The sequence below is a fragment of the Apodemus sylvaticus genome, chromosome 6 (assembly GCF_947179515.1).
Source record: "Apodemus sylvaticus chromosome 6, mApoSyl1.1, whole genome shotgun sequence".
NCBI lineage: Eukaryota > Metazoa > Chordata > Mammalia > Rodentia > Muridae > Apodemus > Apodemus sylvaticus.
In genome coordinates this window covers 75,694,169-75,766,257 of record NC_067477.1, presented here as the reverse complement: position 1 = coordinate 75,766,257, position 72,089 = coordinate 75,694,169, and positions in this window count along the sequence as shown.

Genomic DNA, 72,089 nt, shown 5'->3' with positions numbered 1-72,089 from the left:
AACAAAGAATATAGAAAATAAAAATATTAAAAAATAACTATGCTTCTGTATCTTTTATCAGAGGATTCAAAGGAAGCTGAGAGGGGGCTAGGAGGGGGCTTGTACTGTTGTCACCTCCTGGAGCTAAGAGTGAGTAGAACAGAAAACTACTCACAACAGAGGAGGGTTCACAATTTGCTGCTGTCTAGCTGTGGTGCTGCTTCTGTCATTCTGAAGTCAGGAGACAGATGCAGAAGGATGCAGTTCGAATCCAGAATGGAAGATTGGCATATAAAACAAACAAATAACTAAATTTAGTTTGAGGATTTATTCTAAAATATGTACAATTTTTAAAATATTTATTGATAAAGTAGTTTTTCATAACTAATTGGTTGATTAATGTTTGTGTTGTTAATCAAAATCAAGGATTCATGTATTTGCTCTACTTCTGAGTTGTATTCCTGGACAATAATTTAGTTCTTAGATGCATTTTAAGAAATTTTCATTTTGAAGTGAATGAGGTGAGTCTTAGAAAATATTTATGCTATTATTTTATTTTTATTCACACAAATTCTGAGACTACCAAGAGCCACCACTGAAATTTGTATCTGATTTATCTCCATGAAGATCAGTTTAGTGTGCTGTGAGCAGTCACTGGTACAGGTAGTGTCTATACTTTCAGTAACATTTCATATCCTTCTACAAACCTGGGAAGGTTAATGGTAGTCTAGAGTATCTAACAAATAGCCAAATCAATTGGTGAGAGACTTAGGTGCTGACAGATTCAGCTTCAATATGTAAAATAGTGTAGGAACACTTTCTTCCAAGGGCTCCTTCCAAGTACTCTTCCAAGGAGGACTTCTAGAAGCAAATGGACAATTGTGCTTGCAGTGATTCTACTATATGTATTAATACAAATGAAGATAATTTTTTCCAAATGACTTAATAAAAAAGAAAATAAAAATACTAAAGATCCACCAAGATCCCACTAGAATGCCCCAAATTTGAAAATACAAAATAACCATATCAATGTACATAGTCTCATTTATATATTTTCCAATAATTTGAAACTAAACAAAAAACCTTCTGGCTTTGCATGTCTGTGGGGAGTTTGGGACATTAGGTACACATAGTTGAGGATATTTTGCATAAATCTGCATATGTTTACATGCAATGACAGACATACTGCAGCTTCCCAAATGTGTCTAGGGTAATTTAATCTTCTGCAACATTTTGCATAGCATATGTAGGTGTAATATGCTCAGAAACATTACCTGAATGTATGCAAAGTACTCTTAGCTCATACTTACATAGTTCTCATATCAAAAGATGTAGTTAGATCTAGGGTAGCATTTTACAGCTTTATTCCTGTAAGCTTAAAGATCTCAAATTAAACCAAATTATCCATTACAAGAAATGAGTCTTTTAAAAATTTAAACTAAAAGTACTTTTAGGTTGCCTATTGTACAGTCTTGTAGTCATTTTAAATCTCTTTTGCTATCTTCTTTGGATTTACTTGATGTTATTACACTTGTTTTTCTACATTATTTGAATGTGAGTTAGAGATCTTTCAAACCTGTTATAACAGCAATTACTGTATAATAGCATTTACTCTCAAATTGCAAAATATTAAGCAGAAAAAATGTTAAAATTCACTGACTTAAGCACAAAGACTTTGTAAACATAAGGATTTCATATATTTTTAATGAAGGGATATTTAAAAGATTTCTTGCTTTATACTAAATATTGTCTTTATTCCATGTTCCTCAATACACAACTTTTGGTTTTATAAATTTTTAATTCTGTACACTAACACTTTGCTGCAAAATATTTAATTTCAGAAAAGACTATGCACAGAATATATCTGCAATTTCATTGATTTCTATATTGTCCCCTGAAACACTAATATTCTAAAATCTATAGATTATTAGGTTCCTAAATAGATAACATATGTTGGTGTAACAGATGATAGAACACTATACACCTTAAATCATACACACACATATACATATACACATACACATACACATACACATACACATGCACATGCACATGCACATGTACATGCACATGCACATGCATATACACATAATATATATATATATATATATATATATATATATATATATATATATATATATATATATAATTTTTCAAGACAGGGTTTCTGTGTATAGACCTGGCTGTCCTGGAACTCACTTTGTAGACTGGGCAGGCTTCCAATTCAGAATTCCACCTGTCTTTGCCCCCCAAGTTCTGGGATTAAAGGTGTACACCACCACTGCTTGGGTATCTTTAGATATTTTTATACTGAATACCAGAGAAATATTACACAAATATTAATTATTTAGTCAATATTTTCTACTTTCCATAAAAAAGTGGTTTTTAGGGTCAAGAGAATCAATTCAAAATGCAACTTTTGCCTGAATATTCTGAATCCTGGGTTGGATCTATGTTAATATAACCACAGTTCTGAAAGGCCTAGAATGAGGTGAAGAACATGGGCCTATGAGCTGGAAAATGCTCATGTTGATAGATTATTTTTCTAGTATTAATAGTATTGTTTATCATCCATAGTATGTACAAAATTTATCATAATAACTTGTTTTCACCAAAATTATACCAAGGACTTCTTCTGAATTGTTTTATAATTATATCCTCACTAGATCCCTAGATCTAGTCTGGGAAACTTCTAGTCTCCATCCAATCTAATCTTCCATTACTTTCTGCCATCCATCTTCTTCTGCAAGACTATATTACCTTAATGCCTCTAATTTATCCTTACCCTTACAATAACTATTTTGGACAACATCTACATGTAAATGTCAATGTTTCTTTTATTTCCTCAAAGGAAAAGAGATGAAAGCCATACCCAATATTTACAAATATGAGGTTTGAGCTGAGCCCAAAGAATTTCTATATAACTATCACTAGATCTAGTCTGGGAAACTTCTCGTCTCCATCCAATCTAATCTTCCATAATCCTGGACCTTGAAGGCCTCTTCTTATAGCCTCTACCTCTAAACTTAGTCCTAGAATCTCTCAGACCAAGACTTACAGCTGGATAAACTTACCCTTTATACCTTTTTCTGAACTCTGGCTGGCTGGTTCAGCTCTTCTGGTTCAAAGTCCTCTCCAAACTGACTGATTCAAGTTGGCTTCTTTTTGGCTTCTGACTAAAGTGTTCTGCATGGAAAGACTCCCTCTGAACTCCAAGAACTGAGTTACTCTGAACTGATCTGACCACAACTGAACTCTACTGAACTGTAATAAACTGAACTGCTCTGAACTGAACTGAATTGAACTGAATTCCATTGAACTCTCTTTCTCTTACTGCTCTTCAAGTAGCCTGTTTTCTGTCTGTTCTTGTGAGATTTGGACATATCTTATCTCTGAGTCATTCTGTCATTTCTTTCTCTAATGTGTTATTTTGTCTGCCCTTTGATTAGAAATCATTTTTGAGATTAACGATGTGTGCTAAAGGCTTATCCATTCCAGCCAGAGAGATTAAAACTGTATATGTACAGCCAGAGGGCAAAGGTGTGATGTACATGTGCAGTCCAGCTGGATATGTGATCCCTTGCCAGAGTAGACATGTTGCTGGATTCAAATTTCTCTACACCTACAGAGAGAATAAAGTAACCAGAACTAGAAACATTTTTTATATTTGTAAAGTTGTGTTTTATGATTATCCTATAAAATCTAGGAGTTAATTTGTTTTTTGATTATAATAAAATGTTTAAATATTTAGAATTTTGTTTTAAATATTATGTCTTTAATTTTCCAATAGTTCCAAAGATGTTTAATATTCTAGAAAACCCTGATTGGTTTACTTAAAATGCCAAGGCCCTAATTATCTCCTTACATTGCTCATGTCTCCGCATTCTATCCTTCCTTCACAACATTCTATTGCTCGTTCAAAACTCAAAAAGAATCAGCTTAGGTGAAAAGATTGTTCTTTTTGCTTGGAATGCCTCTCATGATTCCAGTTGGGTACGTTCTTTCTTTCCATAAAGATATCATTAAGGTTTATTGTCCCAAACAATCTACTCTCGTGTTGTGTAGTAGTTTCCCCTTCAATTATAACATGCCATTATAATAATTCTGAAGCACAGGAATGGCTATTCTTGGCTGTCAGATTCACTACATCTGGAATTAACTAAAATCCAAAAATGGAAGTATAATCCCGTGACAGATTTTTTTTTTTGCTAATTTTAAGTGGGAATAGCTATTAAAATTCAGATTTTGAAGTAGAAAGATACACCTTTAATCCAGATCTTTGCTGGTTGGGAAGCCCACCTCTAATTTCCCTTGTTCAGGAATCCTAAGGCCCTGCCTCTGTCTCCCTACCCAGCCATTGGCCACTAGCAACTTATTTACCAACTAAAACTAACTGGGGCAAGGTTACTCAGATCTTACATGTGGATGCTGGTCAATTTGGGGGAACAAATCAACATAATACATGCAGCATTAGATCAAATACACAACAAAGAAGGCTTTGGTGATGGAGCTATCTTTGAGTCATTTGTGCTTCTGTAAGTAATCCCTTCCCTAATTCCTATAAGTGAACTTAATAAAGCTCATTGGTTTATTAAATTATTTTTGGCTGGAATTGGCATTAGTCTGTCACAGTTTCCCTAGTTAGCATGAGTAGATGTGCATATAGTATGAACCCCGGAAAAATCTGTCACACATCTTGATCTCCCTGTTTCAGCTGTCTGTTTTCTGCTCATGAAGAATCATCATTTAAGTCTCTATATATTAGTTTCTTAAACATGTGAGTTTAATGTTTGCTTTTTAAAATAATCTTCAGCTGGAGTTAGGTAGATATGCAGATGATTCTTAAGATGTTATTGCAGAATAAATTGTGCACATGAAAAGCTGTTCTCTGCACTCTGAAGGGTATATGAGGTCACAGTCATAAAGTCTTGTTTTTGTTGGCTACAATCTAGCCTGGAGAGTATGTATGTTCTGCAGATAAGAAGCAGCCATATTTTTGTTCTTTATGGCTGGAAGAATTTGTGTGTGCTGTTCTTCAGTGATTCTCATTTACATGAGTGATTCCCACCTAAGCCAAACTTAACTCTAAGTGCCAGAGACAGAAAGATGCAGACAGATTTTCAGTGCTTATGAAGACTTGACAATTTACAGAATTTCTATACTTTGTTTCTATTTCTAGAGAATGCTTCATAGATGACACAGGTAGTTGTTGTTATCTTCTCATTAGTGATCTTCAGTTCAAGTCTTCATTTAAAATATTTTGCCATTTCAAATTCATTTTGTAAGATTAGATGATTGTAAGAGAGAATAAAAAAAATTTTAATCAAACCCAAGCATGCTAAGATTTGCGACTGAGTGCACTCTCAACTGATAAACTGGATTCTTTTGCTCTCAGTTGGCATTTTCTTGGTGTATCCCGTGTGAATTAGATTTATGAGAGCAGACACTGAGATGGGAGCTGACTTAGAGTTTCACCTGTTGAAATAGGTTTTTAATGTTTTCTGTGGTTTCCCCCTTTTTGATGGCTTTCAGTTTGTGTCCTTGCAGAAGTATGTTTTATAACCACATTCCATATGTATCTTATTGGTCTTCCTAGGTTTTAGCCAGCTGTCTGAAGCCTCCATTATTTAACTCACAAGAGTTTTAGAACATTATGGTTGATCCATATATGATCCTGGCATAAATACACTACAGTTCTTTATTTCCTTCCTAATTCTCACACTTAACATAATACTGCTGACAATGGAGTAATGGACATGGCCAATAAGCCATGGCCAATATCTATAATGGGCATGGGGTGTGTATATAATTTATGCTTTGGACTGAAACATAAAGAAAGTGTGATATTTTTCTAAGTCTGATTCCTTTTTGGTTTTAATATCAAACTCCTCAGTTTCTCTCTTCTACTGAAAACTACCTCCTGCTTGGGTTATTTATCGTGGCAGTCAGCTGTACAGATACACTTCTTTTGCTGTTATTCCTGGTGATGGAGATTTTCCTGTTTCTTACGTTTCATCACATTTTTAGTAGCTCAAATCTGGTTTGCAATAACTTTCTTGTTTTGTAGTATGTGAAGGCCTCCAAGTCAGGCTTTCTGTGTTGCTGTCCATGGTTCTGAGATTCTGATTCTGATTCTGATTCTGAGATTCGCTACCACAATTCTGAACTAGGCCTGCAAGTGGCAGCTGAGTAAGTTTGGTTCCCGATGGGTTTCCTGATCTTGACTGTGTGACTGCAACTTGACCAGTAGTAACAGTTACACTGTTCAGAGTCGTTTGGGATCCATTCTCTATATTATTGGAACTCCCCATGTGTTGTTTTAGTGACACAGGATCCACATGTTATATGTATGATCTAGAATAAAAAATTCATACATGCATGGTTGGCCATATCCCTCTACTGGTGGTCATGCCTATCTACTGGAGGTGGTCTCTACAGGTTGTATATCTCCTTTATTGGGTATTTTGACTAACATCATGGCCTTTGGCTACAGGGAGCCTCTTCCCTGGAGTCTGAGACTTTCTAGTGGCTATCCCCAGTTCCCCATGGCACTCTGCAACATGTTTTTATTCAATTACCTGATCCACTGTACTTTCCCCCTGTCCCTTCCAATGCCTGTTTCTGCCCCCTTTTTCCCTCCCACCTCTCTCTGTCCCAGGTCCCTTACCCCCTCTTGCTACTATGATTATTTTGTTCCCCATTCTATGTAGGATTGAATCATCTATATTTTAGACTTCCTTCTTCTTAAGCTGCATTCAGTTTGTGGGTTGTATCATGGGTATTTTGAAAGACAGGGATAAAAAATGGAACAGAGACAGAAGAAAAAGCCACCCAGAGACAGCCCCACTGTGGGATCCATCTCACCTGCTACACCAAACCCTTGTATGGTTGCTGATGCCAAAAAGCATTTACTGACCGGAGCCTGATGTGGCTGTTCCCTGGAAGGTTCTATGAGTACCTGACCAATACAGATGCAGATGCTTAAAGCCAACCATCGGATTGAGGCAGGGGAGTCCAATGGAAGAGCTAGGGGAAGGACTGAAGGAGATGAAGGTGATTGCATTTCCATAAGAAGAACAAGATCAAATAACTGAACCACCCAGAGCTCCCAGGGACAAAACCATCAACCAAAGAATATACATGGAGGGAGCCAGGACTCCAGACATATATGTAGCAGAGGATGGCCTTGTCTGACATCAGTGGGAGGGGAGGGGACTTGATTTCCAAAAGTAGGTGGATACTAGAGTGGTGAGGCAGGATTTAGTGAAAGTGTTGCGGAGCATGCTCATAGAGGCAAAGGGGACAGATGGAGAGGGGAGAACGGATGGGGAGCTGGTGGCAGGGGGTAAATGGGAAGGGGGATATCACTTAAAATGTAAATGAGTAACATGATTAATAAAAAGAAAAAAGTTCATACAGTCAGCAGGTGATTTTATTTTAGATAGGCAATTTATTATGCAAATTGCCTGTAAAATGACATTTTCTTCAGATGCAACACACTGGGTCCCTAAAATATTGTTAGAGGCAGCTACTGTGTTATTACATTAGTACAGTATGTATTACTATTATTTTCACAAAATTATAATTTCATACTTCAAATTTTATGATTTCTTGCTTTTCTTTCCACTGCTAATGGCACAAAGGGTATCTGTATTTGTATATATAAGTATTGACAAATATTAATTTCCACAGTAGATTTGTGTATATTTTATTGCCACAGGGAGCATTGTATTAAATATATTATAAATGTTTTGTGCCTATATGACAAAACTTTTTATATTATTTTTGCTTTGTAGACTGAGTTCATGTGTAATTTCATTAAAAATGATAAAAATCTGAAAATATTTTGCAAATATGTAGGTTGGTGTATGTCAAATCAATATTGATCAAGATCCAACTCGGTATTCAATTGGTCTTATTCTTTACTCTATTTAATAGAAAACAAGGATATCAATTTTTATTCTTTTCTGAACACTCTGTTAGCATAGGAAGAACTCAAGGGACATCAAAAAACATGTAGTGCAGGTTGTTTGGGAATGAGAAAAGCTCTTTTAAAATGAAGTACATGGATAGAGTACTCCTATTGGAAATGACGGTGTCTTTTTGCTAATACAGCACATTCATCCTTGCTTCAAATCTATTTTTGAAGGGTCAGCTGCATCTATTTCTATAGGTTTCTTTAAACACTAAATGTCCTTTGGTATAAACACAATATTTCTAGAGTTTTCTACAATTCCAAGACAACACACATCTATACAAAGCAAAGGAAGTCTATTTTGAAGTTGTTGGTTAGGTTGACATAAACCAAAAAAAGAAAAAAAATTTACAGTAATGTGATATATATTCTTTAAAACTCATATACACCCTTTTATTCTCTTTAAAATTCAGTGCCTCTTCTATTAATTTTTGTTCACACAAATATACATATGTATATGCACCACACATATATAAACATGTGCATGTATTCATAAAGAATACATATACGTGTTTAGTTTTATGGGTATTTTCAGAGCTAACTATTTGGTGTTGTATAAACAATTGGTGTGAAAACCTTAGATTTCTGTAGTTCTTTGTATTTGCTTGAGGCTCCCTAGGCTTTCTTATGTCTACTTTGACATATCTGTTATTGTTCTTGTATAGAAAATGTTTAGGTGGTCATGTTGATAAGAGTTTATGTGTGTAGTTTCTGAGATTCCAAACATAACTTAAAAAACATTCTTATAGCAGTAGTTTGTTTTTGGAAGGAACTACATCAGAGTTTCACATATAATTTTTGGAGGTGAGATTGACATGGACTTTGAAATAAACTGTGTGAATGGTGCCAGGAGTGTGGTATGAGAGGAAATTTGGACATGATTCAATATTCCAACCATGCTAACTTCAAAATACACAATATTCTCTATATGAAGCAGGATTTTCTTCATTGTTATTTTGTCCATGGTGAATTTTTTTTTATTTTCATGCTCATTAAGTGATCATTGAACTTTTCAGAAAATGTTTTACATAGCCCAGTTTAGGACAGGGGAAAAGGACAGAACTTTGCATCTTGGCTGTAACAGATGTATATATCCAACATGGTATACTGAGTTACTAATACCATGAGACCTCTAATTTTTCACTTGCAACCTAGAATAATTGTTAAGATCAACAACCATAAGTCATATCAAAAGAAAGGAATAAAGAAAGAAGGAAATAAAGAAAAAAGAAGAAAGAAACAAATAAAGAAGAAAGAAAGAAGAAAGAAAATATTTACATGTCAAAAGATTTTGTAAAGTCAAAACATTTTCATGTTTTTATTCTTTTGGATCACCCTATTCAAAATACATATTATTATGTATACTTCCCTTGAGATGGGAGTTAAAATTGATATGCTATGTAAACTGTTATATTAATATGAAGTAGACTATTGATATTCACAGAGTCAATGAGTATAGCATAAGGTAATGTGACCTTATAATGTACATAGAGGTGATACTACACATAGGGGTAGAAAAGATTTTTAATTTTATTATGAGCAACAGCTGTTGCACCAAAATAGCTATTAGTGTTCCCTGACTATTAACTTGGTGTGAAACATATCACATGTAGAATTGTTTATTGTTCATACAAAGCCTTTCAAATTAGAGACCCCATCCCCATGTTAGACTTGAGAGTATAGAATTGGGATGAGACAGGAATCCTTTGGATGCTAAATTGGAACTGGTTAACAATGTGCCACTTAATGCAAAGGCAAGATTTTTGGTTGCTTCACTAGAGACAAGGTTGCTTTGTCTGAATTGTCTACAGAGATAGACAGGATGTATTTCCCAGTATTTACTACAAGGATAATCATACATAATCTCTTCAGTGAATAATATCTTTTTTCATAGAAAGTTATAAAAATGTGTCTATATATATATATATATATATATATATATATATATATATATCTGCAGTGCTTTTACACTCTGTAGCATCAGGTCTCTTTTGGAAGATGATGTGAAAAGCAAGAGGCATTTTAACTATATTAATCCTGCTAATCCATGAGCATGGGAGATTTTTCCATTTTCTGAGGTCTTCTTCCATTTCCTTCTTCAGAGACTTGAAGTTCTTGTCATATAGAGCTTTCACTTGTTTGGTAAGAGTCACCCCAAGATACTTTATACTGTTTGTGGCTATTGTGAAGGGGGTCATTTCCCTAATTTCTTTCTCAGCCTGCTTATCCTTTGAGTATAGGAAGGCTACTGATATCCTTGAGTTGATTTTATAAACTGTCACTTTGCTGAAGTTGTTTATCAGCTGTAAGAGTTCTCTGGTGAAGTTTTTGGGTCATGTAGGTAGACTATAATATCATCTGCAAATAATGATAGTTTGACTTCTTCCTTTCCAATTTGTATCCCTTTGACCTTCATATGTTCTCCAATTGTCCTAGCTAGTACCTTGAGTACAATATTGAAAAGATAAGGAGAGAGGGGGCAGCCTTGTCTAGTCCCTGATTTTAGTGGGATTGCTTCAAGTTTCTCTCCATTTAGTTTGATGATGGCTACTGGTTTGCTGTATACTGCTTTTACTATGTTTAGGTATGGGCCTTGAATTACTGTTCTTTCCAAGACTTTAAGCATGAAAGAATGCTGAATTTTGTCAAATGATTTTTCAGCATCCAAAGAAATGACCATGGGGTTTTTTTTTCTTTGAGTTTGTTTATGTAGTGGATTGCATTGATGGATTTTCAAATACTGAACCATCCCTGCATCCCTGGGATAAAGCCTACTTAATCATGGTGGATGATCGTTTTGATGTGTTCTTAAATTCGGTTGACAAGAATTTTATTGAGTATTTTTGCATCGATGTTCATAAGGGAAATTGGTCTGAAGTTCTCTTTCTTTGTTGGATCTTTGTGTGGTTTTGGTATCAGCATAATTGTGGCTTAGTAAAAGGAGTTGGTTAGTGTTCCTTCTGTTTCTATTTAGTGGAATAGTTTGAAGAGTGTTGGTGTTAGGTATTCTTTGAAGGTTTGATAGAATTCTGCACTGAAAGCTATCTGGTCCTGTGCTTTCTTTTCTTTTGGTTGGAAGACTTTCTATGACTCCTTCTATTTCTTTAGGGATATGGGGCTGTTTAGATGATCTATTTAATCCTGGTTTAATTTTGGTATTTGGTATCTGTATAGGAAATTGTCAATTTCCTCCAGATTCTCCAGTTGTGTTGAGTATAGGCGTTTGTAGTAGGATCTGATGATTTTTTGAATTTTCCTAGTTTCTGTTGTTATATCCCCCTTTCCATTATAATTTTGTTAATTTGTATACTGTCTCTGTGCCCTTTGGTCAGTCTGGCTAGGCATTTATCTATCTTTTTGATTTTTTTAAAGAGCCAGCTCCTGGATTTGTTGATTCTTTGTATGGTACTCTTTGTTTCTACTTGATAGATTTCATCCCTGAGTTTGATGATTTCCTGACTTCTGCTCCTCCTGGGTGAATTTGCTTCTTTTTTGTTCCAGAGTTTCATGTGTAACATTATGCTGGTAGTGTATGCTCTCTCCCATTTCTTTTTGGAGGCACTGAGGGCTATGAGTTTTCTTTCCTCTTAGCACTGCTTTCATTGTGAAGAAGGAAATGAAAGAAGACCTCAGAAAATGGAAAACATCTTCCATGCTCATGGATTGGCAGGATTAATATAGTTAAAATGGCCATTTTGCCAAAAGCAATATACAGATTCAATGCAATACTCATCAAAATCCCTACTCAGTTCTTCATAGAGTTAGAAAGTGCAATTCTCAAATTCATCTGGAATAACAAAAGACCCAGGATAGCAAAAACTATTCTCAACAACAAAAGAAATTTTGGGAGAATCAATATCCCTGACCTCACGTAATACTACAGAGAAATAGTGTTAAAAACTTCATGGTATTGGTACAGTGACATGCAGGCAGATCAATGGAATAGGATTGAAGATCCAGAAATAAACCCACACACCTCTGGCCACTTGATCCTCGACATAGGGGCTGAAAACATCGAGTGGAAAAAAGATAGCCTTTTCAAGAAATGGTGCTGGTTCAACTGGAGGTCAGCATGCAGAAGAATGTGAATTAATCCATCCTTATATCCTTGTACTAAGCTCAACTCCAAATGAATAAAAGATATTCACATAAAGTCTGACACTCTGAAGCTAATAGAAAAGAAACTGGTGAAGACCCTTGAGGATATCAGAACAAGGGGAAAGTTCCTGAACATAACACCAATAGCTTATGCTCTAAGATCCAGAATTGACAAATGGGACCTCATAAAATCACAAAGTTTCTGTAAGGCAAAGGACACCATCAAAAAGAAAAATCTGCAACCAACAACTTGGGAAAAGATCTTCACCAACCCTACATCTGACAGAGGGCTATTATCCAATATATAAATAAAAAACTCAAGAAGTTAGACCTCAGAAAACCAAATAACCCTATTAAAATGGGGTACAGATATAAACAAAGAATTTTCACCCAAAAAACTTCAGATGGCTGAGAAGCATCTTAAAAAATGCTCAACATCATTAATCATTAGGGAAATACAAATCAAAACAACCCTGAGATTTCACCTTACACCACTCAGAATGGCTAAGATTAAAAACTCAGGAGACAGCAGGTGTTGGCGAGGATATGGAAAAAGAGGAACACTCCTCCACTACTGGTGTGGTTGCAAATTGGTGCAACGACTCTGGAAATCAGTCTGGGGGTTCCTCAGAAACCTGGGCAAGTCACTTCTGGAAGATACTGCTATACCACTCCTGGGCATATACCCAGAGGATTCCCCAGCATGTAATAAGGATACATGCTCTACTATGTTCATAGCAGCTCCATTTTTAATAGACAGAAGCTGCAAAGTAGCCAGGTATCCCTCAACGGAGGAATGGATACAAAAAATGTGGTATATATACACAATACAGTACTATTCATCCATTAGAAACAATGAATTCATGAAATTGTTAGACAAATGCATGGAGCTGGAGAACATCATACTAAGTGAAGTAACTCAGTCTCAAAAGATCAATCATGGTATGTACTCACTAATAAGTGGAGATTAGCCTAGAAAATTTGGAATACCCAAAACATAATCCACACATCAAATGATGTCCAAAAAGAACAGAGGAGTGGCCCCTGGTTATGGAAAGACTCAGTGTAGCAGTATAGGGCAATACCGGAACAGGGAATTTTGAAAGGGTAGATGGCAGAACAGGAGGAGGGAAGAGAGTTTATGGGACTTTCAGAGAGTGGGAGGCCAGAAAAGGGGAAATCATTTGAAATGTAAATAAAAATATATCAAATAAAAAAAGAAAAGCAAGAGCCAAATGAATGTGATTTCTTTGCTAAAATAGAGATGTGTATATGAATAAACTGAGTAAACTTTGTACTGAAACAATCCTTAGACATTAAAATTCAGCTCTGCAGCAAAGTCTTCAAATATATACTTATGAAGTCCCTTGGTGTGGTTCTGAATATCAGTCAACTTCTTAAACACTTAAGCCAAATGTTTTACAACATTGTTCTCTCCCTTCTGCTATATAAATTAGTAGTTTCAGAAGTCCTTTAAATAGAGCCATGTTGTAATATTACATAATAAAATGAAGTCTTCTTCAGAAACATATATCTTTAGAATCACTGTAAGTAATTTCAGTGTTTGTAAGCCTCTAAGCAAAGTGCATAAATGAAGTATATGAATAGCAAATGAAATCCATAGGTGAGGTACACTATAAAATAGTAATTCTACCTGAGATCCAAGATTTAGGTATAAGATGAAGTGCTTGAAGAATGTAGGAAGGAGAGAGTAAACTGAAATTTTAGTAAGGAAATCAGGGAACTATTTCACAGAAGAAGTATGTGACACATGACTTAAAAGGTAAATACTGTAACAAATTAGCCACTGTGATATGTAGAAGGTCATTCAAATAGCAAAGAAAGCAGGAGGACCTGTGAGGAGTATTTAATTTTGGACAAAAATTTTAATAGAATCAATAAACCTTAGCTTTCTCTAGATAGGTGTGTTCCTCTCTGTCTCCCTGTGTCTCTCTGTCTCTCTGTGTACATCTGTCTCTCTGTTAGTCTGTCTCTCTCCTTCTCTATAAATGACACATATAACAATGTCAATAAGTAAGTAATTTTGACATTATTAATTAATTATCTGGTACTTAGTATTAAAGGATCTAGAAAGCAAGAATAAAGTAATGGAAACTAAAATAGATATATGTTACAAAACTAAGCAAGATTAACATCTAGTAATAAATCATAGTGCCCTCACAATGATTTAAAAGGCTTTGCCTTGCTTTTAAAATTTGTGCAGATAGCATAATTACCAAATTTTATTTTGAATGTTGCAGTTCAGATTACCCTAAAATTCTTAATCATTCACACATTGTCCTTGATAATTGAAGGTAATTTTATTTCTTATAAAATGGATAAGCGTTGTATAAAAATGTATGTACGTTGAGATACACAGCTATTCATAACACAGCTAAATAGAAGGATATATTAATTTTGGTTAATAGGATATTATGTCTCATAATGGTGTATGCCTCAGGTTAAGGGATTCTAGAAATGGGCACTAATAATGACTATTTATGAAAACATAAATAGAACATTTCAAAGTTTAGTGAACAAAGAAATGAGACTGATTTACAAAAATCCAAGATTTATTTAACCTTTCATACCAAATTTTATTGAAGGAAGAGAAATGTGGGTATTATGCCAAGTGGAGTTGCACAGTGTAGTTTTGGAATTTCAACCCATAAAGGCTAACTCTCTGTCTTTCTATTGTTTATTTCAAATAATCTTCTCTCAATCATTTCTGTTAGAAAGTTACCAAATTGTGTTTAGTAAATTGTTATCTTCTCGTCCCTCAATCTTTCTCCCTACTCTTCCATAAGACTCCTTGAGCTATGTTTAATGTTTGGGTGTGAGTCTCTGCTCATCTTTCCATTGGATGGTGGGTGGGAGCCTCTTGGAGGTCAGTTATGCTAGGTTCCTGTCTACAAGTATAACAGAATATGATTAACAGGGTCAGGGATTGTTTTTGCCTGCGGACAGGGTCTCAATTTGGAACAGTTAGTTGGCCATTCCCGCAGTCTCTGCTTTATCTTTGCCCCTGGACATCGTAGGGCCTGGCTATAGGGAGTAGCCTCTTCAGAATCTATATCCTCCACTACTAAGATTCTCAGCTAGAGTTGTCACCTTAGTCACTCTGGGACCTCTCCCCATCCCAGATTTCTGGCACCTCCTAGATATTGCTCCCCAAGCCAGTCTCCCTACTCTCCCCACTGCTTTCCCTACATATGCTGTTCCCTGCTCTGCTCCCCTCTCCATCCCCTCTTAAGAGCATCAAGAGCTTACTGCTGTAACGTACTCTGAGTTAAACTTCTGTAGGTGTTTGGGATCAGGCTACTTCATACCTGATTTTCATTTCTCTAGAATAATTTAAAAGAATCCAACAACTGGAATATTTGATAGTTGTGTGTTTGAAATTATAGGAAATAGCTTGCTTATTGAATTAGTTTGTATTATTTTCTGCCTTCATATGTAATATAAATTTCTAAATCCTTAGCAATTTTTAAAAGATTTATTTATTTATTTATTTATTTATTTATTTATTTATTTATTCAATTTATGAGTACACTGAAGGTGTCTTCAGTCACTTCAGAAGAGGGCATCAAGGCACAGGTACAGATGGTTGTAAGCCTCCATGTGATTGCTGGGAATTGAACCCAGGACCTCAGAAAGAGCAGTCAGTAAGCTTATCCACTGAGACTATTCTCCAGCCCAATCCTTAGCAATTTTTTATAGTTTTTTTTTTAGCATATTGTTACTCCAGCTATGTGATAAATATGTAGTGATATTTTACTTTGATATAATTTACATTTATCTTCTGAACTACTTGCTCTTCATGAGGCATCATAAATTTAAATGTCTTTATATTTTAAAATATAACTTTGCCTTGATTATTAATTTTATGTATGTGTATGGTCATGAGTGTGCACAGGTATATGGGCATATTTGTGCAGGTACAGGTGGAAGCTAGTGTATGACCTCAAGTGTTATCTCCAGAAACATTGTCTATGTCCTTTGAGAAAGGGTCTTTCATTTGTAGTTCATCAACTAACTAGACTAGAGGCCAGAAAGACCTAGGGATAAAATGGAGCCCAAATTTCCTGTCCTTTTTATTTGTGATGTAGGGGTCAAATTTAGACCCTTGCACTCAAGAGGCCAACACTTTAGAGCTGCTCCTCTAGCCCTACAGCTTACTCATTTTAATAAATTTTTTGATGTTCAATTAAAAAATCAAACAAATAAACAAAAGCATGAAAATCATGTTCTTCTTTGGTACTGGACAACTCCTGAGCAAGGGACTTGCCCTGAAGTATAGGTGACATACTAAATGTCACATCATTAAAAAGAAAATGCTGTACCACTCCAAGAAGGAATCAGTTACAATTGGCTTATTGGATAAGAGGGAAACATTATGCCCACATTCCCTTTTCTGTGTTAGAAGTTTATTTTTGCTTGAACTTGTGTAGGTATTATGCACACACTGTCTTGGTCATTAGTTCACATGTTTATTTCCATGAATTCATCTAAAACCTCTGGCTCTTACCATCTTTGCATCTTCTCTCTTCCATAGTTTGCTATGCCATGAGGATAGAGGTTTGACTAAAGATATTCCATCTAGGACTAAGTGTTCCAAAGTCTCTCACTTTCTATACAGTAGCTACAGTGATAGGATTATGTTATTATAACTAATTTTTTGCTATGTTTGTCTAGCAGAATAATAATACTAGGTATTTACCTGGGGACTCTTACTTATTTAGTCTCAAGTTCTTGACCTCATGGACAGTGTCATGCATGTGGTTTTTGATTGTTGGTTTGTTTTGGTTTTGGTTTTGAAACAAAATCTTACTATAAATTATAAAATGGCCTCTAACTTATGTTCCTCTTGCTTGTTAGAATATTAGACTTATGCTAGTATATCTACCAGGGCCCTTTCTTTTCATTTATCATTTATTATCATCTTTAGTAATTATTAAAAACATAAAGGACCAAAATATTATACTAACTTTGTCACTAGATGTGGTGAGATGATAGTGACTAGTAACTTATCTATTCAAAAGGTTTTGATGATCCTCTATTTAGCAGGCTCTGCTGTATATAGAATTATGCATCACCTAGAAGACTATTAAGAAAGATATGTGGTAGTAAAGACTTTGATAGCAGTATTCACATGGCAGATCTCCATGTGTTCAAAGATAGCCTATTCTACATTTTATTTACTAGATCAACCAAGGCAACAAGGTGAGATACTGTCCCAAACAATATCCCCACATCCCAAGCACAAAAAAGACAGGTTAAAATTTCTAGCTACAAAGAGCATGTATTTTCCAATGGGGATGGGTGGGGCAAGGTTGATTTGTTATGAATAATCCTCATCTCAGTGTACCATAGATTTGAGAGATGCCCAAGTGGAAATGCTTGTTAAATTATTTGCTCTAAGAGCCCAGAGCTAAAAGGGAATAGCTAGGCCAAATATTTAAATTTGTGCAATGTCTCTTAATATATAGCAATGTCACAGAAGAATACAACCATAAAATGTTAACTAGGTTAGCAAGAGATTGTATTGTCCAGCATTTAATGTTAAGGTAAATGTGCATATGTCTGTTGTGATAATGAAGATGCAGTTAATCCAATCTGAGGATATCAAGGACTGAGGATGATATGATAAAATGATTGTATAATCCGTATTTCAAAGCCAGGTGGCCATACCTCAGAGTTCACTTTTCCTCACTTAGGAAGCTTGTAGTCATCTATGTCAAATGTCTGTGTTTTCTCTTTGGAAAGGTAATCAGGATGGACCCTGACATAGTTTAATTAATGTTGCTAAGAAAATCATTTACATTAAACTCTCAAACATTCTCCATTGGTTTCTTTCTCATAGAGTGGTTGCGAAGGCATTCATGGTGCTTCCTGACAGAACTGAAACTTCTGTTTCAGCAGTTATGTGCAATATAAATCTTCTGATATAGGGCATCCTAGCCTTTGAGTCCTCTTTAATTGACTTCCACAGTTTGAAATATTAGCTGTTGTTCATGTTGTAGTTGTTGTGCTATCTCATTCCATTTTCTTCGAGACACCTTCACTACTACTACTACACTCATTCAGACTGAATGTGGGCATTATTATTCTAGAAAGTCATTCGTATGTACTTGGGGATCTAAAAACCATTTTATCTATACCTTGATACAATCAGTGATATATGCTATTTAATATATATATATGCTTCCCCCAAACCCTGACTTATTTAATTATATCTATGAATCTATGTATTTATGTATCTATGTATCTATCTATGTATCTATCTATATATCTATGTATCTATGTATCTATGTATCTATCTATCTATCTATCTATCTATCTATCTATCTATCTATCTATCTATATATTTGCTTCCCCCAAACCCTGAAATATGATTCTCTTTGTTCAGCAGTATTAAATATATTTTAAATAATCTACTTTGAACAATGCTATGCAGAAAATATAGTACATAGTTATAATTTCAGTAACTACAGTTGCTACTCTTATAAGTGGCAGACTGAAAATATTTTATGGAGACTGAAGTTCATATATTCAACTTGAAATACAATGATAAACATGGTACCCAAGATATTGCTTCCTCTCATGCTTGCTGTTTCTTAGATAGTTCAGGTAAATTTCAACAGTATTACTGTTTTAAAGAAAAGAACAGCGATTCCTTTCCTTTCAAAATGAAGAAAGCTTTATATTTAAAAACTTCTCTGTACAAGCTGTTGATACAAAATACTACAACATCATTCCTGATAGTTCAATTTAAATATTAATGAAAAATCTTCAGCACTATCTGGAACAGTTAATTCAGAATATCAATTCATATTAACATTCTCCTACAAAGGGTAGAAAGAGAAAGGGAAAGCTGTGGGTTTTAAAGGATTTCTGAATTGAAATTCTAACAGACACAATGTTTGCTGAAAAACAGTACAGATGCTATTTGTCTTGTCTGTAATATGGAAAGCAGGTCTATAATGAGACTCACTTGAAGTGTGTCTGCATGTGCATGAATCAATGTGCATACAATGAAACGAATACTGCAAAAACAAATAGAAAATGCTGCTAAACCTGTGTGTGCACACCTTGTTCTGCAGAAGACAATGAAGAAAGTGGATGAGAAAATGATGCTTATATCTTGTTCTACAAGCACAATTTCAAGCATGGCGAAATAACCAGTGAAATGGCTCAATGTATAAAGGCAATCACCACCAAGCCTGACAGCCCAAACTCCCCCAGGATTAACATGGTAAAAGAAAAGAAGTATCTCCTTCAAGTTGTCCTCTGACTTCCACAGACTCACTGTAGCATGTGTATCCCAGTGCAAAATAAATAAACACATGTAGTTGAAAAAAAAGAGACAAGATATGTATGGGTTAAAAATTATCTGGAAATTCTTCATTTACTTCTTTTTTACTGAGAAATAGTATGAAAATTATAATATAAAATAGTAAGCATTGCCAACATTTACTTAGAGAACTTTGGAGAATGAATTGATGAATATTTGGGCCTCTGTAGATGCAAACATAGCAATGCCTTCTGATTGTCAATCTTTTAGAAATGCCCTCAAGAAAACATTCTTGAATTTGGCTCATTGTGTTGTATGAAGGGTGATTGATCATGTCAGAGAAAGTCTACTACACTTAGACCCTTGCAAAGCAAATATCTTAGTCAAGCTCTCTTTGCTGCTGCTTCAGCTGTCAAAGTCACTGGTGCAATGCAGCATTCATGGTAATTTCCATTTAGTGGTGAAAGTGGTTTTTCTTCAATTTCTTGGCTTCTTGGTCTTTTCCCTTGCCCCCTATCCATCTAAGACCACTCCAGTCTCACTAGTACTTTGACATTTACCTTACACTGCTGATTCTTCCCTTACCTGCTTGACAAGCCTAAAGCCACAGTGTTGAGATGCATTATCCAGTCAGCGCTTTGTTGTATGGTGACATTCCAGAGCACAGCTAAGCCCACAGGCATCTGCCAATGTGCAGGAACTCTCCTCTCCAGCAATTATTCAGTTTGATTACACACAATGATAAGCTATTAAGAGGCACTCATGCAAAGCCATTTATTTACCAACAATGAAATCTCTGGTTTGCTTCCTCTCTGTAAGAAACTACTTGTGGTGAAGTAAACAAAAGGAACAGGCAGTCACCTGTAGTGGGATCAGTGGGAGAGGCTACTAAGTGTAAGATTCCTGAATTAAGATAGTGTTGAGTGATCTCTCAAACCTGTTTACCAAGGAACATGAAGCCCAAACAGCTTGAATCAAACGTGTGTGTGTGTGTGTGTGTGTGTGTGTGTGTGCGCGTGCGTGTGTTGTGTATCTCCATAATTTAGTTTTAAGAAATTCTTATTCTTGTTTCTAATCCTTTAGGACAATATCCCCTGAAGACAGAAGGGGAAATTTTTATGTGTATATTATTCACACCCGGTGAACAGAGTATTGACTAGGAGTTTAATAAATGCTAGCCTACATAAAAATATCTCTTTGCAGCAAATATTTAATGACTATCCAACGTTTTACATCTCCATCAATATTTTGTATACTGTTGTTATTAATTTGATCAGAAGTAATTTTTTAAATAAGACAAATAGGATTTAGCAGGAGGCTCTTTCTTTCCTCCTTTCTTTTTCTTACTTTCTTTTCTTTCTTTCTTTCTTTCTTTCTTTCTTTCTTTCTTTCTTTCTTTCTTTCTTTCTTTCTTTCTTTCTTTCTTTTTTTCTTTCTTTCTTTCTCTTTCTTTCTTAATACCTCCTAACTCCCACGAATTGCCAATGCAGATTTATCCATTGAATGCAGATAAGTATCAGCTGATTGTGAGGCTCTTTGCAGTCTTAAATTTAAGCTTGCAGTTTTAAAACCAAGTACACCTTTAATTCCCAAACAGAAAGATATTTGTAGCAAGACACTGCCAGTTCTCTCAGTGTATATTATCTCAGTGCACTCATCTTAAAATTTTCCAACACCCTTTAATAGAATGCCTTCTCATTCTTCATAGAATTCACCTCTCTTCAAGGTGCCTGCACCTGGAACTCCTCACGGGCATTTAGTAAACTGGATAGAAAATGATCAGGGAGATCCTTTTCTTGTTTCTTCTTTTCTTTAAAGTAAATATTCTTTCCCTAAGGATAGTTACAGGGGTGCTTTCTGTGTTCCTTATCATTCAGCCCACCTTTTCCCTCTGTATTTCCTCACTTGTAATGCATGTCCTCTTGCCAGGAATGTAACAGTAAAGAAAGCTGCATATTATACTTTGTGTTTGTTCACTATCAGCCAGAACTGGTAATATTCTTTGTAGAGGCAACTTTGATATCTTTCTAGCGCAGAGAGTAGAGAAGAAGAAAATTATAATGTCTGTGGCTTCCCTCTAGCAAGAAAGGACTGGACTCCAATAATTATGGACTACTTCTGTGTATGTTCCTATAGACTGTATGTCCTTATAGGAAGCTGGTTTAATAAAAAGCAGAACTCATGCACTGAAGGGCTAAATGTAGGCGATAATACCAACACAATTTTGTTCACACTCACAGGGGCACTTAAGTACCTGACTAACGTGTGGCTTCTTTTTGTATATTTCCAACGAATCATCTCATTGAGTCAGTATGTGGATAAATGTTTTAATTATAAATGTAACTAAACTCAAGAATCTCTGTTGATTCCTAGGGAAACACTCAAAAAATATTGAGTATCTCTATAGGTCAACAATAATTACAGAGATGCAGAAAATGTAAAGAATCTTCTTGGCCTGAAAGTAACTGAGTTGCCTTTGAAAAGGTTTTTTATGAACTGTCCAACTTCACAAGAATAACATAGAGAATAGAGAAACATTTCTCAGAGAGCCAACATTAAATAGATATTATTTTGGAAATGCAAACATGAACCTACTGAATCATTTCTGTAAACACATAAAATATTAAAGCAGTACTACAAAATTTAAAACTTGGAAATTTTCCTGAAAACTTGAGAAGAATCCCAATTACTCTTATGTTTTCAAAGACAGATTTTGGCTTCTTTTTAAGTCACTTCAAACTAAGATAAAATTGTATAGTATATGTATTGTTTAAAATTTCTACTTCCTCATCATATTGCATTGCAGGCTGATAAATATTCAGTCTAGAACTTAGAACTTCAATAATCTTCACTAAAACTAACGCTTATCCATTTTAAAATACCTTTGAATAATTAAATATCCAGAATAAAAAATTAAATAGAAAATATTAGTTTATTACAGTTTCATAAGAAAAATATTATTTCATTTATCCTATTGTAAAATTTACAAAATTACCTCAAATCTACAATGTTCCAGATCTTTAAAGATGATTCCACTAGCTGCATACAAATGTACAAACATAAGAAGACCTTTTATTTGGGTGTCGTGCAAGATCTAACTACTTCATTTTGTGACCACAAAAAATATAATTTCAGTACAAATTTTCTCAAAGGTAATAATAATAATACCTGTCACTGTCCCTAAGAGAACAGTGTTTCCATACTCCAAAATGTTCTGTTATAATGCAAATTTTAGTCATTTCACTCTTAAGCCATGACATTGTTTTGGAAAACCATAATTGGAGGAATTTTCTCTCATAGTTTTATGCATATAATTCTAGCAATGTAGCTGCATAGCCACCAGAGCCAAGGTGAAACTTTCATTTCCATAACAGAGAAAAGTTGGTTTCTCTATTAGAAGAAAACAAAGGCAGTACTCAACATGAATATAGAAAAAGGAAAAGAGTTCCTGTAAAGGACTTCATTTGCCCTAGAACTTAGGCCAATACTAGATATGTGGGACTAAAAATCTCCCACACTGCAATAGAAAGCAATCAACAGGACAAAAAGAAAGACCACAGAATGATGGAGAATACTTCCAAACTCTATATCTGACAGGTATTTAATACCCAAAATAATGAAAGTCTCAGAAAATGAATGACTCTTACAAAACTATGTGTTTGGGACTTAAATAAGGAGTTAAAAATAGAATAGATAAGCAAAGAAAAAATGTTCACCATCCCTAACGATTATGGAAATACAAATCAAACAACTTTGAGATTTCATCTCACCCCAGTTAGAATGTCAATGAACAATGTAACAACCTAAGCACCAGTATGGGACAAGGGGAAGGGAAAGGGGGCTCTCTCATTGTCTCTCATTATTGGTGTGACTGACTTCAAACTGTTAGAGCCACTATGCAAATCTGATGTGGAGAAATTTCCAAAAATCTAAAAATGAACCTACCTCATGACCACTCCTTGGCATATGTAGAAAGAGCCCAACAACCAACTCTACAAATACTTGTTCAGCTTTGTTCATTGCTCATCTATTCACAAGCAGTAAAACATAAAAATGACCCAAATATTTTTATATAATGGGGAACAAAAACGTGGTAACTATATACTATGGAATACTATTCAGATTATTCAGCAATAAAGAAAAAGATCATGAACTTTGCAGGTAAATGGACAGGACCAATAACCAAAAACCAAAAATCAAAAATAACATACAGAACAGAAAAAAAAAAGAAAGAAATGAATGAAGGAAGGAAGGAAGGAAGAAAGAAACAAAGAAAGAAAGAAAGATGAGAGAAAGAAATAAAAGAATATATTGAGTGAGGTAATCCAAACCTAGAAAGACAAACATAACACGTTCTCTATTATTGGAGAAGTCACATTCCAAATCATTAGATGTGACTACATAACCTGTGGTAGTTATTGAAACCAGAAAAGTAAAATGGGGCCATTGCCAGGATGGGGGTTCGGGAAACAATAGAGAGTGGAATAAAACAGAAATGGGAAAATGCAGGGACTCCTTGGGGGGTAAGTGCAGATAAAAGGGGGAAGGAGGTAAGAATGTCTAAAAAATCCAGACAGAATACGATTAGCTACTTATCTTTGAAAACCACATGTAATATACATAAATCAGTGAATAAATCTATATATGTATCCATTTATGTGAATTGATCCATCCTTGTCTCCTTGTACTAAGCTCAACTCCAAATGGATCAAGGACCTACACATAAAGCCAGACACTCTGAAGCTAATAGAAAAGAAACTGGGGAAGACCCTTAAGGACATCAGTACAGGGGGAAAGTTTCTGAACAGATCACCAATAGCATATGCTCTAAGATCAAGAATTGACAAATGAGACCTAATAAAATTACAAAGGGCACCTTTGTTTCTGTAAGGCAAAGGACACCATCAAAAGGACAAATCAGCAACCAACAAATTGGGAAAAGATCTTCACCAACCCTACATCAGATAGAGGGCTAATATCCAATATATACAAAGAACTCAAGAAGTTAGACCCCAGAAAACCAATTAACCCATTAAAAATGGGGTACAGAGTTAAACAAAGAATTTTCACCTGAAGAACTTCGAATGGCAGAGAAGCATCTTAAAAAATGCTCAATATTCCACAAATTAAATGATGTCCAAAAAGAATGGAGGAGTGACCCCTGGTTCTGGAAAGACTCAGTGCAAGAGTATAGGGAAATTCCAGAACAGAGAAATGGGAAGGGGCGGATGGAAGAACAGGGGGACGGAAGAGGGCTTATGGGACTTACGGGGAGTGGGGACCCAGAAAAGGGGAAATCATTTGAAATGTATACAAAAATATATCAATAAAAAAAATTTTAAAAATGCTCAACTTCATTAGTCATTAGGGAAATGCAAATCAAAACAACCCTGAGATTTCACCTTTCACCAGTCAGAATGGCTAAGATTAAAAATGCAGGCAACAGTGGGTGTTGGCAAGGATGTGGAGAAAGAGGAACACTCCTCTACTGCTGGTGGGGTTGCAAATTGCTACAACCAGTCTGGAAATCAGTCTGGCGGTTCCTCAGAAAACTGGGCACCTCACTTCCAGAAGATCCTGCTATACCACTCCTGGGCATATACCCAGAGGATTCCCCAGCATGTAATAAGGATACATGCTCTACTATGTTCATAGCAGCTCTATTTATAATAGCCAGAAGCTGGAAAGAACCCAGGTATCCCTCAACAGAAGCATGGATGAAAAAAATGTGGTATATATACACAATGGAGTACTATTCAGCCATTAGAAACAATGAATTCATGAAATTCTTAGGAAAATGGATGGAGCTGGATAACATTATACTAAGTGAGGTAACCCAGTCTCAAAAGATCAATCATGGTATGCACTCACTAATAAGTGGATATTAACCTAGAAAACTGGAATACCCAAAACATAATCCATACATCAAATGAGGTACAAGAAGAATGGAGGAGTGGCTCCTTGTTCTGGAAAGTCTCAGTGTAGCAGTATAGGGCAAAACCAGAACAGAGAAGTGGGAAGGGGTGGGTGGGAGAACAGAGGAAGGGAAGGGGGCTTATGGAACTTTCTGGGAGTGGGGGTCCAGAAAAGGGGATATCATTTGAAATGTAAATAAAAATATATTGAATAATAAAAAAGGGGGGAAGGAGGTAAGAATGTCTAAAAAATCCAGACAGAATACTATTAGCTCGTTATCTTTGAAAACCACCTGTAATGTACATAAATCAGTGTATAAATCTATATATGTATCATTATATATTTGTTTTTACATCCTGATCAGTTTCCCCTCCCTACTCTTCTCCCAACCCCTCCCTCATCTTTGCTCTGCAACCTCCACTCCCCCACCCCATCTATTCCATCTCTGTTTCTCTTCAGAAAAGGGCAGGCTTTCTATGAATTTCCACCAAACATGGCATATCAACTTGCAGTAAGTCTAAGGACTTTTCCTCATATTAAAACTAGATGAGGCAACTGAGTATGAGGAAAGGGATCCCAAAATCTGACAAAAGAGAGACAGCTTTTGTTCCCATTGTTGGGAGTTCCAAAAGGAGACCAAGCTGTACAACTGTACATATATTCCGAGGAGAACCTAGATCAATCTCATGCAGGCTCCCTGGTTGTCAGTTCAGTCTCTCTGAATCCCTATGAGGCCAGGTTAGCTGACTGTTTTCTTGTGGTGTCCTTGACCCTCGTGGCTACTATAATTCTTCCTATCTGTCTTCTGGATTCCCTGAACTTCACCTAATACTTGACTATGTACCTCTACATTTGTTTCTATCGGTTGCTGGATGAGCCTGTGGTGGTTTGAATAGGAATGACCCCCATAGGCTCATGTGTTTAAATGCTTGGCCCATGAGAGTAGCACTATTAGGAGGTGTGGCCTTCTTTGAGGAACTATGTCACTGTAGAGGCAGGGTTTGCCATCTCACATATGCTCAAGCTATGAGCAATGAGTGAGACAGTCTTCTTTTGTTGGCTTCAGATCAAACTGTAGAACTCTCAATGAAGACAATAATGGACAAAACCCTCTGAAACTGTAATTGCGCTTCAATTAAACATTTTCCATTGTACTAGTTGCTTTGGACATGGTGTCCCTTGACTGCAATAAGACCTAAACTAAGACAACGCACTACCTCCAGAGCCAGCTATACCATGTCTGGCATATACGCAAAGGATGCTCTATCATACCAGAAGGACACTTGTTCAAGTATGTTGATAAGAGTTTTATTTGTAATAGCCAGAAACTGGAAACAAGCTATAGTACTAGGGGAATCCTCATTATTAGCGGAGATTCTACCACCCTTACTTTACTCAACCAGCATAATCTTCAACAACAATAAACATCTGTCCTTACACCAACAGAAAAGTTCAGTCTTCACTTCTCAATATGAAAGTTTTTCATTGCAACAGATGGACACCATTACAAAAACCACAAAGTAGTTCCAGCAGTTGCTTGCATCTACAAAGTACTCCCACACTTAAGGCTCAAGAAAAGTTCCTGAAGAAGGGTTGCAAGATTATAATAGCCAGAGAATCAAGGATTTTACTGTGTGATTGTGTATCCTAATAACACCAGAAGCTATGCCCATAAAGTTTCCTCAACATGATCACCCAAACATGAACTTAACAAGGACACCAACAAGCATGCCAACTTGGATGGGGAAAAGGCTTCGAGGTTACAACACTACACAAAGAAGTACAGGCAGCTGAGTGATGCTTGGAGCAGGAGAGTTGACTGTCTCCAAGGAGGACAGCACCAATTGGTTATCAATCTGCCTTAAACAAGTACACTCAAATAGCATTATATAGACTCAACATCTTCTATATAATAATGTATATAGAAATGCATATATGCATATGATAATTTATGATAAAAGAAACAAGAGAGTTGAAGGAGGGTAGGGAGGGGCATACAGGGGAGGATGGAGGGAGGAAAGAAGAGGGAGAAGTATTGCAAATGCAATTTCAAAAAAAAAAAAACCCTTAAGAGCAATACATTTTCTTTTTTTTTTTTTTTTAAATTCAAATATTGTGCTGAAATTTATGTTATATTCACTCATGGAAAAAAGCTGATTGTATGTTTGCATGCACTAAATACATTTTTGGTATAACATTGATTTTCCATTCATTAATTATTCATTTTACATCCCAATTGCTGTCCCCTCCAGGTTCACCCCTCACATAGTCCCTACTTCCAACCCCCCTTCACTTTTTTTTTATTCGATATAATTTATTTACATTTCAAATGATTTCCCCTTTTCTAGTCCCCCTCCCCGAAAGTCCCGTAAGTCCCCTTCTCTTCCCCTGTCCTCCCTCCCACCCCTTCTCAGTTCCCCGTTCTGGTTTTGCCAAATACTGTTTCACTGAGTCTTTCCAGAACCAGGGACCACTCCTGCTTTCTTCTTGTATCTCATTTGATGTGTGGATTATGTTTTGGGTATTCCAGTTTTCTAGGTTAATAACCACTTATTAGTGAGTGCATACCATGATTCACCTTTTGAGTCTGGGTTACCTCACTTAGTATGATGTTCTCTAGCTCCATCCATTTGCCTAAGAATTTCATGAATTCATTGTTTCTAATGGCTGAAGATATACCACATTTTTTGCATCCACTCTTCTGTTGAGGGATACCTGGGTTCTTTCCAGCATCTGGCAATTATAAATAGGGCTGCTATGAACATAGTAGAGCATGTATCCTTATTACATGGTGGGGAATCCTCTGGGTATATGCCCAGGAGTGGTAGAGCAGGGTCTTCTGGAAGTGAGGTGCCCAGTTTTCGGAGGAACCGCCAGACTGATTTCCAGAGTGGTTGTACCAATTTGCAACCCCACCAGCAGTGGAGGAGTGTTCCTCTTTCTCCACACCCTCTCCAACACCTGCTGTCTCCTGAATTTTTAATCTTAGCCATTCTGACTGGTGTAAGATGAAATCTTAGGGTTGTTTTGATTTGCATTTCCCTAATGATTAATGAAGCTGAGCATTTTTTAAGATGCTTCTCCGCCATCCGAAGTTCTTCAGGTGAGAATTCTTTGTTTAACTCTGTACCCCATTTTTTAATAGGGTTGTTCGGTTTTCTGGAGTCTAACTTCTTGAGTTCTTTATATATATTGGATATTAGCCCTCTATCTGATGTAGGATTGGTGAAGATCTTTTCCCAATTTGTTGGTTGCCGATCTGTCCTCTTGATGGTGTCCTTTGCCTTACAGAAACTCTGTAACCTTATGAGGTCCCATTTGTCAATTCTTGCTCTTAGAGCATACGCTATTGGTGTTCTGTTCAGAAACTTTCTCCCTGTACCGATGTCCTCAAGGGTCTTCCCCAGTTTCTTTTCTATTAGCTTCAGAGTGTCTGGCTTTATGTGGAGGTCCTTGATCCATTTGGATTTGAGCTTAGTACAAGGAGACAAGGATGGATCAATTCGCATTCTTCTGCATGCTGACCTCCAGTTGAACCAGCACCATTTGTTGAAAAGGCTATCTTTTTTCCATTGGATGTTTTCAGCCTCTTTGTCGAGGATCAAGTGGCCATAGGTGTGTGGGTTCATTTCTGGATCTTCAATCCTGTTCCATTGATCCTCCTGCCTGTCACTGTACCAATACCATGCAGTTTTTAACACTATTGCTCTGTAGTATTGCTTGAGGTCAGGGATACTGATTCCCCCAGATTTTCTTTTATTGCTGAGAATAGTTTTAGCTATCCTGGGTTTTTTGTTGTTCCAGATGAATTTGATAATTGCTCTTTCTAACTCTGTGAAGAATTGAGTTGGGATTTTGATGGGTATTGCATTGAATCTGTATAGTGCTTTAGGCAAAATGGCCATTTTAGCTATATTGATTCTACCGATCCATGAGCATGGGAGGTTTTCCCATTTTTTGAGGTGTTCTTCCATTTCCTTCTTCAGAGTCTTGAAGTTCTTGTCATAGAGATCTTTCACATGTTTGGTAAGAGTCACCCCAAGATACTTTATACTGTTTGTGGCTATTGTGAAGGGGGTCATTTCCCTAATTTCTTTCTCAGCCTGCTTATCCTTTGAGTATAGGAAGGCCACTGATTTGCTTGAGTTGATTTTATAACCTGCCACTTTGCTGAAGTTGTTTATCAGCTGTAGGAATTCTCTAGTGGAGTTTTTTGGGTCACTTAGGTAGACTATCATGTCGTCTGCAAATAATGATAGTTTGACTTCCTCCTTTCCAATTTGTATCCCTTTGACCTCCTTATGTTGTCGAATTGCCCGAGCTAGTACCTCAAGTACAATATTGAAAAGATAAGGAGAAAGGGGGCAGCCTTGTCTGGTCCCTGATTTCAGTGGGATTGCTTCAAGTTTCTCTCCATTTAGTTTGATGCTGGCTACCAGTTTGCTGTATATTGCTTTTACTATGTTTAGGTATGGGCCTAAACATAGTAAAAGCAATATTCCTGTTCTCTCCAAGACTATATTCCTATTCCTGTTCCTATTCCTGTTCTCTCCAAGACTTTAAGCATGAAAGGATGCTGAATTTTGTCAAATGCTTTTTCAGCATCCAATGAAATGACCATGTGGTTTGGTTCTTTGAGTTTGTTTATGTAGTGGATTGTATTGATGGATTTCCGTATATTGAACCAACCCTGCATTCCCAGGATAAAGCCTACTTGATCATGGTGGATGATCGTTTTGATGTGTTCTTGGATTCGGTTGGCAAGAATTTTATTGAGTATTTTTGCATCGATGTTCATAAGGGAAATTGGTCTGAAGTTCTCTTTCTTTGTTGGATCTTTGTGTGGCTTTGGTATCAGCGTAATTGTGGCTTTGTAGAAGGAATTGGATAGTGTTCCTTCTGTTTCTATTTTGTGGAATAGTTTGAAGAGTATTGGTGTTAACTCTTCTTTGAAGGTCTGGTAGAATTCTGCACTGAAGCCATCTGGCCCTGTGCTTTTTTTGGTTGGAAGACTTTCTATGACTCCTTCTATTTCTTTAGGCTTTATGGGACTGTTCAGATGGTCTAGTTGGTCCTGATTTAATTTTGGTATTTGGTATCTGTCAAGGAAATTGTCCATTTCCTCCAGATTCTCCAGTTGTGTTGAGTACAGGCTCTTGTAGTAGGATCTGATGATTTTTTGGATTTCCTCAGTTTCCGTTGTTATGTCTCCCTTTTCATTTCTAAGTTTGTTAATTTGGATACTTTCTCTGTGCCCTTTGGTCAGTCTGGCTAAGGGTTTATCTATCTTGTTGATTTTCTCAAAGAACCAGCTCCTGGTTTTGTTGATTTTTTGTATGGTTCTCTTTGTTTCTACTTGATTGATTTCGGCCCTGAGTTTGATGATTTCCTGCCTTCTACTCCTCCTGGGTGAAATAGCTTCTTTTTGTTCTAGGGCTTTCAGGTGTGTCATTAAGTTGGTAATGTATGCTCTCTCCATTTTCTTTTTGGAGGCACTCAGGGCTATGAGTTTTCCTCTTAGCACTGCTTTCATTGTGTCCCATAGATTTGGGTATGTTGTGTTTTCATTTTCATTGTGTTCTAAAAAGTCTTTAATTTCTTTCTTTATTTCTTCCTTGACCAAGGTATCATTGAGTAGAGTATTGTTCAATTTCCACGTGTATGTGGGTTTTCTATTGTTTCTGTTGCTATTGAAGACCACTTTTACTCCATAGTGATCAGATAGGAGGCATGGGATTAGTTCGATCTTCTTATATTTGTTGAGGTCTGTCTTGTGACCAATTATATGGTCGATTTTGGAGAAGGTACCATGAGGTGCTGAAAAAAAGGTATATTCTTTTGTTTTAGGATAGAATGTTCTATATATATCAGTTAAATCTAATTGGTCCAAAGCTTCAGTTAGTTTCATTGTGTCCTTGTTTATTTTCTGTTTTCCTGATCGGTCCATTGAGGAAAGTGCAGTGTTGAAGTCACCCACAATTATTGTGTTAGGTGCAATGTGTGCTTTGAGTTTTAATAAAGTTTCTTTTATGAAAGAGGGTGGTGCCCTTGCATTTGGAGCATAGATGTTCAGGATTGAGAGTTCTTCTTGTTGTATTTTTCCTTTGACCAGCAAGAAGTGTCCCTCAGAGTCTCTTTTGATGACTTTGGGTTGAAAGTCGATTTTATCTGATATTAAAATGGCTACTCCAGCTTGTTTCCTGAGACCATTTGCTTGTAAAATTGTCTTCCAGCCTTTTACTCTAAGGTAGTGTTTGTCGTTGACCCTGAGGTGTGTTTCCTGTAAGCAGCAAAATGTAGGGTCCTGTTTACGTATCCAGTCAGTTAGTCTGTGTCTTTTTATTGGGGCATTGAGTCCGTTGATGTTAAGAGATATTAAGGAATAGTGATTGTTACTTCCTATCATTTTTGACGTTATTTTTTAAATTTGATTGCTTAACTTCTTTTGGGTTTGATGAAAGGTTACTATCTTGCTTTTTTCAGGGTGAAGTTTCCCTCCTTGTATTGGTGTTGTCCTCCTATTATCCTTTTTAGGGCTGGGTTTGTAGATAGATATTGGGTAAACTTGGTTTTGTCATGGAATATCTTAGTTTCTCCATCTATGGTGATTGAGAGTTTTGCTGGATATAGTAGTTTTGGTTGGCATTTGTGTTCTCTTAGAGTCTGCATGAGATCTGCCCAGGACCTTCTAGCCTTCATAGTCTCAGGTGAAAAGTCTGCTGTGATTCTGATAGGTCTTCCTTTATATGTTACTTGGCCTTTTTCTCTTACTGCCTTTAATATTCTTTCTTTGTTTAGAACATTTGGTGTTTTGATTATTATGTGACGGGAAGTATTTCTGCTCTGGTCCAGTCTGTTTGGAGTTCTGTAGGCTTCTTGTATATTCATGGGCATCTCTCTCTTTAGGTTAGGGAAGTTTTCTTCCATAATTTTATTGAAGATATTTGCTGGCCCTTTAAGTTGTAAATCTTCACTCTCATCTATGCCTATAATCCTTAGGTTTGGTCTTTTCATTGTGTCCTGGATTTCCTGGATATTTTGGGTTACAAGCTTTTTGCATTTTGTATTTTCTTTAACTGTTGAGTCCATGGTTTCTATGGAATCTTCAGCATCTGAGATTCTTTCTTCTATTTCTTGTATTCTGTTGTTGATATTTGCATCTCTGTCCCCTGATTTCTTCCCAAGGCTTTCTATCTCCAAAGTTGTCTCCTTTTGAGTTTTCTTAGTTGTTTCTACTTCTGATTTTAGATCCTGGATGGTTTTGCTTAGCTCCTTCACTTGCTTGTTTGTGCTTTCCTGTAATTCTTTAAGAGATTTTTGTGTTTTTTCTTTCATGACCTCAGCCTGTTGACCAAAGTTCTCCTGTATTTCTTTAAGAGATTTTTGTGTTTCGTCTTTCATGACCTCAGCCTGTTGACCAAAGTTCTCCTGTATTTCTTTAATTGTTTTTTGCATTTCCTCCTTGTTGGCTTTTGTATTCTCCTGGATTTCTTTCAATGATTTTTGTGTTTCCCTTGCAAGGGCTTCTAACTTTTGATCCATTTTCTCCTGAATTTCTTTAAGTATGTCCTTCATGTGTTCCTGTACCAGCATCATGACCAGTGATTTTAAATCCAAATCTTGTTTTACTGGTGTGATGGGGTATTCAGGACATGCTGGTAGAGGAGAATTGGGTTCAGATGTTGCCATATTGCCTTGATTTCTGTTAGTGACGTTCCTGCGTTTGCCTTTTGCCATCTAGCTCTCACTGGTGTTACTTGGTCTTGTCAGTGCTGGACTCACCAGTGCAAGCTGCCCCTTCCCCTTTGGCCTCTGGTGCACAGCTTACACCCTGCACTGCCTGTAGACAGGGTGCTGCTGTCCAGGCTGTTCAGATCCCGAAGCAGGCACCTGAAGGCTCCCGCTGGGGCCCGCAGGATTTATTGGAGCACACTGACTTCTCCCAGCTGGCCGCCCGGAAGCCCCCACTAGCCTCTTGAGGGACCTGGAGATGTGGTGCGGCCGCCCAGGCTAATCTGAAGCGGAGAGAGTTGACCTGAGGGCTTCTGCCTGAGGCCTTGCCCCAGATTGTGTCTGTGGACCAGATGGAACCCGTGTGCACCCCCAGGGAGCTCCGAAGGTGTATGCTGCTGTGACCTCCCCTGTGTTCCGCTCACTCCGCTGGGCATCCGATTTCCCCAACCGTGCTGGCGCACACTAGGTTAGCCTTGTCGCCCAGGCCCTGAGTCCAGGCAATAGCCTGGGAGGCCAAGGTCCGAGCAAAGTTCCCCTAGGGCTATGACTGCTAATTGGGTCCCCCAGGTGACCCGGATGGCCGGCGTGCACGTCCGCGCTCCCGAAAGCACCGGGAGAGTCTGTTGTGCTAATAACCTCCTGGGCGGGTTGACACACAGATGGCCCACCAAGCCGCCCAGTTCTTGGGGTCAGTCCTGTGCCTTTTGGGGCCTAGACCCTCGCTTTGTTAGCCTCAGGCTACGCTTGTTAGCCGTCTCTGCCCTCCCGAGCACTCTGGGTCCTGTAGGCAAAATGGCGGCGTGTGCGCTGGCCAGGGCAAAAAAAAAAATCCTGGCTGGGTTGGCACCCCGATGGCCACCCGAACAGCTCAGGGCCTGGGTGCAGGCCAACGCCCGTCGGGCTCAGACCCCTGCGGTGTTGGGCCTAGGATTATGTTTGTGTACCTCGGTCTGTCCGATCTCTGGAGTCAGAAATCAAGATGGAGGTGAGTCTCTTCTGACTGGCGGGAAGCCGAGTTCTGAAGTGGCTTCCGTGCAGCGAAAGGCTCCGCAGAACCGCAGCTGCTTGCCGCCCGGCTGGTCAGCGAAGGTCAGTGGTCGTGGTCGCAGGGCCTAACTGGACCCTGTGTCGCCTTGGTTCCATCGCTGATGGCCCTTCAGCTGGACCAGCTACTGCTGCCGCCGCCGCCGTATGTACCAAGCAATACATTTTCTACTGCTATTTATATCATGTTGTTATAGTGATAATACTCACCTATGGTTAAATGGTTGTACTGTGGTAAACAGGAGGATTATGAGCTATAGAAAATACAAATGAAAATTTAGAAATTATTTTTTCTAATTTATCCTTTGGTTATTTCTCTTATGAATTTTTGACAAAATGATTCAGTGGTTATCCCCATACTGATTTGAAAATATATCCTACCTGAAGTTCCTGGTGTGCAGTTCCAGTTTCCCTATAGGCATCCCCCCTGTCAGTCTGGATTACAAGGTCTTCCTATTCTTCAGTGAAGCCCAAGTCCTTTTGATCTGTTATAGAAAGCCATGTGTCCCTATACAGTTTCAACCATTTCCTCTGTGGATTCTAAAAATGTTTTTCTTCAGTTCTGATATTTCTGTCTCATAAATTTTTCTTTGTTTATTTTGTAGACTACATCTCCACTTGAAAACTTTATCAAGGTCAGGAACCACACACCTCCACTGCTCTAGAATCTCAGACTATAGTTCAGATAGTACAGAAATGATTCAATAAGGCTCAAAGTCTTTTGTACAGTTTTTTAAAATGTAGCCACTATATCCTTTGTATCATTATGTTTTATATACTTATGTTAGTTTGCATATTTGTTTTTCTGTTTTGTTTTTGGGTAGAAGTTTTCTCAAGGGATCAAGAATAAATCACAAGCTCTTAAAGGTAGGAAACATGCCTATTTTGAGTCTTCTCCCAATATGTATGAAAGTGCTCTCTAAGCATCCAGTGAATCCTAGGTGAGTAGGTCATCTTTAAACAGGCTATGATGACATCTGAAATAAAGCTCGTAACAGTGAGAATGAGGGAGGATGCCCTAAAAACTGAACCCACTGTCTGATGTTAGGAAAATCACTAAAATATTAAAACCTGCTGCTATCATAAACTACAATAAAACATAAATATGCTAACCAAAGTCATGCTTTCTCATTGATATTTCTACACATTCCTTTGCTTTTCAGTGACAATGTATTTCTTATATGATAATTCTGTAGTTTGCTTTCTGTTACTGTGAAAAATGCGATGATTAAAACAACCCAGGGAAGAAAGGTTTTATTTCATCTTACACATTACAGTCCATCACTGATAACTACTAAGACAAAAACTTGGGACAGGAACCTGGAGCCAAAACTGAAGCAGAAGCTGTGGAGGTATGTTTATTGGATTGTCTGCAGATTTACATTCAATACTTATAAAACCCAAGACCAACCACCTGTCAAGGGGAGGCACCATTGCCTACCCCAGCCTTTGTCTAGCTCCATAAATTAGTATGTCAGAAAATGTCCAATAAATGTGACTGAAGAAAATGAGTGAGAAAGTTTCTGAAATGACATTTCCTCTCCCCATATGTCTTCAGATTGTGTAAATACTTAAACAATAGGCAGCACAAATAATTAAAATATAAACAGCAGTTGTTTCCATGTGCATTGAGACAGAGTTGAAAGCAACCATTGAGGAGATAATTGCTTAAAAATATAAAAATATGACTGTAAAATGCACTGATAATGATGAACAAAGTGAAAGGACTTCTATATTATGGATGTATAACGTTTTGAGAGCAGATGTATGTATATAAATACAAATATCCTGAAGGAAATCTAACTGAAATTAAAACCAGAGTTTGTCAGCCAAAGGGATAAAGGTGGGAAGGAGAGAAGTTGTGAGCATTTAAGGGCATGGGATGAGGCGATAATACTTATTACAGAGAGCGTGAACAGAAGAGGGATATGACAGTTCAGGTTTCAGAAGCCATTTACTCATAATTATGTAAGAATAAAGGAAAAGGCTCATGAAGCTTTCCTATACATATTTAGAATCCTTAAACTGTTCTATTCAAATGGAAACAATTCAAAAATTTATCTATTTCATAGAAACCTAATGTAATTGTTTTCCTATACATTTATTTATTTATTCATTCATTCACTTGTTCACTTTACATCTTGAATGTAGCCTTCTCTCAGGGAGCCCCTCACACAGACCCTCCCATCGTAGCCGCCTCCCCTTCTCTGGGCCTACCCTCTGGGTATAAACCTGTGCTGGCTAGTTTTGTGTGTCAATTTGACACAGGCTGGAGTTATCACAGAGAAAGGAGATTCAGTTGGGGAAGTGCCTCCATGAGATCCAGCTGTGGGGCATTTTCTCAATTAGTGATCAAGTGGTGAGGGCCCCTTGTGGGTGGTTCCACCTTTGGGCTGGTGCTCTTGGGTTCTATAAGAGAGAAGGCTGAGCAAGCCAGGGGAAGCAAGCCAGTAAGAAACATCCCTCCTTGGCCTCTGCATCAGCTCCTGCTTCCTGACCTGCTTGAGTTCCAGTCCTGACTTCCTTTAGTGATGAACTGCAACGTGGAAGTGTAAGCTCAATAAACCCTTTCTTCCCCAACTTGCTTCTTGGTCATGATGTTTGTGCAGGAATAGAAACCCTGACTAAGACAAATTGGTACCAGTGTAGTGGGGTATTCCTGTGACAACCTGACCATGTTTGGAGGAGGATTGTGGAAGGACTTTGGAACTTTGACCTAGAAAAGCTGTGGAAAGTTCTGTAGGAGCTTGGAAGACAATGTTACGAACAGTGCAGAAAATGGAGGCTTGGCTTGTGAAATTTCAGAGGGAAGATTAAAGACTCTTACAGTGGCCATGTTTTGATTGTGAAGATTCTGTGGTTTTGGTTAGCTGGGGCTGAAGAATTAGCTGTAAGTAACAAGATACCAGAACCACTAAAGCAAACCTTTGTGTTACTGGGCCTATTGATGCTGGTTAGCTGGAGCTAAGAAATTCACGGTGATTAAGAAGAGACCAGCATCACTGAGATGAAATCTTCTGGGAAGTGTTTTCTGAGAGCACAGAGAGTATGTTTCAGAGATAGCCACAGTTGTATTTTGTGCTGTGGCTGGACTTGGTATTGTGTAAGAGTCACCCAGATGGTACTGGTTTTGAAGGCATGAAGGGGTCATGAAGAGCAGCTGAGGCTCTTGGCACAGTGAGAGGCCACGGAAGGCCATTGGTGAAGGTGCAGCCTCAGTTGCAATTGATGGTCCAGGACTTGAATGGGTCATGCATAGGAGCAGAGGCTTGTCACCATGAAGAGAGCCTATGAGAGGCTATTGGTGAAGCCTAATTACAATAGAAGTCAACAGTGTTTTGGAGATGCCAGTACCATACGATGACCACCAAGAACAGCAGCAGCAGTGAAGTACAGGCAGCTGGAGCCTAGAAGACAAGCTGTGTGCTACAAAGGGCAGGACAGAAGGAGTGACCCAAGCCCTTGGAGGAGCCCAGAAGATCATGAGTTGGATCCCAGACATTGGACATTTGGAGTTTGAGTTTTGATTTTGGTTGTGACTGTGCCCTGATATGTTTCCCTCTTGAAGGAAGAAAGTATTTTAGTAGTGCCCACAGTTAAAAGATTTTGAACTTTTAAAAGACTTTGAATTTTAAAGATTTTGGACATTTTAAGATGATTGAACTTTTAATATGTAAAGACTGTGGGACTTTTTAAAGTAATTTAGATCTAGGGGATGAATAAGAAAGTAAGGGTTGAGGCTTAATAGTGATGTGTTTGTGTGTCAAGTTGACAAGGGATCAATTGTACTGGCTAGTTTTGTGTGTCAACTTGACACAGGCTGGAATTATCACAAAGAAAGGAGATTCAATTGGGGAAGTGCCTCCATGAGATCCAGCTGTGGGGCATTTTCTCAATTAGTGATCAAGTGGTGAGGGCCCCTTGTGGGTGGTTCCACCTTTGGGTTGGTGCTCTTGGGTTCTATAAGAGAGCAGGCTGAGCAAGCCAGGGGAAGCAAGCCAGTAAGAAAGATCCCTCCATGGCCTCTGCATCAGCTCCTGCTTCCTGACCTGCTTAAGTTCTAGTCCTGACTTCCTTTAGTGATGAACTGTAACGTGGGAGTGTAAGCTCAATAAACCCTTTCCTCCCCAACTTGCTTCTTGGTCATGATGTTTGTGCAGGAATAGAAACCCTGACTAAGACACAACTCCAGCCTGGCAAATAGAGTCACTGTAGGCCTAGGCAAATCCTCTCCCATTGAGGCCAAACAGGATCTATAGGAAGGCAACAGTCAGCTCCAATAGTTGGGGACCCACATGAAAGCAAGGATGAACATCAGCTGCATGTGTTGGGGCCTAAGTCCATCCCATGTATGCTCTTTGGTTGGTGATTCAGTGTGTGGAAACACTCAAGGGTCCAGGTTAGTTGACTTGTTGGGCTTCTTTTGGAGTCCCTATTCCCTTCAGGTTATTCAATCTTCCCCCCAACTCTTCCACAAGATGTTCCTAGAGCAGTCTAGTGTTTGGCTCTGGGTCTCTGTGTCTGTTTCAGCCAGCTACTGGGTAAAAGTTCTCAGAGGTCAGTTATCCCATGCTCCAGTCTGCAAATATAATAGAGTATTGTTAATACTGTCATGGATTTTTTCTTGTCAATATTCTCAACTTAGGCTAGTTACTGGTTGACCATTTCCTCAGTCTGAAAAATATCTTAAATACATTGGTACAATAGCTCAGGTACTAAGATCAAAAATTAGTAGATGGGGCCTCATGAAACCGAAAGCTTCTGTAAGGCCTTAAAGGACACTGTCAACTGGACAAAACGGTAGCCTCCAGAATTTGAAAACTATTCAGAAGGCTAATAATATCCAAAATATATAAGGAACTCAAGGTGTTAGTTACAAACCCTTGCCTTCTGTAAAAAATGTTGCCTTTTGTTCTTTAATTCTTATTTTCTACTATCTTATATCTAATTTGTGGGTTCTTTGTGGATTCTTCTTTTTCTGTCTCCTGATAATATCTTCTCTGGCTCTGCTCATCTTCTTGTGACTCAGTTACCAACTGTCTTCTCAGTCTGCTAGCCCAATTCATTTTCAACTGCTTCTTAGGTTCACTCTTCAAGTTTTCTTCTCTGTGTGGAGACAAACAAGTGACTGAACAGTCATCTCCTCCTCTCTAGTTTATATTACTTTCAAAGCAATGTCTTAGATTTTCTATTATTAAAAGGTAGTATTAGATCAACAAACTAAGGGAAAAGGTTGTGATAGGAATTATTTCTGTGGTTCTTGTTGGAAATTCAGACTTTTCAGGAAGACTGATGTTCTGATATTAGCCAACATGAAATAAACGTGCGTTGTTGGTTTATAGAATAAATCCATTAAAGATGTGCTTAATTCTACCTGTCCATGGTTCAGGAAACTTTGTATCAAAGATCTAGAGACCTAGTATGAGCATCCCATCTTCTTCCTTAGTGTGATGAAGCATGAACAGCAGAGAGAAACTCAACTGAGCAACAAGAGTCTAGTCTAGTATTGAGCACTGGGGAAGGATACTTGGATCCTTAGGGCCTTAGATGCTTGTTAGGTTTCTTTTGCTCTCCATGTTCAGCAACCTTCCTTCCTTTAGGGTGTTGGAGAAACTCTGGAAAGTCAATTGAGTTTTCTATACCCAAGCTAAAGCTGAGAATTTGTTGATTGTTCACATTTACACAGAAAGTTAAATTTACAGTAGATATTTCTTCAGATTTTGTAGTTTCCTATGGCTAAAAAGAGTTTCTATGGCACGCCTTTTAGAGAGGGGTGCTTCTACTTTCTGCAACTTTTCTCAAAAAAAAAAAAAGAAATGAAAATAGAGGTAGGAGAGAGGAGGGCAAGAAGGGGTCAAAGAGATACTGTTTTTGAGAAATTAAGATATCTTTGTGCTTTGTGCTATAATTTTCTGCAGTTTGGTTTAGTAAAGAGCAATTTCTGTCATTGGATTCACCATACATAGGGAACAAACTATAGTCAATTACTATTATGAAATGCAAAGTCTTGGTGCATTAACAGTTTGAAGGAAGATCAAGCCACAATTGACCAAGCCTGCTTAGTCAGTCAACAGATCCTCTAGTGCAGGAGTGAGGATTGAAAAGAAAAAGACAATTAGACAATGCTGCAGCATGACCCCAGTCAATTCTGAGACTGAAGTTAGTTTAATTTTTCCAATCCACTTTTATTCAATTTTAATTATATGCAAGTACTAAGGGCAATTGTAGTAAAATGAGGAACAAGCAAGACAGTAAACAAAATTGTCAAGGCAATAAGCAAAGTCCTGTGATTACCCCACAATGACAGTTGTTTCCAAGGGTGTGTAAGAATGACCAAAATACCTGAGCCCACCTCCTCGTCCAAGCCCAAGACCTTGTCTGAAGCCCACTTCTTTCTTTGCACCCTAAGATTAAAATTCCTACCTGAACCTTCTTCCCTATTATAGCCTAATGTTAGATTCCTACCTGAACTTAACTTCCCTATCATGCCCTAATGTCAGATTCCTGCCTGAAGCCCATTTCCTTGTCCTTGGCCAATGTCAAGCTCCTGCCAGGCAGTACTGCACCTCAATAAGGCTGTCTACACCTGATGCGACCTTAAGTCCAATTTCAGGTCTCAGGTCTGAAGGTAGACATTCTATAATGTACAAAACAGTTCTTAGATGCAGTTCCTTACAATATTGGGGGCCTGGTAGCAGAGACAGAATAGGAGTGAGTTAGAAGTCAATATCTACTGTTTATCATGCTGCTGTGTGGGAAAGTAGACAGGATCTCTATACAGCTCATTTCCTGTATTTTATCCCACCATTATTCAGAAATGATTATCAGTCTGGAAAACGTGGTTTGACATTGTGAGAAAGAAGCTGGCTTCTAGCATTGCAAATTATTTTCCCAGATTATTTGGACTCTATATCATCCCAAGATGATTGTAGATAATTCTGCAAGATCTAGAAATATTATCATGTATTTATATTCTATATTAATTCCAGAAGGCCTCAAGTAAAGCGCAATACAATTTTTTTCATTTCTTCATACTTGTCTATATATTTTCTCACAAATAATAAACTATGGGATACCTAAAAGATCTAGAAATATATTTGTGATTTTTTTCTTAAATCATTTTAGTGCTTTTACTCTTCAGCATTAGTGAACATAGAGGCCCTCAGTATGGCATATTTACAAGAAAGTCATGAGGTACCTTATGAAGAAAATATGTAGAAATTAGAAATCCCACTATTAATTATATAGCTTTCTAAAGATGTTTATTATCCCCACAAATTTTCTTAAATGCAAACATGAAATTTTCTTAAAATAAAAAAACATTATTTGGTATATGTTAGAGTTATTTATTAAAACACAGAAAATTGTATTTTAAGTCTCTGTTTCCTTACTAAAAATTACAAACTGTCTAATTGAGTACTTCTAAGGTGAAATATATTGCTTTGTTTAAAGGTTTACATTTACCATTGTTAATTGGGTAGTCATAATCAAATATATGAATTAGTAAATGATAATAAGTATGGATAACTTTTGTATCCACTCTTTAAACATATCTAGTTTTAAACAGTTTTGTTCATGTGTACCTAGTCATAAAATATTAACAATATCAATTTTGTATTTCTCAAAACCTCCATTGAAGGGAGGATGAAATGATGGTATGAATATCTGAACTCTGGAGAGAAAAGAGGATGAGAACTCAAAAATAATTTTCATGGCTAGGAAGATCCCTTTTTATTTACATTCAGTTTGTACTTGACTCCACATTAGCATATGCCTTTATGCCTTTATTTATCTTTTCATTAGCAGCGGATCATAGCACCCTACAAAGAGACAGACAGACATTGTAAGCTTTCTTGCACACAATAGGTTGGAGGACAGAGTTGTCTTGTTTATACAACTTTGGGCTTTTTTTTGACATCGCCAAGGAGTGATAGAGACCCTCACAGTAAGCAAGCCTGAATTGATGACTTTGGTTTGATGAATGGGCCATTCATCCAGTGCTTCCTTTAGATGGGCAAACAGTCTTAGACCTGTGTGTGAACTACTCTTCAGGCAGCTGGGGAAGAGGTCAAGTCAATGCCATTCTTTTCCTGAAAGTCTTTTCTGTTCTAGGCACTGGAGTCTTTCAAAGCAGTGAGAAGTATCCACAGATGACTCAGCCCCATGCACAGGTGCTAGATGGATTCAGTCCTGTACATGGGCTCACAGCCTATTCAGATCATCAAGTAGATTTTAAGAAATTCTAGCCCTAAATAAAAAACAAAGAAACAATTCTCTGTCTTTCAGTTCTTTCTTTATAATTCTCTTAAAGCATGAATTCTCTTTTCTTAATTTTAATAGTTAACCTGTCTAAGATCCTGGTTATTGACTGTTTTGTTTCTATCATATGATAAACTAACTTTTTGAAGGTTTACTGTCCTCATCTATAAAACTGAGGCCAAAATTAAAACTCACAGTAATTTTTCCGAGATCAGAGTGATAGCACATTTAAAAATTTAATTTAAAAATCTCTGGCTACAGAAAGAGAGGCTTCAAAATACAAATCATAGACTCTGCTCAGCAGAATGAATTGTTTTCATATTTAATTGCTCATGGTAGATAAATTATATAAAATAAAATTCTATCAGCTTACCTACTATGACTGTATAAAACTGAGAATTCTATTGAAGAAATTAAGGGAAAAAAATCAAACTTATGCCAGAAGTTTCTGAATTCTTATTGAAACACTTTGTGAAAGGTATCTTCACAGGGACATAACATCAGGTAGTAGAACCTTTCTCATCAGTGCATACATTGAAGCAGCGTGTTCTTTTATATATTTTTTTCTATATTCTTTGTTTACATTCCAAATGATTTCCCCTTTCCCAGTTCCCCCGTTTCCATATGTTCCATAAACCTTCTTCTCTCCACCCATTCTCCAATCACCTCTCTCCTTTTTCTCTGTCCTGGTACTCCCCTCCAATGCTAGATCAAGCCTTTCCAGGATCAGGACCCTCTCCCTACTTCTTCATGGGAGTCATTTGTTATGCTAATTGTGTCTTGGGTATTCAGAGCTTCTGGGCTAATTAATATCCACTTATCAGAGATTGCATTCCATGTGTATTCTTTTGTGATTGGGTTACCTCACTTAGGATGATATTTTCCAGTTCCAACCATTTGCCTAAGAATTTCATGAATTCATTGTTTTTAATTGCTGAGTAGTATTCCATTGTGTAAATATACGACCTTTTCTGTATCCATTCCTCCATTGAGCGACCTCTGGGTTCTTTTCAGCTTCTGGCTATTATAAATAAGGCTGTGATGAACATAATGGAGCATGTGTCTTTATTGCATGCAGGGGAATCCTTTGGGTATATGCCCAGGACAGGTATAGCAGTGTCCTCTGGAAGTATCATGTCCAGTTTTCTGAGGAACTGCCAGATTGATTTCTTTCACAATAACCACAAACAATATAAAGTATCTTGGTGTGACTCTAACCAAACAAGTGAAAAATCTATATGACAAAAACTTTAGGTCTCTGAAGAAGGAAATCAAAGAAGACCTCAGAAAATGGAAAATCTTCCTTGCTCACGGATTGGCAGGATTAATATAGATAAAATGGCCATCTTGCCAAAAGCAATCTACAGATTCAACACAATCCCCATCAAAATCCCAACTCAGTTCTTCACAGAAAAAACAATTCTCAAATTCATCTAAAATAACAAAAAACCCAGGATAGCTGAAACTATTCTCAGCAGTAAAAGAACTTCTGGGAGAATCAGTATCCCAGACCTAAAGCAATACTACAGAGCAATAGTATTAAAAACTACATGGTATTGGCACAGTGACAGGCAAGTCGACCAATGGAATAGAATTGAAGATCCAGAAATGAATCCACACACCTATGTTCATTTGATCTTCGACAAAGGAGCAGAAAACATCCAGTAGAAAAAGGATATCCTTTTCAACAATATCTCTTAACATCAATGGACTCAATTCCCCAATAAAAAGACTAATGGACTGGATATGTAAACAAGATCCTACATTTTGCTGCATACAGGAAACACACCTCAGTGTCAAAGACAAACACTACCTTAGAGTAAAAGGCTGGAAGACAATTTTACAAGCAAATAGTCTCAGGAAACAAGTCGGAGTAGCCATTCTAATATCAGATAAAATTGACTTTCAACCTAAAGTCATCAAAAAAGACACTGAGGGACACTTCTTGCTGGTCAAGGAAAAACACACCAAGAAGAACTCTCAATCCTGAACATCTATGCTCCAAATGCAAAGGCCCCCTCATTCATAAAAGAAACTTTACTAAAGCTCAAAGCACACATTGTGCCTAGCATAATAATTGTGGGTGACTTCAACACTGCACTTTCCTAAACAGGGACACAGTAAAACTAATTGAAGCTTTGAACCAATTAGATTTAACAGATATATGTAGAACTTTTCACCATAAAGCAAAAGAATATACCTTTTCCTCAGTACCTCATAGTACCTTCTCCAAAATTGACCATATAATTGAGACAAGTTTCAACAAATATAAGAAGATCAAAATAATCCCATGCCTCCTATCAGATCACTATGGAGTAAAAGTGGTCTTCATTAGCAACAAAAACAACAGAAAGCCCACATACACATGAAAACTGAACAATACTCTACTCAATGATACCTTGGTCAAGGAAGAAATAAAGAAAGAAATCAAAGACATTTTAGAATTTAATAAAAAGAAGACACAACAATACTCCCCTCTCTTTCTTTCCTTCTTGTCATAAGACTGGAACCTTTTTTTACAAATAGCTATTAAGTTACTTACAGCATTGATTGCGGTCATGTCTCTATAAATCTTGAGGAAAACACTCCAGTACTTTTCCAGGCATCATAATGAAAATTGCCCTTTAATTACTTCCCAAGAACACATTGTTCTTGACTTTTCTTGCAGTGCTCTCAGTCGTAGTGTGAGAATAGAGAAGGCTAGACTCTGGGTAGATATTTCAATATTCAAGCCAAGATGTATTTAAGATATGATTTATGGTGAAATCTGCTTATAATTTAAGTGCTTCAAAGGTTCTGTCATGCAAATAAATGTGTAAGTAAGAAAATGAACCATCCTCAAAATAGAATTTCTGGGTTAATGATTTTGAATTTGCTATCAAATTACAGGCCAATATTTGCAAGCTATTCACTAATGAATGGGTTTCCTATCTCTATAACTTCAGTTTTTATTGGAGAAATATTTATATTGAAACTTATAGAAGCTGCTTAGTATTCTCATATGTGTTGAAGTATTTGTGGTAACTTGCAATTTTATCTCTGATTAAAACTGCAGTAAACATTTGCATACACATGCAAAAAAATCAATGTCAAATCAAAATATAAATGATTGGTAATGACACATGAGCTCAGAGAAGACTGAAGTTTCTGAAAGAATATAGCTTGAAGGTATGCCATGTTCCTGAAGGTTTAGGACAGAATTTTACAGTCAAACAGACAAATGGACAGTTTATCTAAGACAAAGATATCCCATGATGCCAGAGATAAGTTGCTGCATTGCAGACCAAGCCATTAAACTGTAAAGTCCCCAGTAAAATGTGTGCAGGCACATGGTGTGTGTGTGTGTGTATGTGTGTGTGTGTGTGTGTGTGTGTGTGTGTGTGTGTCTGCGTGTGTGTGCATGCATGTGAATTGTTTCTGTATGTTTGTTTTTGCATGCACTTATAGAAAATTTGCAAAGTCAAGCTGAAGAGTTAAAATTTATACAAAAAGGATTAAGAAATTATGAAAGGTTTTTAAAGGAACCCTAGTCTGCTAATATTATTAAAAATTATTTATATTCTGGCAAATTTTCATATTTTGATCCCAAATACAATTTTTTTAAGAATCTGCTCAAGTTATTCCAAATTGAAACATATATTTTAAAGTGAGTCTCCTACTAACAACATTGTGAAACTCAATTTTACATAGATGTGATTGGATCTAAGGTAATGAATTACAGTTCCTATTGGGACGTTAAATACATGCTCCACCTAATGTTTTGAAGAGTGTAGAAGCCATGAAATATTCTGATACGTAATAAGGCTTTATGTAGATAAGGTAATACTAAAAAACCACTATTTACTCTTTTTACTTATCAATAACATGTGTGAGCATATGTATATAAATAGATAATTAGATACATATATCATTTTTGAACTAAATGTTTTAAAAGGATGCACTTAGTGACAATATTTTCATAACATTTCTAAAGCATGAGTAGGCCATATGTGAGAGGATAGTTATGAAGTTTTGTTTTTAAGTATAAAATATTCAAACAGGAGTAAGTGGAACAAGGTAACTTGATCAGGATATGGTATTAAATTGGGTACATGGTATTAATAATAAATACTATGGGGATGAAGAGATGGCTCAGCAATTAAGAGCACTGACTGCTTTTTCAGAGGTCCTGAGTTCAATTCCTGGCAATCACATGGTGGCACAGAATCATCTGCAATGCGATCTGATGCCCTCTTCTGGTGTGTCTGAAGACAGTAGCAGTGTACTAATATACATAAAATAAAATTAATAATGGACATTTTAAAATTCTAAACTGAGCAACTGAATAAAATAAAAATCAGTATGTCCACAGAGGAAAACAGTAATGATTTTTTTATTAAATTACTAAAATTGAGGATAATGGGGATTCCACCAAAGGAAGCTACCATATATGCTAAGATTGTCTGTGACATCATAAATCAAGGCAGACTGTAGTAAGAAGAGCATAAAGCAGAAAGTGGGGCTTCTATCTGAGCCTGAGAGAACCACTAACAGCCAAAAAGAACAGAATAAAACATAAAATAACTCAGTGGATTCATGATAAGTGTTTAGCAATATCTATAGTCAATAAGAACCAGAACAAGACTTTGGGATATTAGTACACTTGTGGAAAAAAGACACCTAGACATTGGAGAGCATACCTGTAACACTGTAATTTGGGAGTGAAAATTAAGGGACTATGAGTTCAGATTCAGCCTCAGCTATGTAGTGAGTATAAGGTCATCCTAGACTATGTAAGACCATATCAACACTTAAAATAAATCAAGAAAAGAAAGAAAAATTGCGCAAAAAATGTCAAAGTAGACTACTGATAAGGAGATATGAACATGGGAAAGGTTGTATCTTTCTGTAGAAATCACTGAGTTGATTTTTAAAGAGTTTTAAATGTTATTTTCAGCATAAATGAACTCTGAATATTTAAAATTATCTTTTTTTGTTAGTTCTCATGCACAAAGAAAACCATGGATGTATTGCATAATGTGTTCTCTACAAAAGCATTTTCCTCATATTTTTATTTTGAGATCGTAATATAATTACATTTCTCCCTTCCCCTTTCTTCCCTCTAAACCCTCCCATACATTCCTTCCCAATCTCCATCAAATTTATGACGTCTTTTATCATTCATTGTTATTACAGGCATATGTTTTTCATGCAAGTAGCTTACATAATAAAGAATTTCACTTTTTATATAAAATTATCTTCCATTGTATATTATAAATTCCAGATGTACAGTGTTCTGAAGAAAATGATGTATAGTAATAACACATTGTGCAAAGCCTGGAATTTCTGAAGTAAGATTTCACATAACAATCATTCTTATATTAGAGTCATTTACAAAAAATTAGTTCATGCATAATATGTTTAAGACTTCTGTTCCATGGAGGTCCTGTGGTTCTGTAGATTATAGGACAAAAAATGGCAAGCAAGTGATGACTACTAGTGTTTTGGAAAGTTTGGCCTGCAGTGCCAGCCAAGGACTGTCTGTTCTACATCTTCAATTTTGTGTCTTTATGCTTAGAACAATAAAAATGCTAATTTTTGTGGAGGAGGTAGAATATTCTTATCTCTCTTCACATTTTTGAAGTTCTTCTCAAATACTGCTGCTGTCAACAAAACACATACCTGTTATCTTTTCTTAAAAATAAAATGGACTTTAAATATTTGGCAATGTTTAGCATTCTATCAGTTCTGTATTAGAAGTCACCGAAAATATTTAATAATTTAAAAATATTCTAAGATTAAAACATTCGTCTCATATTTGATATTTCTTATTCTTTACCTACAAATATCGACTAATTTTCAACCATATACTCAGATTGAGCTTTCGTTTTTCTCTTTCCCTATATAGGGATGATATAAACCAAAAAGTGTAATCTAATTTTAGTTAATTAATTAGGTGATTAATTAACGGTGGTATTTTGTTAATTTTCTTGCTTGTTTGCTTGTTTGAGCAGGATTTTTCTGTGTAACCATGGCTGTCCTAGAATTTGTCTGTAGATTAGGCTGGCCTGAAACTCAGAGATATATCTGCTTTTGCTTCTTGTGTTCTAGAATTAAAGATATGTATCCCATGCCTTGCTGATTTTATATTAAATATATTATTTTCATTTATTTTAGCAGGACATGAATGAATACTATATTTAGGTCATTTCTATCTCCTTCCCTGTTCCTTCTGCAATTCTTCCCATCTCTTCCTTTTCACATTCATAACCTATTTATACACACACACACACACACACACACACACACACATACATGCACACTGCTGAATACACTTAGTGTTGTCCCTATGTCTATATGTTTATATTGAATAACCTGTAAGGGGTTTTGTTCTTGGAGAAGACTGCTTTTCCTCTCTTAACAGTCGCTGATTACATGTAGCTCCTTATTTAGCAATGGGATCTTATGATACTTTCCCCCATCCATGTTGTCATTGTGCAGGTCTGAATTAGGCAACCACATTGTTAATATTTCATTGGTGCTGCCTTAAATCATATATAGATAAGAGAAGGATACCACAGAGATCCTTGTGTTCTGGCTCTCCTCGAGTTTCAATCCCTCTTCCTTAATGTTTAAGTCTTTGGTGTACAGGCTGACTTATAGATGTATCAGTTGAGGTAGGGTACATTCATTTGTTGTCTCCATTTTGATCAGTATTTGGTTTCTGTGACAGTCTCCATCTGCTGAAAAAATAAACTTATTTGGCAAGGATTGTGAGGAACGCTAATCCTGAGGATATACAGATGGGTATTTAGAATGTAGTTGCAAATTATACTGGTTGTGCTAGCCAATTTTATCTCTAATTTGCACAAGTCAGTCATCAAAGATGAGGAAGGCCCAATTGAGAAAAATGCCTCCAGAAGATTAGGCTGCAGACAAATCTGTAGGGTATTTTCTAAATTAGTGACTGATATCAGAGGGTCTATACAATTTTAAGTGGAGCCACCCATAGGATGGTTGTCCCATGTTGTATAGGAAAGAAGGCTGAGAAAGCTATGGAGAACAAGTCAGTAAACAGCACCAGCAATGTCCACTGCATCAGCTCCTGTCTTCAAACCCTACTCTGTTTGAGATTCAGTCCTGACTTCTTGCAATGATGGACTATGATGTGGAAGTATAAGCCAAGTTAATCCTTTCTTCCCCAACTTGCTTTTCGCCATGTTTGTTCATCAAAGAACTAGGAATCATAACTTATACACTGGTTTACAGAAGTGCAAATAGTATTTTTTTTGTAGGTCTTGCAATGCTGGTCATTGTTATGGTACGCAGGTGTCCCTGCTTTGTAGGATTGTTGTTTCCCTTTCCCCCTTGGTCTTTGTATAGCACTTTCAGATACTATGAGATCAGGTCCTTAGGGAGGAGGCTTCCATGTCAATTGTAGCTTGATTCCTTTAATTTCTGTGTGTAATGTTTTTGGAGTAGTGGGGATAAGCACTAAATGAAGGCAGGACACTGGTACTGTGAAGGATGAAATGGGAAAAAAAGAAAGAATAAAATACAAAGTTTTAATTCATACGTAATAGTTGCACTACCATGATACACTCTTGATGTTTTGATTAATGTATGTACATTCAGTAAGGAAAAAAATAAAAGTATTATCTAAGACTACTACCTGGAATATTTAACATCTTCGGTTCTAGAGAGTTTAAAACATTCAGTCAGTTATTGTTGACTGTAATCAACTGGACATACCATGGGGCACTGGAGACTCTTATCCTGAGAACTGTAATACTATACCTTGCTAACTGACCACTGCCTCTTCCTGGACTTTCCCTGGCCTTCTGTCAGCGGGTTTTCCTCCCTAAGCAGTATTTCATGAATAGGACTTCAGATTTCTAGGCTGAAAACTCTCATCTACTCTTGCCTACTGTTGTCAAGTAATTTACCATTCCACACTGTAGTCGTTTGTAGAGAATGTGTTTTGAATCACATAATGCATGGTGTCTAGCATCTGGTTATTGCTTAATAATCGCTGAATGAATTAGTGAATAATTGAATGAGTCTTTCATGCATTTATGAGTTCTGACATTCAGTATATAGCATTTGGGTAGAAGAGTTTATATAAAGCTGAAATGACTCAGAAGTACAACATGCACTTTTTATTTCTTAACCAATTTCCCTGGAAAATTTTCCACCATAAAACTGTTTCACAATCTAGAGGATTTTATTTAAAGCTGTAAATTAAAAATATGAAACAAAATATGTCTGCTAGCATCTCATCTCTCTTGCTCTTTCTTTCCCAAACTACATCCTTCTACTTCATGTTTTAAGAACAGATGGGTTGTTTATGATGTTTTTGCAAATCTCCTTGCTTCACATTCTTACAAACTAAGCAGCAACTGAAGATGAAATCCCACATTTGCTTTATTGCTCCTTAGCAATATAATGATCGCATGGGTGCATGACTGCCTCGAGAACATGTGCTACCATGTGCTATCATTTCTTTTTACTTTCATAAGTAGTGGTAGCTGTTAATTTCTTATTCATCCTTTTTTTTTCTTTGTCTGCTTCTTCATCTAGAAACAATTTCAAGTTCTTTAGACTGTAGAATTTCAAAATGCATCTTATAATTTACTTAGTGGCAGGGAATCACAATTCCCCTGGGAAGCTACAGGGGCAATGAAGCAGTGGTGGACTACTATTTCTCTCTTATTTCTACAGGTGTCTCCATGATGTATCCATGAAAAGTAGTGTTAGAGCAAGTGTGCTGAAAAGTTACCTTTTACATAAGGAGACTGTCAGTCCATTTAGAATCTGTCCTATAACTGGACTTGGACTTCATAATTACATCTCATTTTTTAATGCTAATGATGAAAATTTTAACTCAAAGAGTTGATACAATGCAAGCATTGTCCTGTGCTATTGATTATATTCTGTGTTACTGAGATAGATATCTTATATAAAAAAAAAGCTTAAGTGTGTAAACTTAGAAATGGAAATATTTGGAGACTCAGTGGTTTGAGGATTATAGGAATGTGATCTTAGGAGACAGACCTCGGACTGGTATTCTGAACCATTGCCAGAACAATAACAATGCAAAGTTTCTACTGCTGACAGCTGTGCAACTTGATTGAAATAAAGTACTATTCTCCATCTAGTTCACATAATACAGGTGTCCATTTTAAAACTGCAATGTAATTGACTCTAATTAAGACCAACATTGGCAGCTTCAACAAAATGGCCAGACACTGAGTGGAAAGAGAACCACGCCTGGCCTCTCAGTCCTGGAGATCCTGCCAGGGAGCCGACTTTCCTTAACAATGAGAAGTGATCCCTGCGTCTCTGATTCTATAGAAAAAGAAACTCAATTTTCTAATACTTTCACTCTGCATTTATGGCGTACACTGGAAGGTTAAGTTTCAGAATCACTCTGGTTAAAGTTTGAGTGCAATATGATGCATTGTGTTTGTTCACTAAGAAGACAAAATTGCAGAATTAATGCTGCATTTTCCATTTGAGTAAATAAATTATCAGATGCAATAATTACATGTATGTTGGACCTGGACAAATTAATAGCCTTCAGGACATTTTATCATTTTTGTTATGACCTTTATATTTAAATATAATTTGTAAATTATGTGTGCCCTTAGACTGCTCCTTTAATTGCATTTGTATAAGAAAACAAAGTTGAAAGTTCAAACTTCTGTATTGAGCTAATATCCTGGATTTCAGTTTTATGATTTTCAATGGAGGTTAGACAGTAAACATTCTGCCTGCTTTTTCCAGCTGTCACACGTATGTCTGTGGAGGCCAATTCATATGGAAAAGTTTCATGGGTTAGGTGTTAAGTAACTGCGTTTGAAAAATTAGTCAGACTTACAGGTGCATATAGAGTGGCACATTCAGATGCAGTTCCAGACCATGAGTAGAAGAGGTAACTAAAAGCTGAAATTGGGAACCTAATTATATAAAGGCTGCAGTTTAGTGAAGGAATATTGAAACAGCTGTGAGGTTAATGAACATAGGAATGTTGTTCATGTGAAATTTGCCTTTGATTAGGTGACACAGCAACTTCTAGAGTTGGGGCTGGTTTTCCCACACAGTCTTGTGTTTGCATGCTAATGCTGTCTCTTTTCCTTTTTTGGGAAAATAAAAGTGCTGATTTTCTCCCCTTTACCAAGTTTATTGAAAACGGTAACAGTCAGGAATGCGAGGTGAGAGCAGCAGACAGTGATCAGGTTTGTTAATTATAGTGGTAGAACTTCCAGATCAGCAATGCTTGCCACACTTCTCTTTCTCCTCACACTTGTTGAGGTTATTTTTTTGCTATTTGTTAAAAGGTGACAGATAAATAACAAGAACTTTGCCCAAAAGAACAAGAAGTTGGCTGTCTGCTCATTCTACCTGGATTCCATAGAGCCTTGGAATTCTCTGGACGATTCAGGATTTCCTACTATGGATAGTAGTCTCTTTTAGGAGAGAAAAGCAGGCATGATATTCCCCACTTTGCTCAGAGACATCCTCATGCATCATTAGCTTCAGATATTTAGAAGAAACCATTGCTGCTGCTTAGATCAATCTGATCCTCAATCTGTGGGTCATGACCTCTCTGAGGTGGTCAAAAGACCTTTCCACTGGGGTCCCATAACAAGTATACTACATATCAGTTATTTGTTTTACAATTCCAAATAGTAGAAAAATTATAGTTCTAAAACAGCAACAAAATAATACTATGTTTGGGCTTACCACAACAAGAATGTCTTTGTTAATGGGACACAGTGTAAGGAAGCTTGAGAACTACTGCATTCAGGAAACTGGCTTGACAGAGTTTGTTTTGACGGAGCATAAAGGTGCTATGTGGTACAGCCACGATAGAACCTGTGTTTTTAATAAAAAAACAGTCAACATTTTATTCTGCTTGAATTATCCTAGTGAGAATATTCTAATAAACTTTTTTAAAGATTTAATTAATAAAGTATAAATGTATAGATCTTAAGTACAGTGAGCTGTATGTTAACTATACATAATAAAAAAGATGTGGAAAATTCTAAATGACCCTAACAGATTTATTCATACTCATTTTCATTAATCTCCATACAACTCTGACAATTGATCTGCTTTTGTTCAATATATAATGTTTTCCTATGCACATAAATGGATCTGATGCACTCTTGTATATCTGTCTTTTTCATCAGCATATTATGAAATTTAATTATATTACCTGTGTTTCAATGACTTGCTCTATATATAGATAACTAATATTCTGATAGGCTTATTGTCAAGGTATTAGTCATCTAAACATTGATGCTTGGGAGACTCAGATTCAAGACCGTATTATCATGAATAAGCTTTCTACAAATACGTATGCAAAATATTAATTTTTACTTACTTTATATTTTGACATAGTATAGTTAATGCTGAATCTTTGCAGAAACTTTAAAGCTATTTATTTCCATTTTGAAATGTTTTTATATTTTATGTTTATATGTGTTTGTTTCCACATGTGTATGTACAGAATGTTTCCTATTACAAGCTATTATAAGCCATCATGTGTGTGCTGGGAATCAAACACAGTCCTCTGTAAGAACAGCAAGTGTTTTAAAGTTCTGAGACATCTCTTCAACTTGCATCAAACTATTTGTTAATGCAACTATAATATTTTTATTTTCCTTTGAAAATCCTATGTATTTACATATTTGATACCCTAGGCAATATTTACCATCGACATTCTTAACTTTAGCCTTTTGAAGAATATAAAGTATTTTTTTCATGTTATTTGAACATGCCTTTTTATATCAAGGAGCTATTGCATATCTTTTCTTTTGTATACTAGTTGTCTACACTAGCTTGAATATTTTTATGCTAAATAATTTTTCTTTATGAAAATGCATTATGTTTTACTGTGTTGTTGTTGTAAACCTGTGTTTAGAAATGCAGATTATAAATACTTCTTAAAAGTAAAAACAAGTTCTTTCCATCTTCATGTTTAGAAATATTTTTATTTTGTGTGGTTTGGTTTTAATTTGTAATTGAACATATTTTTCACATAATATGTTCTGATTACAGTTTCCTCTAACTCACCATTCTAATCATCTTCATCTCTCCCTCTATAAATCCAGATACAATTCTCCAATTCATCTTACCTCATTTCTACAACAGAACCTCAGCTACACACTTCCCTGCACTTCAATTCCCATTTCCTGTGAATTCTACAAATCTTTCCCTTTTAACTCCAAGGAATCATACCTTTATTCCAACCTCCAACACAAGCTGACATTGCTTCCTAATCCACAATCAAGGAGTTATGGAGTCTCACAACAGATTTTCACCTTTCTTTTCTTCTCCTCAATATCCAGGTCTGGCGTTCTTATCCCCAGCTCTGTAGCAGACCACCTATAATATGTGTATTGAAGTCCCATTGTGGCACTGCTTCCTCCTGGAGAAGGAGGTCTTTCTCTGAGGATCTTAATGAAACAGCTTTCTGAGACTATCTTACCTTGTACATATACCTTTATTCAGGGTGGTCTTGTATGCATACATTTTATTCAGAATGAACTGAGGAGATAGGAGAGAGAGAGAAAGGGGGAAGTAGGGGAGGAAGAGAAAGGGATAGGGATAGGGAGAGGGAGAGGGAGAGAATGGGAAGAGGTTCTTTGAGTAACATTTCATTGGCTAAAGTTTAAGGTTCATTTGCATGCGTTGTTCAGGAAGTTGAATCTGTAGCACACACACATGCATATATGCACATGCATACACACATACATATGTGTTTGTAAGAGATTATTATTATTATCATTATTAATATTATAGACAAAAGTTCAATGTGTATGTAGCTTTGCCTGATGTGGAAATCTCTATGTAGATAATAGGCCATTTTTGAACTCAGCAATCTGCTTACCTCAGAATCTTGAATGCTGAAATTAACACGCACACACACACCATGTATGCAGCATAAATATACATACCATATATGCGTATGTGTGTACATATACACCCACACAAAGATAAGAAAGAAGGAAAGAAGGAAAGAAGGAAAGAAAGAAAGAAAGAAAGAAAGAAAGAAAGAAAGAAAGAAAGAAAGAAAGAAAGAAAGAAAGAAAGAAAGAAAGAAAGAAAGAAAACTCTGGGACACCTTGAAAAGACAAAAATCTAAGAATAGGCACAGAAAAGAGAAAAAAGAAGGCTCAAAGTCCCAGAACATATATTCAACAAAATCATTGAGGAAAATGTTTCTAATCTAAAGAGGATGCCTATAGACTACCTAATCAGTTGGGCCACAAGGGAATATTTCCTTGGCAATAACACTCAAAACACTAAACATACAGAATAAAGAAAGAATACTAAAGCTGTAACTGTAAAAAACAAGTAACATATAAAGGCAGATCTATTAGAACTGCACATGATTTCACAATGAAGATTGAAATAGCATATTGGACAAATGTGCTAGACTCTAAAAACCTACAGATGCCTTCCCAAAATCTTTCAATCATAGTAGATGGAGAAAATAAGAGGTTTCATGACAAAGCTAAATTTAAGCCATATTTACCTACAAACCCATCCCTACAGAAGGTAGCTACAACTATGGAAACACAGAAATATTAATCTTAGACAAAAAATCAAGAGAAGGAAACATGCAAGCCCACATGCACACACGTACAATCCCACCACTTCTAACAATAACAATAAAATAACAGGAATCAACAATTATTGGTCATTGATACCTCTGAATATCATAGGTCTCAATTCCTCAATAAAGACAGAAACAACAAAATGAGCAGAAATTTTGCTTTATCCTAGAATTGCACCTCAACACTAGGGTAGACATTATGTCAAGGTAAGGTTCAGCAGAAAGAAACGCATGGGTGTAGCCATTTTAATTTCTAAAAAATAGACTTTAAACAAAATCTACTCAGAATTCATTAGGGAAAGATATTACATACCCATCAAAGAAAAAATCGATCATGTTGATATTTCAATTCCTTTTTTAAATTATTTTAATAATTTTTTTTGAGATTTTCTTAGAGAATTCTGATGGGGCATAAAGATTATTAGAACCAGAATAAACAGTGTTATGGTATTTTATCGCAGTAACAGAAAAATATACCTGATATAGAGATTAAAATGTCCTTTTGGCCAATCTGTTGGTAGTTTTAAAACCAAGACATTTGGAGCAAGTATTTTAATAGGTATTTATCTGTATTACAACTTAAAGGGTAACAGTGATATACACATGGGATTATAATTCACTTTTTCTTCACTATTTTCTAATAAACTTCTCAAAATTAAATTAAATAATAGAGATTAACTATTGTTTCAATCCAAGGTCTTAACATCTATGTCTCAAACACATATGGACCCAACTTTATGAAAGAAACACTACTCTAGCAGACTGATAGAAGTCACAAAGAGAGCCCTCCCCCTAAGCTTCTCCACTCTCTCACTATCATGGTTCCTTCCACATTGTCCCTTTACTTGATGTGCCTCAGTCTCCCACAGCAGCATAGACTTTTCACTTTACTAGTGACCTTGCAGACTAGGATAAGTCCTGTCTGCTCACTGCACACTCTTACTCTTGGCCTCTATTCCATTATCCTCAGCCCTAGACCTTTCTTGTAGTCATACCCTAAGCTATAAGTGGGTGGAGACTCCCTATGATACCAGAAACTAGACCATAGCAGATATTCCTAGCTCTACTAGAGATCTGACAGACTGGGAGATAGAAGAAGCCCAACTTGGTTACCTGTTCCCACCAACTTTTCAATTCTTTCACCTTATTCCTCATCTCTTGGTCCCCTAATGACTGTTACTCCCTATACTACTAGAGACCTTGCAAACTTGTAAAAATCTAAGTACACTGCCTCCTTGCTAAATTCTCCCTCTATCTCATTATTTCAGGGACTCTGACCATATCCCCCAGTTTCACACTCTCCTAGTTGCCATGTCCCAAACACCAACTGGTACAGAGACACCCAACTCTATAAAAGAGTAACGTGACTATAAGTTCAGGTAATCTGCATGCCCATCAAACTCTGCTACTCTCTCAGTGTCTTCTAGTAGCTGTGTGTGAACCCAGAAGGCTTTCTCCAGCCTCTAACTAGGATGGAATCTCACCATTTTACAAGAGACCACTCAGACTGGAGAAATCCCAGGGCACATTGACTTGTAGACGAGAGAGGAAACAAAATGAAGAAACAAATTGCACATCCAACAAAAATATACTCAGAAATGAGTACCCAGACCTTTAATTACCCTAAACCCAGATGTCTTGAGCCCAACATAAGAATGTTAGACAAAATAGTCAATATATAATGACTCCATCAGAAACCAACTATCCTAATAGAGTAAACCCTGAATATCCAACACAATAGAAGCACAAGAAAAACCCTTTTAAACCTACATTATGAATATGATAGAAGTTCTTCAGGATGAAATGAATAAATCTCTTAAGAAAATACAGGGAAACAAACAAAAAATTGGAGTAAGTGTATAAAGTCCTTAAAGAAAACCAAGACAAAACAAATAAATGGATAGACGAAAGTGCTCTAGACATTAAAATGGAACTAGAAGCAATTACAAAACATTGAAAATGAAAAATCTATGTACAAGAAAAACTACAGATCCTTCTGTCACTAACAGAATACAAAGAAATGGGAAATCAAGCCTTAGGCATTAAAGATACAATGGAGAAAATAGATACATCAGTCAAAGAAAATGCTTGAACTAAAAAGTTTCTGACATGAAACTTAACAAAATCTGAGACACTATGCAAAAGCCAAGCATAAGAAGAGTAGGAATAGGAGGACAAGGAAAAGGAGGAAGAAGAGGAGAAGGAGGAGAAGAAGGAGAAGAAGAGAAGCAGGAGAAGGTGGTGGTGGTGGTGGAGGAGGAAGACGAGGAGGAGGAGGAGGACGAGGAGGACGAGGAGGAGGACGAGGACGAGGACGAGGACGAGGACGAGGAGAAGGAAGAAAATGTCTCCTAGCTTAAATGCCAGGAAAACACTTTAATGAAATCCTAGAATATTATTTTCCTAACCTAAAGATGGAGATGCCTATGAATGTACAAGAAGCTTACAGAATACCAAATAGATGAGACCAAAATAGAAAGTTCCATATGGCATAATAATCAAAACACTAAATATAGAGAACAAAAAGATGGCAAGGGGAAAAGGCCAAGAAGCATATGAAGGTAAACCTATTATAATTATTCCCAATTTCTCAAACAGGATTCTAAAATGGAAAAGGATCTGGACAGATGTCCTGCATACTCTAAGATACCATGGATTCCAGTCAAGAGTACTGTATTGAATAAAATTCTCAAACACCACAGAAGGAGAAAACAAGATATTCTACGATAAAAATAAATTCAAACAATATCTATCCACAAACCCAGCCTTACTGATCTAACAGGGAAACTGTAACTGCTCACAGTTACGTAGAATGGGTTACCTGGACAGAAGCTGGGGACAGAACAGAAGTGGTGAGAGAAACATGAGGCCTAGACAAACTTCTTGCTCAAGGCTCAAAGTTTAATGGAGGTCTCCAAATATATATAGGTAGGGGAATTCCATTCCCCCAAATGCTGGAAACTCTCGCAGAACCAGTTCACTTGCTACACAGGTGACTAGTGTTAGGAGCCTAGAGTCTCTCAGGAAACTGCAGGTCCTTGGGCTTCACCTTGGTCTAAGCACTCCACCCTAAGTGGAGCAGATTTATGGCCAGCACTCAAAAAAAGTTGGGAATTCCCACTCAAAGACTGGGAGAGGAACTTCACCTTGGTCAGTGTCAAATTCCTGTCAGATGGAATGACACCCCAATACAGCTCTCTACAAAACTCTAACCAAGGTTATTAAATATTCTCATGAAAACAAAGGTAATAACCAATCTCATACCAGCAGCAACAACAACAAAAAATGCAAGCACACACACACACACACACACACACACCCCACACAGGCCCAACACTCACTATCCCAAACACACGAATTGCCAACACCCCCAACAAAGTACAATTAGAAATTTAAAATAATTGGTCATTGATATTCTTTAATATTAATGGATTAAATTACCTAGTTTTAAAAAAAGGCACAGGCTAACAGAAGGGATACAAAATTGGTCTATCTGACTGCTGCATATAAGAAACAGACCTTTACATGGAAGATATGCATTACCTAAGATTTAGGTGCTAAAAAAAGACGTTCTAAGTAAATGGACCCAGGAAGCAAGCTAGTATACCCTTTGTAATATTTAACAAAAGAGACTTACAACCAATATTAGTCAAAAGAGATGGGGAATTGAATTATACTTCATACTTACCAGAGGGAACACCTATTAAGATGAAACATCAGTTGTGAACAACTCTGTCCCAAATGTAAGAGCATCCATATTCATAAAAGAAACACTACTAAAGCATAAATCACACATTGAATCTCACATATTAATAGTAGAAGGCTTTATCACCCCTTTTTCACCAATGGTAAAGTCATCCATACAGAAACTAAACAGAAATAAGGGAACTAACAGATATTATGGCTCAAATGAACTTAACCAGTATCTATAGCACATGTCACCCAAAAACAAAATAATATAACTTCTTCTCAGCACCTCATAGAACATTCTCCAAAATAGATCACATATTCACTTACAATGTCTCAAAAGATAAAAGAAAATTGAAATAAATCCTGTATCTCTTCTGAAAACTATGGATAAAATCTGGACTTCAACAACAATATCACAAGCAACTGAAAGCCTACAAAGTCATGGAAATGGAATAACTCTCTACTGAATGACTATTGACTTAAGAAAGAATAAATAAATTAAGCATTTCCATAAATTCAATGACAATAAATGCACAGTGTACTCAAATGAGACAAAATGAAAGCAGTTCTAAGAGAAAAATTTATAGCAGTAAATGCCTTCATAAGGAAAATGGACAGATCTCATGCATCTAACTTAAGAGCACTCCTGAAAGCTCAAGAACAAAACAAAGCAAATATGCTCGAGAGGATTAGACTGTAGGAAATAAACACATGACTGAAACAAAAAAGAAAAAGAAACAAGGAGAACTATGCAAATATTAAAGAGTTGGTTTTAGGAGAAAATCAGTAAGACAGACAAAGCTTATCTAAATTAACTTAAAGGCAGAGAAAGAATTTTGAATGAACAAAATCAGAAATGAAAAGTGGGGCATAACAACAGATACCAAAGAAATCCAAAGAATTGCAGGGCAGTGGTGGCACATACCTTTAATCCCAGCACTTGGGAGGCAGAGGCAGGCAGATTTCTGAGATTGAGGCCAGGCTGGCCTACAGAGTGAATTACAGGACAGCCAGGGCTATAAAGAAAAACCCTGTTTTGAAAAAACAAAACAAAACCAAAGAAAAAAATTTAACAAAAAAGAAAAGAAATCAAAATAATCATTAAGTCATTCTTTCAAAACTTGTATTCTACAAAATTGGGGAAAAGTTAAAGATGGATAATTTTTTATAGATTCTACATATCAAAGTATAAAGATCAAACAATAGATATATACCCTCAAAAGTAATATAATCAGTCATTAAAACATCTTCCAAAGAAAAATATATAAACAAACAAATAAATAAATAAATAAAGCAAGCAAGCACAGATACAGATGAATTAAGTTCAAAATTCTTCCAAAGTTTTAAAGAAGGTTTAATACCAATACTCGTCAAATTATTCCACAAAATAAAAATAGAAGGAATACTGCAAAACCATTTTATGAAGCCACAATTACTCAGATACCAAAATGTCATCAAAACTCAACAGAATTGTAGATTAATTTCCCGTATGAAGATTGATGCAAAAATACTCATCAAAATACCCTTAATCCAAATTAAAAAACACATCTAAATGATCTTTCACCATAATTAAGTGGGCTTCATCCAAGAGATTCAGTTGTGCTTCAACATACAAAAATCTGTCAATGTAGTCTACCATATAAGCAAGCTGAAGGGAAAATCCCATATAATAATCTATTTACACACTATAAAAGTCTTTGAAACATTCAACACCATTGCACAGTAAAAGCCCTGGGGGTATCAGAGATACAAGGGACATACCTAAGCATAATAGAAATAATTTATAGTAAGCTAATAGCCAACATCAAATTAAAGGGAGAGAAATTAAAAGCAATTCCACTAAAACTTGGAACAAGACAAGGTTATCCATATCTCTCCCTATATAGTCAATATAGTACTTGAAGTTTTAGCTGAAGAAATAAGGCAACTAAAGTAGATAAAGGAAAAAAGGAAGACAATGAAAGTTATTTCCAGATGATATGATAATATACATCAGCAACTTCAAAAATTCTACAAGGGAACTCCTCCAACAGATAACCACCTTCAGCCAAGTAACTGGATCCAAAATTAACTAAAAATTATCAGTAGTCCTTCTATATAGAAATGACAAATATACTAATCAAAAAAACAGGGGGAAACATCCTTTATAATAGCCAAAAATCACCTAAAATACATTTGGGTAATTCTAGACAAGAAAGTAAAAGACTTCTATGATAAAATCTTCAAGTCTTTTCAGAACAAATTGAAGATATTACAAGATGGAATTATCTCTCATGCTCATGGAACACTAGAATTAATATAATAAATGAACATCTTACCAAAAACAATCTATACATTCAATCCAATCCCCATCAAAATTTCAACACAATACATAACAAAACTGGAAGTAGTAATACTCAATTTAAGATGGAAAAGAAGAAAACTCAGGATAGCTTAAACAATCCTCTCTAATAAAAGAATTTCCAGAGATTTTACCATCTGTGATATCAAGGTGTACTACATTGCAATAGTAATAAAACTCACATGGTGTTTAGAAAAATAGAGACAGGTTAACCAATGTAATGGTATTGAACACCCAGAAATAATTCTACACACCTGTGGACAACTGGTTTTTGATAAATAAACCAAAATTATACAATGGAAATAAGGAAGCATCTTCAAAAATGATGCTGGTATAACTGGACATAGACATGAAGAAGAATGTAAATAAATGTATCTATCATCCTGCATAAAATACCTTAACATAAAGCCAGATACACTGTCATAGAAGAGTAAGTTGAAAATACCCTTGAATGTATTGGCATAGAAGACAACTTACTGAACAGAACACCAATGCAGGCACTAAATTCAACAATTAATAAATGGGACCTCATGGAAATTTCTACAAGGCAAAGTGCATGGTCAATAGCATAAAATAAGAGTATACAGAATGGAAAATATTTTCCACCATCTTTACATCTGACAGAGGAGTAAATTAAAAACTAAGAGCTCAACATCAATAAACCAGATAATCCAATTTAAAAATTGGGTTCAGATATAAACAGAATTCTCACCAATGGAATCTTAAATACCTGAGAAGCACTTGAAAAAATGATAAGCATTCTTAGCTATCAGGGAAATGCAAATCAAAATAATTTTATCTTATAGCTATCAGAATGTCTAAAATCAAAATCTCAAGCAACACCTTATGCTGGTGAGGATGTGGACCAAAGGAACCACTCTTCCATTGGTTGTACAATTGCTAACCTGTACAACTACTTCAGAAATATTATGGTTTCTCAGAAATTTAGGTGTTGATTTACCTCAAGATGTAGCAATACTACTTCTGGGCATATACTCAAAATATGCTACATTCTACCACAAAGACGCTTGCTCAATAATGGTCATGTTTGATCTATTTGTAATATCCAGAAATTAGAAATAACCTAGATGGGAGAATCCCCATGGCCATATTCACTGCTGGCCGGGGCAGAAGAGCTTCACTAGGTACTGTATCACCCCAAGCTTTAGATCTCTGGGGGTGCAAACTGCCAGGGGTCTGCCTGCACCCAAGAACTGAGCACATCACATCAGAACTCTGCCTCCAGCCAGTCAGTGACAAGAGACTCTCCACCATCTTGGATCTCAGGTGCCAGAGAAATCAGACAGACTGAGGTATGAAAATATAACCCGAAGCCAACATCGCGGGGATCTAAGCCCGACGGGCATTGGCCTGCCATTTTGATTACGAGATGCCAGAGAGTTCTAGCAGGCAAAGTCAGCTAAGAGTCATAGCCCAAGGCCAACATAGCTGGGATCTAAGCCGGACAGCCCTTCACTACCCCCAGGCCCTGGGCTGCTTGGTGGGCCATCTGCATGCCAACCTGGCCAGGAGGTTGTTAGCCTAGCAGATTCTCCCTGCACTTTCAGGGAGTGTGCACACACTCCTTCATCCTGGCCACCTGACAGAACCAATTAACAGTCATAGCCTGAGGGGAACTTTGCTTGGACCTTAGCCTGCCAGGCTTTTGCCTAGACTCAGGACCTCAGCAGCTAGGCTAGCCTTGTGTGCACAAACCCGGTTTGGAGAACGGCTGCCCAGCAGAGTGACCAACACTCAGAAAAGTCCTGCAGTATACATCATTAGCACTCCCTGAAGGAGCAAACGGGCACCGCCTGGTTCACACAGACAATCTGGGGCAAGGCACACTAGGGCTCCAAGGGCACCCAAAAGGAGAACACCACATCAGCAATCTGTAACAGGGGAAACCCATCCATCCAGTGTTGCAGAAATAGCCCTACAGCCTCACAGGAGGCACAAACACCAGCCAGAGATGAGACCAACTAATGCCAGAAATAACAAGTTGGCAAAGGGCAAACACAGGAACGCTACTAACAGAAATCTAGGCAATATGGCAGCATTTGAACCAAACTCTCCAACATCAGCAAGTCCTGGTTACACAAACATACCAGAAAAACAAGATTTGGATTTAAAATCACTGGTCATGATGCTGCTAGAAGAACACAAAAAGGACATAAATGAATCTCTTAAAGAAATACAGGGGAACATGAATAAGTTAGAAACCCGTATAATGGAAACACAAAAATCACTTAGAGAAATTCAGGAAAATAAGGCTCAAGAGATAGAAGAAACAGACTCACCAAAAAAAAAAAAAAAAAAAAAAAAAAAAAAAAAAAAAAAAAAAACCCTTAAAGAAATGCAGGAGAAAGTGAATCAAACATGAAAAGTTATAAAAGAGGAAACACAAAAATATCTTAAAGAATTACAGGAAAACACAAACAAGCAAGTGAAGGAGCTAAGCAAAAACCATCCAGGATCTAAAATCAGAAGTATAAACAACTAAGAAATCACAAAGGGAGACAACTTTGGAGATAGAAAACCTTGAGAAGAAATCAGGGGACATAGATGAAAATATCAACAACAGAATACAAGAGATGGAAGAAAGAATCTCAGATGCCGAAGATACCATAGAAACCATTGACTCAACAGTCAAAGAAAATGCAAAATGAAAAAAGCTTGTATCACAGAACATCCAGGAAATCCAGGATACAATGAGTAGACCAAACCTAAGGATTATAGGTATAGATGAGAGTGAAGATTTACCACTGAAAGGGCAAGCAAATATCTTCAACAAAATTGTGGAAGAAAACTTTCCCAACTTAAAGAGAGAGATGACTATGAATATACAAGAAGCCTACAGAACTCCAAACAGACTGGACCGGAGCAGAAATACCTCTCATCACATAATAATTAAAACCCCAAATGCACTAAACAAAGAAAGAATATTAAAGGCAGTAAGAGAAAAAGGCCAAGTAACATATAAAGGAAGACCTATCAAAATCACACATTTTACTGCATACAGGAAACACACCTCAGTGTCAAAGACAAAAACTACCTTAGAGTAAAAGGCTGGAAGACAATTTTACAAGCCAATGGTCTCGGGAAACAAGCCTGAGTAGCCATTCTAATATAAGATAAAATTGACTTTCAACGTAAAGTCATCAAAAGAAACACTGAGGGAAACTTATTGCTGGTCAAAGGAAAAATCCACCAAGAAGAACTTTCAATTCTGAACATCTATGTGCCAAATGCAAGGGCACCCTCATTCATAAAAGAAACTTTACTAAAGCTCAAAGCACACATTTCACCTAACACAATAATTGTGGATGACTTCAACACTGCACTTTCCTAAATGTACCGATCAGGAAAACAGAAACTAAACAGGGACACAGAGAAACTAATTGAAGCTTTGGATCAATTAGATTTAACAGATATATGTAGAACTTTTCACCATAAAGCAAAAGAATATACCTTTTTCTCAGCACCTCATGGTACCTTCTCCAAAACTGACCATATAATTGAGACAAGATTCAACAAATATAAGAAAATTGAAATAATTCCATGCCTCCTATCAGATCACTATGGAGTAAGAGTGGTCATCAATAGCAACAAAAACAACAGAAAGCCCACATACACATGGAAGCTGAACAATATTCTACTCAATGACACCTTGGCCAAAGAAGAAATAAAGAATTAAATCAGAGACTTTTTAGAATTTAATGAAAATGAAGGCACAACATACCCAAATCTTTGGGACACAATGAAAGCAGTGCTAAGAGGAAAACTGAGTGTCTCCAAAAAGAAAATGGCGAGAGCATGCACTAGCAGCTTAACAACACACCTGAAAGCCCTGGAACAAAAAGAAGCCAATTCACCCAGGAGGAGTAGAAGACAGGAAATCATCAAACTCAGGGCTGAAATCAGTCAAGTGGAAACAAAGAGAACCATATAAAGAATCAACAAAACCAGGAGCTGGTTTCTTTGAGAAAATCAACAAGATAGATAAACCCTTAGCTAGACTGACCAAATGGCACAGAGAAAGTATCCAAATTAACAAAATTAGAAATAAAAAGGGGGATATAACAATACAAACTGAGTAAATTCAAAACATCATCAAATCCTACTACAAAAGTTTATACTCAACACAACTGGAGAATCTGGAGGAAATGGACAATTTCCTAGACAGATATCAAATACCAAAATTAAATGCGACCAAATAGATCATCTAAACAGTCCCATAACCCCTAAAGAAATAGAAGGGGTCATAGAAAGCCTTACAACCAAAAAAGCACAGGACCATATGGCTTCAGTGCAGAATTCTATCAGACCTTTGAAGAAGACCTAACACCAATACTCTTCAAATTATTTCACAAAATAGAAACAGAAGGAACACTACCCAATTCCTTCTATGAAGCCACAATTCGCTAATATCAAAACCACACAAAGATCCAACAAAGAGAACTTCAGACCAATTTCCCTTATGAACATCGATGCAAAAATACTCAATAAAATTCTTGCCAACTGAATCCAAGAACACATCAAAATGGTCATCCACCATGATCAAGTAGGCTTTATCCCGGGAATGCAGGGTTGGTTCAATATACAGAAATCCATCAATGCAATCCACTACATAAACAAACTCAAAGAAAAAACCACATGGTCATTTCATTGGATGCTGAAAAAGCATTTGACAAAATTCAGCATCCTTTCATGCTTAAAGTCTTGGAGAGAACAGGAATTCAAGGCCCATACCTAAACATAGTAAAAGCAATATACAGCAAATGGGTAGCCAGCATCAAACTAAATGGAGAGAAACTTGAAGCAATCCCACTAAAATCAGAAACTAGACAGGGCTGCCCCTTTCTCCTTATCTTTTCAATATTGTACTTGAGGTACTAGCTCGGGCAATTCGAAAACACAAGGAGGTCAAAGGGATACAACTTGGAAAGGAAGAAGTCAACAATCATTATTTGCAGATGATATGATAGTCTACCTAAGTGAACCAAAAAACTCCACTAGAGAACTCCTACAACTGATAAACAACTTCAGCAAAGTGGTAGGTTATAAAATCTACTCAAGCAAATCAGTAGCCTTCCTATACTCAAAGGATAAGCAGGCTGAGAAAGAAATTAGGGAAATGACACCCTTCACAATAGCCACAAACAGTATAAAGTATCTTGGGGTGACTCTTACCAGACATGTGAAAGATCTGTATGACAAGAACTTCAAGACTCTGAAGAAGGAAATAGAAAAAGACCTAACAAAATGGAAAAACCTCCCATGCTCTTGGATTGGCATGATTAATACAGTTAAAATGGCCATTTTGCCAAAAGCAATATACAGATTCAATGCAATACCCATCAAAATCCCAACTCAATTCTTCATAGAGTTAGAAAGAGCAATTTTCAAATTCATCTGGAATAACAAATGCCCAGGATAGTGAAAACTATTCTCAACAACAAAAGAAATTCTGGGGGAAATCAGTATCCCTGGCCTCAAGCAATACTATAGTGCAATAGTGTTAAAACTGCATGGAATTGGTACAGTGACAGGCAGGTGGATCAATGGAACAGGATTGAAGATCCAGAAATTTACCCACACACCTATGGCCACTTGATTCTTGACAAAGGGGCAGAAAACATTCAATGGAAAAAAGATAGACTTTTCAACAAATGGTGCTGGCTCAACTGGAGGTCAGCATGCAGAAGAATGCAAATTGATCCATCTTTGTCACCTTGTACTAAGCTCAACTCCAAATGGATCAAGGACCTCCACATAAAGCCAGACACTCTGAAGCTAATTGAAAAGAAACTGGGGAAGACCCTTGAGTACATCAGTACAGGGGGAAAGTTCCTGAACAGAACACCAATAGTGTATCCTCTTTGATCAAGAATTGACAAATGGGACCTCATAAAATTACAAAGTTTCTGTAAAGCAAAGGACACCATCAAAGGACAATTGGCACCCAACAAATTGGGAAAAGATCTTCACCAACGCTACATCAGATAGAGGGCTAATATCCAATATATACAAAGAACTCAAGAAGTTAGACTCCAGAAAACCAAATAACCCTATTAAAAATGGGGTACAGAGTTAAACAAAGAATTCTCACCTGAAGAACTTTGGATGGCAGAGAAACATCTTAAAAAATGCTCAACTTCATTAGTTGTCAGGGAAATGAAAATCAAACCAACCCTGAGATTTTACCTTACACCAGTCAGAATGGCTAAGATTAAATCTCAGGAGACAGCAGGTGTTGGAGAGCGTGTGGAGAAAGAGGAACACTCCTCCACTGCTGGTGGGGCTGCAAATTGGTACAACCCTGGAAATCAGTCTGGCGGTTCCTCCGAAAACTGGACACCTCACTTCCAGAAGATCCTGCTATACCACTCCTGGGCATATACCCAGAGGATTCCCCACCATGTAATAAGGATACATGTTCTACTATGTTCATAGCAGCCCTATTTATAATTGCTAGAAGCTGGAAAGAACCCAGGTATCCCTCAACAGAAGAGTGGATGCAAAAAATGTGGTATATATACAAAATGGAGTACTATTCAGCCATTAGAAACAATGAATTGATGAAATTCTTAGGCAAATGGATGGAGCTGGAGAACATCATACTAAGTGAGGTAACCCAGTCTCAAAAGATCAATCATGGTATGCACTCACTAATAAGTGGATATTAGCCTGGAAAATTGGAATACCTAAAACATAATCCACACATCAAATGAGGTACAAGAAGAACAGAGGAGTGGCCCTGGTTCTGGAAAGACTCAGTGTAGCAATATAAGGCAAAACCAGAATAGGGAAGTGGGAAGGGGTGGGTGGGAGAACAGGGGAAGGGAAGGGAGCTTATGTGACTTTCCGGGAGTGGGGAGCCAAAAGGGGCAAATCATTTGAAATGTAAGTAAAAAATATATCGAATTTAAAAAAAAGAAATAACCTAGATGGCCCCCAGCTGAAGAATGAAAACAGAAATGCATTTACATAATTATTCAGTAATTAAAAAAAGGAAATAAATGATCAAGAAATTTGAAGGCAAATAGATAAAGAAGTAGAAGAAACATTATGAGTGAGGGAATGCATATTCGAAAGGATAAAGATGGTAAGTAAACTATCCACTTATATGTCGAAGTTCTCTTTCTTTGTTGGATCTTTGTGTGGTTTTGGTATCAGTGTAATTGTGGCTTCATAGAACGAGTTGGGTAGTGTTCCTTCTGTTTCTATTTGGTGGACAGTTTGAAGAGTATTGGTGTTAGGTCTTCTTTGAAGGTCTGATAGAATTCTGCATTGAAGCAATCTGATCCCGTGCTTTTTTTGGTTGGGAGACTTTCTATGATCCCTTTTATTTCTTTAGGGGTTATGGGCCTGTTTAGATGATCTATTTAATCCTGATTTAATTTTGGTGTTTGGTATCTGTCTAGGAAATTGTCCATTTCCTCCAGATTCTCCAGTTGTGTTGAGTATAGGCTTTAGTAGTAAGATCTGGTGAGTTTTTGAATTTCCTCAATTTCTGTTGTTATATCTCCCTTTTCATTTCTTATTTTGCTAGAATATCGATGCAAAAATACTCAATAAAATTCTTGCCAACTGAATCCAAGAACACATCAAAATGATCATCCACCAAGATCAAGTAGTCTCTGATTCTTGTGGCTTCTCTTGGGACTCTTCTGTTATTTTGCTTTGGCCAGCTTAGACCTAATTTGTTTTACTTTATTGTATTCTCTCTCTCTCTCTCTCTCTCTCTCTCTCTCTCTCTCCCCATCCCTCCATCTCTCTTTCTCTCTCTTCTCTCTCTCTCTCTCTCTCTCTCTCTCTCTCTCACACACACACACACACACACATACATACATACATACATACATACATACATACATACATACATATATACATACATACATACACACACACACATACACACACACACACACACACACACACACACACACACACACACGTGTGCACACCATAAAATAAAACAAAAAACAAAATGTCAACTCCAAAATATCATTGAGTTTGTTCTGTGCTAGCAGTCTCCTGCTGGGCAAGGAGCTGCCCTTACAAATGATTTGCATACCATTGAACCATTGAAACTTAACAGGACTTTTTTTTTCCCTGCAAGTTATGGTCAACTAGAGATAGCTGGAATCTTGTGGATATTTTTCACTCTCAGTTCTGGGATCCCTTCTGGCTTGGATCTGTGCTTGCTACCACCATCTCTGGGAGTTCATATTGTTTTGACCTGGTGTGCTTCTTGGTGTCCTTGATCGATAAGGGCTCTTTCTGTCTCCTCTTCTGTGTAGTGTACAGAGCTTGAGTTGAAAATCAAACAGTTTAGGATTGAGTGCTCAGAGTGCTCCAATATTTATCATCCTTTGCACATTTTCCAACTGTGGGACTCTGTAATTGTTTCCCTCTGCTGTGTGAGGAAGGTTCTCTGATAATGATTGAGTGAGACCCTGATCTATAGGCATACTATATAGTTGGGAATTTTATTGCTATATTCAGTTTTTTCCCCCTAGGTCCATAGCCTATATCATCTTATGTTCTTGGCTACTTGAGCAGTGTCAGACATGGTTGCATTCCATGGACTGAGCCTAATACTTCTGCCTTCTGACTGCTTGCCATCACATTGTTTCTCTTATAATTTCACATTCACCAACATTCTAAATTATATTTTTAATTTTTTAGCTCAAATATAATTACATCATTTCCCCTCAACTTTCTTCCTCGGAAACCTCTCATAAAACTTTCCATGCTCTTTTTCAAATTCATTACCTCTTTTGTCGTTAATTGTTGTATACATACCTAACATATGGGTCTAAATTTGAAAATATAATCTGCTCAAATCACAAAGCTTTTTCCTCAACATTGTATATATTTAGTTCCTACATTTAAATCTAAGTACATTTCAAGTTAATTTTTTGTGTGTTATAAAAAAGATTTTTTTCTTTTTCTCACCCATATAAAGTATTGGTTCTTCTAGCATCATTATATTTTTAAAATGTGTCTTATTCTTTCCTTATCTTAGAAAATTCTCAAATATCAAGTTAAAATATCTTTTTAACTATAATTCATGAGTCTTTTGGTTCATTGTTTTATGTTCTTAAGTATTATACCTCATAATAGTCTTTAAATAAAATAAAAGAACTTTTATAATCCTTATTTAATAGTCATTTTATTATTACTTTTGACTTCCTAATAAATTTTAAAGCATATCAGTTTCTATTAAATATTAAACTTTAATTATAATATTTGACTCATCATCATTGACTTACTTTCTACCGAAAATTCAATTTTATTAGTAGCTTTAGAAACATTACAATTTGTTTAATTGTTTGGTGGGTACTTTGGTCTGGTTCTGAAATTTGCTATGTCAAACAGGCTAGATTTTAACTCAAAGACACCTGCCTGATTCTGTCTCCTGTGTTTTCAAATTAAAGTTGTGGCTTAATTGTTAATTTTTCTTCTTTTAAACTGAAAAAAATTTCTTTATGAAGCATAGTTTGTCTTTGATTTCATAGCAAATCTTCTGCCTGGAATTCTCAATGATGGGATTTCAGGTCTATACACTCATGCCTGGTCTCAAATATTAAATTTCTTCCCAAAATGATTTGCTCACATGATTTTCAAGGAGTGAATCATCTTAGTTAAATTTCCAAATTCATGTGCATGTGGTTTTGTATGATGCTTTTGTTTTTCTTTAGGATCTTTGAGGCCTACTATATTCAGTTTTTAATTCCCAATGTTGCTAATTTTTACATATTTTCTTTATCTACATTTCAAATGTTATCCCTTTCCCAGGTTTCTGCTCTGAAAACCCCCTATGCCATCCCCCCTACAGCTGCTCAGTAACCCACCCACTCTAGATTCCCTGACCTGGCATTTCCTTACCCTGGGATAATAAATCTTCACATGTCCAAGGGCTTCTCCTCTCACTGATGTCCAACCAGGCAATCCTCTGTTATCCATGAGGCTGGAGTCATGGGTTCCTCCATGTGTACTCTTTGGTTGGTGATTAAGACCTTGGGAGCTCTGGTGGTACTGGTTGGTTCATATTGTTTTTCTTCCTTTGCAGTTGTAAACCCTTTCAGATCCTTGGTTCCTTTCTCTAGCTCTTCCATTTGGGACCCCATGGTCAGTTCAATGG